Source organism: Triticum dicoccoides, chromosome 3A (genome assembly GCF_002162155.2).
Source record: "Triticum dicoccoides isolate Atlit2015 ecotype Zavitan chromosome 3A, WEW_v2.0, whole genome shotgun sequence".
Taxonomy (NCBI): domain Eukaryota; kingdom Viridiplantae; phylum Streptophyta; class Magnoliopsida; order Poales; family Poaceae; genus Triticum; species Triticum dicoccoides.
This window is the reverse complement of record NC_041384.1, coordinates 40705381-40777469: the sequence shown is the minus strand read 5'-3', so window position 1 is coordinate 40777469 and position 72089 is coordinate 40705381. Positions and strand designations below refer to the sequence as shown.

The window sequence follows — 72089 nt, the reverse complement described above, 5'->3', positions numbered from 1 at the left end:
TTCTCTACTCAGTTTTTGGCGCTTGTTTTAGAAGGTGGTGACACAACATAAAAGTAAATAGAGAGTCCCTTCACAGAGGGAAGTAGTGATTTGCAGAGGTGCCAGAGCTCAATTTTTAAAACAGAGATAAATGATATTTGGAGACATGCACCCTGCTCATTTACTTCACGACCATCAGTTATCAACATCTTCCATGCTAAGCACGCTAGTGGCGGTTTCCAAGCGATAAAAGTAAAGGTTTACTCCCCCTCCACCAACAATCACACTCCACGTCTTGTCTGAAACAATGGATGCCGTCCAGACCAACAATAGTCCCGGGGGAGTTTTGTTTAATTATTTGCATTTTTGAGTTCGGGACTGGGAATCCTTATTACCGCCCATTTTCTCGTGCGATGGTGAGTGAATAAACACTTGACCTGAGAATAACCCGCTTAGCATGGAAGATATCGACCACCTCCTATCGTTCCATGAACGATCCAGGCACACAAAAAGGATAATTTTTTAGAAGTTTTTAGAGGTGGCACATGCAAATTTACTTAGGACGGTAGGGAGTACCGCATATAAGTAGGTATGGTGGACTCATCTGGAATAACTTTGGGTTCAAGGATTTTGATGTACAAGCAGAATCTCCACTTAGTACAGGCGAAGGCTAGCAATTTAGATTGAGAAGCGGCCAGCTAGAGAGCAACAACGATCATAACCATGCATTAGGCGTAAGTAACATTGGACACTAGCATGAGTAGGATATGAACACCATGAACATAAACATTATACAGGCTATGTTGGTTCTGATTCAACTACATGCATGAACATGTACCAAGTCAAGCCACTTGAACATGCAGAGGAGGATACCATTTCATCATACTACATCTCACAATCATCTTAATGCTATGTTGATATCCAAGATAAATCATTATTAACTCCCAGCTACTTATGCATGGCATGAGAAACTATAATCTCCAATTTGTTGGGGAACGTAGCAGAAATTTAAAATTTTCTACGCATCACCAAGATCAATCTATGGAGTCATCTAGCAACGAGAGAGAGAGGGAGTGCATCTTCATACACTTGAAGATCGCTAATCGGAAGCGTTCAAGAGAACGGGGTTGATGGAGTCGTACTCGTCGTGATCCAAATCACCGATGATCCTAGCGCCGAACGGACGGCACCTCTGCGTTCAACACACGTACGGAGCGGAGACGTCTCCTCCTTCTTGATCCAGCAAGGGGGGAGGAGAAGTTGATGGAGTTCCAGCAGCACGACGGCGTGGTGGTGGAAGTAGCGGGATCCCGGCAGGGCTTCGCCAAGCACAAACGGGGAGGAAGAGGTGTCACGGGAGGGAGGGAGGCGCCTGGGCTTCAGGTGTGGCTGCCCTACCTCCCCTCAACTATATATAAGGGCCTGGGGGGGGCTCCGACCCCTTGTAGATCCCATCTAGGGAGGGGGGCGGCAGCCCTAGGGGTGGCTTGGCCTCCAAGCCAAGTGGAGGCGCCCCCACCCCTTAGGGTTTCCAACCCTAGGCGCATGGGAGGCCCAAGGGGGGTGCACCAGCCCACCAGGGCCTGGTTCCCACGCCCCTTCAGCCCATGGGGCCCTCCGGGATAGGTGGCCCCACCCGGTGGACCCCCGGGACCCTTCCGGTGGTCCCTGTACAATACCGATGACTCCCGAAACTCTCTCGATGGCCGAAACTGGACTTCCTATATATAAATCTTTACCTCCGGACCATTCCGGAACTCCTCGTGACGTCCGAGATCTCATCCGGGACTCCAAACAACTTTCGGTTAACCGCATACTAATATCTCTACAACTCTAGCGTCACCGGACCTTAAGTGTGTAGACCCTACGGGTTCGGGAGATATGTAGACATGACCAAGACAACTCTCCGGTCAATAAACAACAGCGGGATCTGGATACCCATGTTGGCTCCCACATGCTCCACGATGATCTCATCGGATGAACTATGATGTCAAGGATTCAATCAATCCCGTATACAATTCCCTTTGTCTATCGGTATGATACTTGCCCGAGATTCGATCGTCGGTATCCCGATACCTCGTTCAATCTCGTTACCGGCAAGTCTCTTTACTCATTCCGTAATACATCATCCCGTGATCAACTCCTTGGTCACATTGTGCACATTATGATGATGTCCTACCGAGTGGGCCCAGAGATACCTTTCCGTTACACGGAGTGACAAATCCCAATCTCGATTCGTGCCAACCCAACAGACACTTTCGGAGATACCCATAGTGCACCTTTATAGCCACCCAGTTACGTTGTGACGTTTGGTACACCCAAAGCATTCCTATGGTATCCCGGAGTTGCACAATCTCATGGTCTAAGGAAATGATACTTGACATTAGAAAAGCTTTAGCATATGAACTATACGATCTTGTGCTAGGCTTAGGATTGGGTCTTGTCCATCACATCATTCTCCTAATGATGTGACCCTGTTATCAATGACATCCAATGTCCATGGTCAGGAAACCATGACCATCTATTGATCAACGATCTAGTCAACTAGAGGCTTACTAGGGACATGTTGTGGTCTATGTATCCACACATGTATTACGATTTCCGGTTAATACAATTATAGCATGAACAATAGACAATTATCATGAACAAGGAAATACAATAATAACCATTTTATTATTGCCTCTAGGGCATATTTCCAATAGTCTCCAACTTGCACTAGAGTCAATAATCTAGTTCACATCACTATGTGATTGCAATGAATCCAACACCCATGGGGTTTGTTCATATCTTGCTTGTGAGAGAGGTTTATTAGTTAATGAGTCTGAAACTTTCAGATCCATGTGTGCTTTACAGATCTCTATGTAATCTTGTAGATGCAGCTACCACGCGCTACTTGGAGCTATTCCACTATACGAATCTGGTTTACTACTCAGAGTCATCCGGATTAGTGTCAAAGTTTGCATCGACGTAACCCTTTACGACGAACTCTTTTACCACCTCCATAATTGAGAAAATTCCTTAGTCCACTAGTTACTAAGGATAAGTTCGACCGTTCTCGTGTGATCCATTCCTGGATTACTCTTGTACCCCTTGACTGACTCATGGCAAGGCACACTTCAGGTGCGGTACACAGCATAGCATACTGTAGAGCCTACGTCTAAAGCATAGGGGACGACCTTCGTCCTTTCTCTCTCTTCTGCCATGGTTAGGTCTTGAGTCTTACTCAACATTCACACCTTGTAACACAGCTAAGAACTTCTTCTTTGCTGATCTATTTTGAACTCCTTCAAAATCTTGTCACGGTACGTATTCATTTGAAAGTACTATTAAGCGTTTTGATCTATCCTTATAGATCTTGATGCTCAATGTTCAAGTAGCTTAATCCGGGTTTTCCATTGAAAACACTTTTCAAATAACCCTGTATGCTTTCCAGAAATTCTACATCATTTCTGATCAACAATATGTTAACAACATATACTCATCAAAAATTCTATAGTGCTCCCACTCACTTCTTTGGAAATACAAGTTTCTCATAAACTTTGTATAAACCCAAAATCTTTGATCATCTCATCAAAGCGTACATTCCAACTCTGAGATGCTTATTTCAGTCCTTGTAAGGATTGCTGGAGCTTTGCATACTTGTCAGCATCTTTCAGGATTGACAAAACCCTCTGGTTGTATTACATACAACCTTTCCTCAAGAAAAATGTCGAGGAAACAATGTTTTGACATCCTATCTGCAAGATTTCATAAATAATGCAGTAACTGCTAACATAATTCCAACAGACTCTTAGCATCGATACGAGTGAGAAAGTCTCATCGTAGTCAACTCCACTTGAACATGCAGAGGAGGATACCATTTCATCATACTACATCTCACAATCATCTTAATGCTATGTTGATATCCAAGATAAATCATTATTAACTCCCAGCTACTTATGCATGGCATGAGAAACTATAATCTCCAATTTGTTGGGGAACGTAGCAGAAATTTAAAATTTTCTACGCATCACCAAGATCAATCTATGGAGTCATCTAGCAACGAGAGAGAGAGGGAGTGCATCTTCATACCCTTGAAGATCGCTAATCGGAAGCGTTCAAGAGAACGGGGTTGATGGAGTCGTACTCGTCGTGATCCAAATCACCGATGATCCTAGCGCCGAACGGACGGCACCTCTGCGTTCAACACACGTACGGAGCGGAGACGTCTCCTCCTTCTTGATCCAGCAAGGGGGGAGGAGAAGTTGATGGAGTTCCAGCAGCACGACGGCGTGGTGGTGGAAGTAGCGGGATCCCGGCAGGGCTTCGCCAAGCACAAACGGGGAGGAAGAGGTGTCACGGGAGGGAGGGAGGCGCCTGGGCTTCAGGTGTGGCTGCCCTACCTCCCCTCAACTATATATAAGGGCCTGGGGGGGGGGCTCCGACCCCTTGTAGATCCCATCTAGGGAGGGGGGCGGCAGCCCTAGGGGTGGCTTGGCCTCCAAGCCAAGTGGAGGCGCCCCCACCCCTTAGGGTTTCCAACCCTAGGCGCATGGGAGGCCCAAGGGGGGTGCACCAGCCCACCAGGGCCTGGTTCCCACGCCCCTTCAGCCCATGGGGCCCTCCGGGATAGGTGGCCCCACCCGGTGGACCCCCAGGACCCTTCCGGTGGTCCCTGTACAATACCGATGACTCCCGAAACTCTCTCGATGGCCGAAACTGGACTTCCTATATATAAATCTTTACCTCCGGACCATTCCGGAACTCCTTGTGACGTCCGGGATCTCATTCGGGACTCCGAACAACTTTCGGTTAACCGCATACTAATATCTCTACAACTCTAGCGTCACCGGACCTTAAGTGTGTAGACCCTACGGGTTCGGGAGATATGTAGACATGACCGAGACAACTCTCCGGTCAATAAACAACAGCGGGATCTGGATACCCATGTTGGCTCCCACATGCTCCACGATGATCTCATCGGATGAACTACGATGTCAAGGATTCAATCAATCCCGTATACAATTCCCTTTGTCTATCGGTATGATACTTGCCCGAGATTCGATCGTCGGTATCCCGATACCTCGTTCAATCTCGTTACCGGCAAGTCTCTTTACTCATTCCGTAATACATCATCCCGTGATCAACTCCTTGGTCACATTGTGCACATTATGATGATGTCCTACCGAGTGGGCCCAGAGATACCTTTCCGTTACACGGAGTGACAAATCCCAATCTCGATTCGTGCCAACCCAACAGACACTTTCGGAGATACCCATAGTGCACCTTTATAGCCACCCAGTTACGTTGTGACGTTTGGTACACCCAAAGCATTCCTATGGTATCCCGGAGTTGCACAATCTCATGGTCTAAGGAAATGATACTTGACATTAGAAAAGCTTTAGCATATGAACTATACGATCTTGTGCTAGGCTTAGGATTGGGTCTTGTCCATCACATCATTCTCCTAATGATGTGACCCTGTTATCAATGACATCCAATGTCCATGGTCAGGAAACCATGACCATCTATTGATCAACGAGCTAGTCAACTAGAGGCTTACTAGGGACATGTTGTGGTCTATGTATCCACACATGTATTACGATTTCCGGTTAATACAATTATAGCATGAACAATAGACAATTATCATGAACAAGGAAATACAATAATAACCATTTTATTATTGCCTCTAGGGCATATTTCCAATAGTCTCCAACTTGCACTAGAGTCAATAATCTAGTTCACATCACTATGTGATTGCAATGAATCCAACACCCATGGGGTTTGTTCATATCTTGCTTGTGAGAGAGGTTTATTAGTTAATGAGTCTGAAACTTTCAGATCCATGTGTGCTTTACAGATCTCTATGTAATCTTGTAGATGCAGCTACCACGCGCTACTTGGAGCTATTCCACTATACGAATCTGGTTTACTACTCAGAGTCATCCGGATTAGTGTCAAAGTTTGCATCGACGTAACCCTTTACGACGAACTCTTTTACCACCTCCATAATTGAGAAAATTCCTTAGTCCACTAGTTACTAAGGATAAGTTCGACCGTTCTCGTGTGATCCATTCCTGGATTACTCTTGTACCCCTTGACTGACTCATGGCAAGGCACACTTCAGGTGCGGTACACAGCATAGCATACTGTAGAGCCTACGTCTAAAGCATAGGGGACGACCTTCATCCTTTCTCTCTCTTCTGCCATGGTTAGGTCTTGAGTCTTACTCAACATTCACACCTTGTAACACAGCTAAGAACTTCTTCTTTGCTGATCTATTTTGAACTCCTTCAAAATCTTGTCACGGTACGTATTCATTTGAAAGTACTATTAAGCGTTTTGATCTATCCTTATAGATCTTGATGCTCAATGTTCAAGTAGCTTAATCCGGGTTTTCCATTGAAAACACTTTTCAAATAACCCTGTATGCTTTCCAGAAATTCTACATCATTTCTGATCAACAATATGTTAACAACATATACTCATCAAAAATTCTATAGTGCTCCCACTCACTTCTTTGGAAATACAAGTTTCTCATAAACTTTGTATAAACCCAAAATCTTTGATCATCTCATCAAAGCGTACATTCCAACTCTGAGATGCTTATTTCAGTCCTTGTAAGGATTGCTGGAGCTTTGCATACTTGTCAGCATCTTTCAGGATTGACAAAACCCTCTGGTTGTATTACATACAACCTTTCCTCAAGAAAAATGTCGAGGAAACAATGTTTTGACATCCTATCTGCAAGATTTCATAAATAATGCAGTAACTGCTAACATAATTCCAACAGACTCTTAGCATCGATACGAGTGAGAAAGTCTCATCGTAGTCAACTCCTTTGAACTTGTCGGAAAACATCTTAACGACAAGTCGAGCTTTCTTAATGGTGACACTTACCATCATTGTCCGTCTTCCTTTTAAAATCCATCTGCACCCAATAGCCTTACGACCATCAAGTAGTTCTTCCAAAGTCTATACTTTGTTTTTTGTTTATACATGGATCCTTTCTCGGATTTTATGGCCTCGAGCCATTCATCGGAATCCGGGCCCACCATCGCTTCTCCATAGCTCGTAGGTTCATTGTTGTCTAGCAAAATGACTTCCAAGACAGGATTACGTACCACTCTGAAGTAGTACACATCCTTGTCGACCTATGAGGTTTGGTAGTGACTTGATCCGAAGTTTTATGATCACTATCATAAGCTTCCATTTCAATTGGTGTAGGTGCCACAGGAACAACTTCCTGTGCCCTACTACACACTAGTTGAAGTGATGGTTCAACAACCTCATCAAGTCTCCACCATCCTCCCACTCAATTCTTTCGAGAGAAACTTTTCCTCGAGAAAGGACCCGTTTCTAGAAACAATCACTTTTGCTTCCGGATCTGAAATAGGAGGTATACCCAACTATTTTTGGGTATTCTATGAAGATGCATTTATCCGCTTTGGGTTCGAGCTTATCAGCCTGAAACTTTTTCACATAAGCATTGCAACCCCAAACTTTTAAGAAACGACAGCTTAGGTTTCTCTAAACCATAGTTCATACGGTGTCGTCTCAATGGAATTGTGTGGTGCCCTATTTAAAGTGAATGCGGTTGTCTCTAATGCCTAACCCATAAACAATAGTGGTAATTCGATAAGAGACATCATGGTATGCACCATATCTAATAGGGTGCAGTTATGATGTTCGGACACACCATCACACTATGGTGGTCCAGGCGGTATTAGTTGTGAAACAATTTCCACAATGTCTTAATTGTGTGCCAAACTCGTAACTCAGATATTCATCTCTATGATCATATCATAGACATTCTATCATCTTGTCACGACGATCTTCACTCTGAAATTATTTCAATAATTCAGACTTGTGTTTCATCAAGTAAATATACTCAGCATCTACTCAAATCATCTGTGAAGTAAGAACATAACGATATCCACTGCGTGCCTCAACACTCATTGGACTGCACACATCAAAATGTATTACTTCCAACAAGTTGCTTTCTTGTTCCATCTTACTGAAAATGAGGTCTTTCAGTCATCTTGCCCATGTGGTATGATTTGCATGTCTCAAGTGATTCAAAATCAAGTGAGTCCAAATGATCCATCTGTATGGAGTTTCTTCATGCATATCTACCAATAGACATGGTTCGCATGTCTCAATCTTTTCAAAACGAGTGAGTCCAAAGATCCATCAACATGGAGCTTATTCATGCATTTTATACCAATATGACTCAAATGGCAGTGCCACAAGTATGTGGTACTATCATTACTATCTTATATCTTTTAGCATGAACATGCGTATCACTACGATCGAGATTCAATGAACCATTCATTTTAGGTGCAAGACCATTGTAGGTATTATTCAAATAAACAGAGTAACCATTATTCTCCTTAAATGAATAACCGTATTGCGATAAACATAATCCAATCATGTCTATGCTCAACGCAAACACCAAATAACAATTATTTAGGTTGAACACCAATCTCGATGGTAGAGGGAGCATGCGATGATTGATCACATCAACCTTGGAAACACTTCCAACACATATCGTCATCTCACCTCCAGCTAGTCTTCGTTTATTCCGCAGCCTTTTATTTCGAGTTACTAACACTTAGCAACTGAACCGGTATTTTAATACCCTGGTGCTACTAGGAGTACTTGTAAAGTACACATTAATATAACATATATCCAAAATACTTCTGTCGACCTCGCCAGCCTTCTCATTTACCAAGTATCTAGGGTAGTTCTGCTTCAGTGACCGTTCCCCTCATTATAGAAGCACTTAGTCTCGGGTTTGGTTCAACCTTGGGTTTCTTCACTAGAGCAGCAACTGATTTGCCGTCTCATGAAGTATCCCTTCTTTCCCTTGCCCTTCTTGAAACTAGTGGTTTTACTAACCATCAACAATTGATGCTCCTACTTGATTTCTACTTTCATGGTGTCAAACATCGCGAATTGCTCAAGGATCATCATGTCTATCCCTGATATGTTATAGTTCATCACTAAGCTCTAATAGCTTGGTTGCAGTGACTATGGAGAACTATTACTATCTCATCTGGAAGATTAACTCCCACTTGATTCAAGCGATTGTAGTACTCAGACAATCTGAGCACATGCTCAACGTTTGAGCTTTTCTCCCTTAGTTTGCAGGCTTAAGAAACTTGTCAGAGGTCTCATACCTCTTGACGTGGGCACTAGTCTGAAATTCCAATTTCAGTCTTTGGAACATCTCATATGTTCTGCGACGTTTCAAAACCGTCTTTGGTGGCACAATTCTAAACCGTTAGCATTACACACTGAACTATCACGTAGTCATCAAAACGTGTATGTTAGATGTTTCCCAACATCTACAGACGATGCTCGAGGATCAGCACACTGAGCGGTGCATCAAGGACATAATTCTTCTGTGCAGCAATGAGGACAATCCTCAGTTTACGGACCCAGTCCGCATAGTTGCTACTGTCAACTCTCAAGTAAATTTTCTCTAGGAACATATCTAAAACAGTAGAACTATAGCGCAAGCTACGACATGATTTGCAAAGACCTTTTGACTATGTTCATGATAATTAAGTTCATCTAATCAAATTATTTAATGAACTCCCACTTAGATAGACATCCCTCTAGTCATCTAAGTGATACATGATCCGAGTCAACTAGGCCATGTCCGATCATCACGTGAGACGAACTAGTCATCCTCGGTGAACATCTTCATGTTGATCGTATCTTCTATACGACTCATGTTCGACCTTTCGGTCTTCCGTGTTCTGAGGCCATGTCTGTACATGCTAGGCTCGTTAAGTCAACCTAAGTGTATTGTGTGTGTAAATCTGGCTTACACCCGTTGTGTGCGAACGTTAGAACCTATCACACCCGATCATCACGTGGTGCTTCAGAACAACGGACCTTAGCAATGGTGCACAGTTAGGGGGAACACTTTCTTGAAATTATGGTGAGGGATCATCTTATTTATGCTACCGTCGTTCTAAGCAAATAAGATGTAAAAACATGATAAACATCACATGCAATCAAATAGTGACATGATATGGCCAATAACATTTTGCTCCTTCTGATCTCCATCTTCGGGGCGCCATGATCATCGTCGTCACCGGCATGACACCATGATCTCCATCATCGTGATCTCCATCGTCGTGTCTTCATGAAGTTGTCTCGTCAACTATTACTTCTACTACTATGGCTAATGGTTAGCGATAAAGTAAAGTAATTACATGACGTATAAGTTGACACGTAGGTCATAAATAAATTAAGACAACTCCTATGGCTCCTGCCGGTTGTCATACTCATCGACATGCAAGTCGTGATTCCTATTACGAGAACATGATCAATCTCATACATCACATATATCATTCATCACATCCTTTTGGCCATATCACATCACACGGCATATGCTGCAAAAACAAGTTAGACATCCTCTAATTGTTGTTGCAAGTTTTTACGTGGCTGCTATAGGTTTCTAGCAAGAACGTTTCTTACCTATGCCAAAACCACAACGTGATATGCCAATTTCTATTTACCCTTCATAAGGACCCTTTTCATGGAATCTGATCCGACTAAAGTGGGAGGGACAGACACCCACCAGCCACCTTATGCAACTAGTGCATGTCAGTCGGTGGAACTAGTTTCACGTAAGCGTACGTGTAAGGTTGGTCCAGGCCGCTTCATCCCACGATGCCGCCGAATCAAGATAAGACTAGTAACGGCAAGTAAATTGGCAAAATCAACGCCCACAACAACTTGTGTTCTACTCATGCATAAACTATGCATAGACCTAGCTCTAATACCACTGTTGGGGAACGTAGCAGAAATTTAAAATTTTCTACGCATCACCAAGATCAATCTATGGAGTCATCTAGCAACAAGAGAGAGGGAGTGCATCTTCATACCCTTGAAGATCGCTAAGCGGAAGCATTCAAGAGAACGGGGTTGATGGAGTCGTACTCGTCGTGATCCAAATCACCGATGATCCTAGCGCCGAACGGACGACACCTCCGCGTTCAACACACGTATGGAGCGGAGACGTCTCCTCCTTCTTGATCCAGCAAGGGGGGGGGGGAGAAATTGATGGAGATCCAGCAGCACGACGGCGTGGTGGTGGAAGTAGCGGGATCCCGGCAGGCGCATGGGAGGCCCAAGGGGGGTGCACCAGCCCACCAGGGGTTGTTTCCCATGTCCCTTCAGCCCATGGGGCCCTCCGAGATAGGTGGCCCCACCCGGTGGACCCCCGGGACCCTTCCGGTGGTCCCGGTACAATACCGATGACCCCCGAAACTCTCCTGGTGGCCAAAACTAGACTTCCTATATATAAATCTTTACCTCTGGACCATTCCGGAACTCCTCGTGACGTCCGGGATCTCATCCAGGACTCCGAACAACTTTCGGTTAACCGCATACTAATATCTCTACAACTCTAGCGTCACCGGACCTTAAGTGTGTAGACCCTACGGGTTCGGGAGACATGTAGACATGACCGAGACAACTCTCCGGTCAATAAACAACAGCGGGATATGGATACCCATGTTGGCTCCCACATTCTCCACGATGATCTCATCGGATGAACTACGATGTCAAGGATTCAATCAATCCCGTATACAATTCCCTTTGTCTATCGGTATGATACTTGCCCGAGATTCGATCGTTGGTATCCCGATACCTCGTTCAATCTCGTTACCGGCAAGTCTCTTTACTCGTTCCATAATACATCATCCCATGATCAACTCCTTGGTCACATTGTGCACATTATGATGATGTCCTACCGAGTGGGCCTAGAGATACCTCTCCGTTACACGGAGTGACAAATCCCAATCTCTATTCGTGCCAACCCAACAGACACTTTCAGAGATACCCGCAGTGCACCTCTATAGCCACCCAGTTACGTTGTGACGTTTGGTACACCCAAAGCATTCCTACGGTATCCGGGAGTTGCACAATCTCATGGTCTAAGGAAATGATACTTGACATTAGAAAAGCTTTAGCATACGAACTATACGATCTTGTGCTAGGCTTAGGATTGGGTCTTGTCCATCACATCATTCTCCTAATGATGTGACCCCGTTATCAATGACATCCAATGTCCATGGTCAAGAAACCATGACCATCTATTGATCAACGAGCTAGTCAACTAGAGGCTTACTAGGGAAATGTTGTGGTCTATGTATCCACACATGTATTACGGTTTCTGGTTAATACAACTATAGCATGAACAATAGACAATTATCATGAACAAGGAAATACAATAATAACCATTTTATTATTGCCTCTAGGGCATATTTCCAACCCAATTGTCATTGCAAACATATTTAATCATAATGGGTTGAATCATGGATGCTAGGTTAAACATATTTACATAGACAGGACAAGTCGAGTTCATATCAGTTTCTCTTTGCCACGACTAGTTCATTGAATGTCGTCATTATTGCCTTTCACTTGCACAATCGAATGATATGAAAATAATAATGGTGCAAGAGTGCGATGGACTAAGCTGGAATCTGTAAACATTTTATTCAACAGGAGAAGACAATGTAAAATGGGCTCTTTATTAGTTCAACAATTATTCAAATGAGAGCCAGTCAACGTTTTCATTGTGGTCTTCTCCTCGGTACAACTCGAATAAAAGAAAAGAAATTCAGAGAAACACACTGAAATATTTTTGGAGTTTTTAGTTTTATTTAGCAAGCAAATAAAAGGGAAAAGCAAAAACGAGAAAAACAATTTACACGGGAAAGCTCCCAATAAGCAAAAGAAGAACAAGGAAATCTTTTTGAATTTTCTTTTTAGTATTACTGTTAAGCATGCATAGAAAGTAAATTAACTACAACTAATTTTTTGGTTTTTCTAAAGTTTATTAAACACACAAGAAGAAAGCAAGAAAATAATTCTAAGCATGGATGATACAATGAAAAAGTTTGAACACTGACAAATGGAATAAGTGGACATGAATGTAAAGTCGGTGAGAGACACGTACTCCCCCAAGCTTAGGCTTTTGGCCTAACTTGGTAGTCAATCAGTAGCCTGGAGGGTAGTAGTCGGCGTGGTAGCTCACAGAGGCTCTCGGTGTGGATGCCTCAGCACGCTGTGCCGCCAGCACTGCTGCGTTATGAGCTTGGGCCTCGCTCTCAAGAATAAAATATCTTCCCTCGATGTTATAATCAAAAAGAGCAGGCGCAGGCAAATATTTGTCTATAATAGATTTTTGGTTAAACATTAGATTGTAAGTGAAATTATCAACCTTTCCCTTAAGGATCCTATGTTCTTTCAAAGTGTCAAAAATCTAAATACAGCATGGATAGGATAGGATCAAAGGGCAAAGGCGAAACACCCAACTCTCGTGCTAAACGGGTGGCATAAATTCCACCATAGAACCAACCACTGATAGCATTGTGTTGAAGTCTACGTGCAACAATCGCTCCAAGGTTATAATTCCTTTCACCAGTGAGAGCGGTGTGAAGGAGGCTAAAGTCTGGCATACAAAGTATGCTACAGTCTTGCTTGCCTACTATGCATTTCCCGTTAAATAATGCAAAATACTGAATTGCAGAAAAGTGAACGCTCTTTATTCTTCATTATCTCACTCCCCTATTTTCACCGTAGCAAAGGCTAGTCAAGAAAGACTGGAACTCAACCGTTGGTGGCTCATCAAGAGAACCCCAAAATGGAAGTTTTCAATGGTAAGCAAAATTCTCTAGTGGAATAGTAAATGGACTATCATAAAGTATAAACGACACCCTAGACTCACGTGGAAAATATTTAAACGCTTTGACAAATGATTCAGTGAGAAGTTGGTGCTGTTCGCACTTATCTGAGAGGTAGTGACCGAGGCCGGCATTGTGAACATATTGCTCAAATTTCTCCTTAATGCCCACACACACCATATATTCATCGCTAGGCCATAAACATGTCTTGGTGGCGGCATCTCGCATGGAACTTTCACTTGGTTCAACATAAGACCGACGAGCAGAACTGTCACTAGAAGATGCCCCCGATGATTGTCTCCTCGAAGAACTCCTTCCAAATAGGTTCATCATGTCTGCGTAAAATTTTCTGAAAATAAAATTTTTGGGGTGACAAAAATTTATCAACAAAACTTTGTAAGATTGATAGCAACTACTCAAATTTTTGGGGATACATAGAAGCCATAGCAAGCATTCAAACTACTTAGAACACTAAGAATTCAACATGCAAGCACATATACAACAGCACCAAGAGTAGCTAATTATTCAAAGTATAAGCCACTAAAACAAAAACTAATTGTTACAAATGGTGGAGTCACATACCAAGCAACAATCCCCCAAAACAGTTTCGGAAACGGAGCTTCGAGCAAAGAGATCGAAATCCGCGAGTTTGAGCTCAAGAACACGAGAGAGAGAGAGAGAGAGAGAGCAATGGAGATTTTTTTTCTAGAGGTAAGTAATGATGTGGGCTAAAGAGATAAGTGAGGGGGCCCACGTAGGGACCACAACCCACCAGGGCACGCCCGGGGGTGCTGGCGCGCCCAGGTGGGTTGTGCCTACTTGGTGCACCTCCCTCTGATATTTATTGCACCAAAAATTCTCAAATATTCAGAAAAAATCGTATCAAATTTTCAGGGCATTCTGAGTGAAGGAAATATGCCCTAGAGGCAATAATAAAGTTATTATTTATTTCCTTATATCATGACAAATGTTTATTATTCATGCTAGAATTGTATTAACCGGAAACATAATAATTGTGTGAATACATAGACAAACAGAGTGTCACTAGTATGCCTCTACTTGACTAGCTCATTGATCAAAGATGGTTAAGTTTCCTAACCATAGACATGAGTTGTCATTTGATTAACTTGATCACATCATTAGGAGAACGATGTGATTGACTTGACCCATTCCGTTAGCTTAGCACTTGATCGTTTAGTTTGTTGCTATTGCTTTCTTCATGACTTATACATGTTCCTATGACTATGAGATTATGCCACTCCCGTTTACCGGAGGAACACTTTGTGTGCCACCAAACGTCACAACGTAACTGGGTGATTATAAAGGTGCTCTACAGGTGTCTCCGAAGGTACTTGTTGGGTTGGCGTATTTCGAGATTAGGATTTGTGACTCCGATTATCGGAGAGGTATCTCTGGGCCCACTCGGTAATGCACATCACTATAAGCCTTGCAAGCATTGCAACTAATGAGTTAGTTGCAGGATGATGTATTACAGAACGAGTAAAGAGACTTGCCGGTAACGAGATTGAACTAGGTATTGATATACCGACGATCGAATCTCGAGCAAGTAACATACCGATGACAAAGGGAACAACGTATGTTGTTATGCGGTCTGACCGATAAAGATCTTCGTAGAATATGTAGGAGCCAATATGGGCATCCAGGTCCCGCTATTGGTTATTGACCAGAGAGGTGTATCGGTCATGTCTACATAGTTCTCGAACCCGTAGGGTCCGCACGCTTAACGTCCGTTGACGATATAGTACAATGAGTTATGTATGTTGGTGACCGAATGTTGTTCGGAGTTTCGGATGAGATCACGGATATGATGAGGAACTCCGGAATGGTCCGGAAGTAAAGATTGATATGTGGATAGTAGTGTTTGATCTTCGAAAGGGTTCCGGAATTCACCGGAAGGGGTTCCGGATGTTTCCCGAAATGTTTGGGCACGAGAACACTTTATCTGGGCCAAAGGGGAAAGCCCACGAGGTTTTTGGAAAGCACAAAAGGAAGTTTTGTGGAGTCCAGGGGGCAGACGCCAGGGTCCCTGGCGTCTGGGTCCAGACGCCAGGAACCCTGGCGTCTGGCCCTGGAGTCCGAGAAGGACTCTCGCCTTCCGGGTGAAACCGACTTTGTGGAGGCTTTTACTCCAAGTTTCGACCCCAAGGCTCAACATATAAATAGAGGGGCAGGGATAGCACCCAAGACACATCAAGAAACACCAAGCCGTGTGCCGGCAACCCCGTCCCCTCTAGTTTATCCTCCGTCATAGTTTTCATAGTGCTTATGCGAAGCCTTGCAGAGATTGTTCTTCACCAACACCATCACCACGCCGTCGTGCTGCCGGAACTCATCTACTACTTCGCCCCTCTTGCTGGATCGAGAAGGCGAGGACGTCACCAAGCCAAACATGTGCAGAACTCGGAGGTGCTGTGCTTTCGGTACTTGGATCGGTCGGATCGTGAAGACGTACGACTACATCAACCGCATTTATATAACGCTTCCTCCAACGGTCTATGAGGGTATGTAGACAACACTCTCCCCTCTTGTTGCTATGCATCACCATGATCCTGTGTGTCGTGGAATTGTCACGGCAGATGTCCTTAGTGTCAGGACTTAGTCGCGAGGCCAATGCATCTTTGTGGTAGCTTGAGAGGGGTTGAGCGGGACGAGAGACGCGATGTTTTACCCAGGTTCGGCCCCTCACGGTGGAGGTAAAAGCCTACATCCTCCTATATTGATATTGATGATGATGATCACGGTTACAAGAGTGCTCTATCTCGAGAGCTATTATCTAAACCTAACTTGTCCAACTTGTGGAACTTGTGAATCTTGTCCCTTTAGGGGAGCCCTGCCCCTCCTTATATATGTTGGAGGGGCGGGTTACATGTAGAGTCCTATTAGGATTAGGACTAGTCTATCTCTAATACAAACCGGATATAAGTCCTGGTCTTAACTCCTTGTAAGGTAAATATTCCTCATGCCTTTCCTCTTATACTGGCCCACCATAGTATGAACCGGCCTTCATGAACCGCCCGTTGGGCCACCGGGTCTTGTCGCTCCTCTGACCCGCCTACCAGATTACCAATGTACCGTAAACCGCCAGGTCCAAATGGGTCGCCAGTGAATCGTCAAGTCTTAGCCGGGTCTCAAGTAAACCGCCAAGTCCGGCCGGGTTAACTTCCGGCCGGTTTACACCGTGGGGTATATCCCCGACATTAGCCCCCAAGTTTAGCTTGGATTTATTCATGGTAAACTTATGCTGCAAAATAAACACAAGAACACATTTGACAGGTTATGCTCCGGGTTAAGAATTTTTGTAAACCGGTACCTGATCATCCTTAAGTCCTTGTTATTTCCTCCTTCTGGGAAATCCGGGTCAACAGACCAGCTTCATAATCAATTTGCCGACATTGGCTTGTCACCGAGAAATATTGTGAAGAATAACTCCTTTGACTCAGCTCCGCCGGTTTAAGAAATATGGGTCTGAAAATACTTATCTGATATTCAGCCGATTTGAAGATGTAAAACTTGCCGGTTTAATATTACCAAAATGGCCGGTTTATAAATATTGATGGCGCCGGGTCATAATTGTTGTCGACACTGGGTCATGTAATTGATCTTCCTGATTTGCTCAAAACTGATAAAATGAAGATGTTCCTCCTTTATATGCATAATACCTGTAGCCCCCAAGTCTTAAGAGGAGAACATAGTGATAACTTAAGACTTGCTCCAATAAGTGTTTCAACCATGAATTGTTGACAGGAGCAATTGGTAGCCCCCAAGGGACGGCTCATTATGATATGATGAGTCGGGTCTTCAATAAGGCCAAAAAATGACTTTGCATTAGCTCCCAAGTGTCATGGTGCATGCTTACAGCGACATGAGACTTGCATATTTGATATAATCTCAACTTGAATAATGTAGCCCCCAAGTGCCGGGTCATAAGCCTGCAGCGACTTGGGACTATTCCTTCAATTGTAAAATAAATCATATCCTTTAGCCATTACGCTAAAGCGACTTTGAAAACCTTAATCATAACACTGGTTATTGATAACCATAATAAAATCTAGCCATGTTGGCTATTTGAAGATTTGAATAATATAATCCAATGATTTATGAGCGCATGATTCCAATGACGCAATCCAAATATATACTGGCGACTTATAGTCAAAAGCCAGGCCGGTTTAACAAACACCAGAATTTATCATCATACTTTATTCAAACCTGTTTCTGCATACAACAAGTTTAAAGTGTCCTGGCGGTTTACCGCCGGACGGGTCATAATGCCCAACATATAACCTGGGTTTATAACCAAGGCCGCACTTAAAAATATGAAATATATCATACCTGTGACATTGAATCACATCGTTGGTTTACCAACTTTTTGTAGTAAGAGTGATAACCCCAATCTTTGAGTAATGATAACTCCTTTCATATTGTACTGGTTTCTGATAAAACCGTACCGGGTTTGTGATAAGCCCCAGATTAACCATATATAATACTGGTGACTTGTAGTCAAACCAGGCCGGGTTAATAATCGCCGGATTATAATTGGTCATGTACTGACAACTTGTAATTGAAGGTCAAGCCGGGTTAACGAACACTGGTTTACTCCATAATAAGATGGTAACATAAAACCAAACCGGGCAGATAGTCTCCGGATTAAGATTTGACCGTGTTCCGTCAATTTGTAATTGACAGTTTGAACCAGTTTAAAACTTTGTCGGTTTAAAAAATGCAATAAAAAGAAAGAAATATCTATCAAAGAAAATTTCAAACAAAGGCAATGATAAAACCATTTGCAAAAAGAGGCTATTGAGCCGATCAAATGGCGTTACCATGGTCGGACACGACCAAGCTCCCGATAGGTGTAGCTATGGTTCAAGTCAGCCAGGTCCCCAAATGAAACCGTGGCATTTATGCCGATCAAGTGGCATGGCAATGGTTCGGGTTCGACCAAGCCCCCAAGTGATTCTGTGGCCTTAGGCCGATCAAGAGGCATGACTGGTTCAGACGTGACCAAGTCCCCAAGTGATCTGGTGGCTCTCGCCTATCAAGAGGTGTTGCATTGGTTCGGACACGACCAAGCCCCCAAGTGATATAACATGATGCTTTTGAAAAGCTAACTCAAGGGGTAAATCGGAGGCCGTTTTAAGACAGAACAACTCCGTGTAACCACGCATGATGTAAAAGAACAGAGACCCTGCTTTATAAAGAAGAAGCCCCCATGTGATCAATAATATGTCAGGACAGTAAGGCGGGATACCCATGTTTGAACCGCGCATCGTGGCAGCGGGTCTTCTTTGGCAATTTTTAACTTTTTGCAAGAGATAAATTCTTCTTGAACCGGGATCTTGAACCGGATATTGTGACCTTCAAAGCTTTGTGGGAGACATCTTTCCCTTGAACCGGATTTTAAACCGGAATATTCATTTTTAGCCGAAAATTTTCTGACGACCTTTAAACTCGAACTTGCGAGAAGTTAATTCCTTTTTGAACCGGACATTGTTAAACCGGATTTGAGCGCTCCAGAGCTTTGTCGGAGAACAAATTTCCCTTGTACCGGATTGTAAACCGGAATCCTTTTATGATGACCCGAAACTTCTTCATTGAGCCGGGATTTTGTAACCGTCATATACTTTCTAATCCGGGACCGGGTTATCTTTCCCTCCAACGTATTGGGCTTCTTGACTTCACTGAAAACCGGCAACGTTTGCTAAGTCATATCATTGTAGCCCCCGAGTCTCAAAGGTGACTCGAGGAGTTGGCTTGAGACTCTCCATATTTGACCGTGATATAAACCGGCATAACTTGTATATCATTGGAGTTGATAGTACGATGTGAATCCATAGACGGTTGAGATGACTGCGGCGGGTTGTAAATGATCCCGTATGAGCCGTGTTAGCAACTCAGCCAATGGTTCCTTCCAACTGGTGATTTGAAGTTAACCAAACTGTAGTGGCGGCGATTTGTGCACCTGCCCATTGAACCATCCAGTGCAGACGGTGGCTGAATGATAATTTGCCTTCAATTTATTGAAAGAAATCTAGGCTACGCAAGCAGTGACTTGCTCATACTCAATAAACAGCTCATGCAGACAGGTGCGGTCCGGTATGTTGATGTAGACCGGGCCGCGAGAGACGGACAACAAAGATGACTGCAGCATCAGAGGTAGTTCCGACAGATGAGTCGGCCGCGGCACTGTAAGCCGGTGCGGACGGAGAAGATCAGCACCAATGTCGTAAACCATCACGGACGGACGAGTTAACCGCGGGCGCGGTCCCGGCAAGCTGATGTAAACTGGACCACTCGGACAGTAACTTGTGCACGTTCATTCACCGGGTGGTTGATATAGACGAAACACCAGTGCAGAGCATTGCTAGCGCGTGCTACATGCCCGTAATATAACGCCTCATTTGTAATGAACAATTGTCCTGCGTCAAAAAATATCACATGCCAAAGTAATTGTTTCTTGGCAAAAATAATATGCGCTAATAAAATAGGCTTTAGATGGATATCACCTGATTTACTCGGATGATGGATGATACTTTCAACGCGACGAAATCGGCTTAGGCAGACCGGTGACTCAATATGGTGCCAGCAGTTCAACGGAACAGAGGCGGCTCAACACGACCCGACGGTTCATGGTATGGAGGTGACTCAACTGGTCGGAAGGTGAAGGCTGTGTTGGGGGGTAACGGCTGACCCCTCAGTCGGTTCAGCGGCAGTTTCCAATTTGCCAATTGGGTGCAGCTCTGTAGAGGCCAGTATGTCAAACTTCTGCAACTGAACATAATTCCAAAGTAGGCACAGGTTCATTTGACTGTGGTGGTGGCCTATTCAGCACCGTAGGAGCAGTTCTTCAGAGCAGTTCTTCAGCAAAATCAAGGGAACTGGAAGCTCATTGTCAACCCGACCGGTCGTCCTGGAGCTACTGTGTCAGGGAATTTTCTCCAACGAGTATTAGAGAGTAGGCGGTGCGCTCCATGATGGACTGACGAAGGCGTCATCTCGCAGCAAAAGGAGAGGCAAGCTTCTTTTATGGGGCGGCTCTGAACAACAGAGCAGCAAGGCGGCTTGTGGCAGCGGGGCCGCTCCAGCGACTCGGACGAGGCCGGTGACTTGCAAATGAGGCCACGGCGACGTGGGCAGGTCAGCACCAGGTGGTTTGAAAGGCGTTGTGGCAGAGTCGGGCGCGACGACTCGCCATTGACGACGGCTCGACGACCGTGTCGCAGTAGAGGCCACGATGAACTGACGCCGGTTTGCAAGCATCGGCTCAGCAGCATGAAGACGAGGCTGAGTACTCTGGTGACTTGAAAGGCGTTGTTGGTGGTGACTCGGAGCAGCCGTTGAGGCTAGGCGGTCAGTGGCAGCGAAGTGCGGCAAGGAACCGACGCTGGGGTGGCGTCCGAGGCAAGGAGCTGAGGCCGTAGAGGCGTCCGAGTTCACGCCCACGGGCCCTTCTCCAAGTTCGAGTCCTTCTCCGGGTCCTACAGGCGAGGCGCACCCGTGACTTGCAGGCAGAACGGGCGGAGTCGAGACCTAGTGGAGGTGAAGCGAGGCGGCCGGCGGCGGCGGCACGAGGCCGAACGGGGGCGGCTCGGAGGCGTAAGGCCGCGGCGGAGGCGAAGACCGTTGCGGTGGCTTGGTCCCTGCAGAAACGAAGCGCGATCAAGGTGGCTCGAGGCCTGCATAGGCGGCTCATTGGCGGAGACGGAGGCAGTTTTCCAGCAGATCTCTTTCCCTTTTTTTAACAGTTCGGATAAAACATCTCGCAACCGGCCCTTGGGCATACTACTACTTGAAGTAGTATTTTTCTTCAATCTTCACTGCTGCATTAATCCATCAACTCGCCGGGTCACCAATGGCACAATGCGTATGCATAATCATCCAGGTGCTCGTACGTATATTGATGTGAATCTTCCACGCCGGCTTTAGTTGAACCGAAAAACTGCGAACTTCTCAAACCCTAGAAAAGATCCCTTCAAGAACTCAACACCACCGTGCGTCTGGCCCCACGGTGGGCGCCAACTGTCGTGGAATTGTCACGGCAGATGTCCTTAGTGTTAGGACTTAGTCGCGAGGCCAACGCATCTATGTGGTAGCTTGAGAGGGGTTGAGCGGGACGAGAGACGCGATGTTTTACCCAGGTTCGGCCCCTCACGGTGGAGGTAAAATCCTACATCCTGCTATATTGATATTGATGATGATGATGATCACGGTTACAAGAGTGCTCTATCTCGAGAGCTATTATCTAAACCTAACTTGTCCAACTTGTGGAACTTGTGAATCTTGTCCCTTTAGGGGAGCCCTGCCCCTCCTTATATATGTTGGAGGGGCGGGTTACATGTAGAGTCCTATTAGGATTAGGACTAGTCTATCTCTAATACAAACCGGATACAAGTCCTGGTCTTAACTCCTTGTAAGGTAAATATTCCTCATGCCTTTCCTCTTATACCGGCCCACCATAGTATGAACCGGCCTTCATGAACCGCCCGTTGGGCCACTGGGTCTTGTCGCTCCTCTAACCCGCCTGCCGGATTACCAATGTACCGTAAACCGCCAGGTCCAAATGGGTCGCCAGTGAATCGTCAAGTCTTAGCCGGGTCTCAAGTAAACCGCCAAGTCCGGTCGGGTTAACTTCCGGCCGGTTTACACCGCGGGGTATATCCCCGACACTGTGTGTGCGTAGGAAAAATTTGAAATTACCACGTTCCCCAATAGTGGCATCCGAGCCAGGTTTTATGCGTAGATGTCATATGCACGAGTAGGACACAAGTGAGTTGTGGGCGATATAAGTCATACTGCTTACCAGCATGTCATACTTTGGTTCGGCGGTATTGTTGGATGAAGTGGCCCGGACTGACATTAGGCGTACGCTTACGCGAGACTGGTTCTACCGACGTGCTTTGCACACATGTGGCTAGCGGGTGTCAGTTTCTCCAACTTTAGTTGAACCGAGTGTGGCTACGCCCGGTCCTTGCGAAGGTTGAAACAACACCAACTTGACGAACTATCGTTGTGGTTTTGATGCGTAGGTAAGAACGGTTCTTGCTAAGCCCTGTAGCAGCCACGTAAAACTTGCAACAACAAAGTAGAGGACGTCTAACTTGTTTTTGCAGGGCATGTTGTGATGTGATATGGTCAAGACATGATGCTAAATTTTATTGTATGAGATGATCATGTTTTGTAACCAAGTTATCGGCAACTGGCAGGAGCCATATGGTTGTCGCTTTATTGTATGCAATGCAATCACCCTGTAATGCTTTACTCTATCACTAAGCGGTAGCGATAGTCATAGAAGCATAACATTGGCGAGACGACAACGATGCTACGATTGAGATCAAGCTGTCGCGCCGGTGACGATGGTGATCATGACGGTGCTTCGGAGATGGAGATCACAAGCACGAGATGATGATGACCATATCATATCACTTATATCGATTGCATGTGATGTTTATCTTTTATGCATCTTATCTTGGTTTGATTGACGGTAGCATTATAAGATGACCTCTCACTAAATTTCAAGATAAAAGTGTTCTCCCTGAGTATGCACCGTTGCCAAAGTTCGTTGTGCCCAGACACCACGTGATGATCGGGTGTGATAAGCTCTACGTCCATCTACAACGGGTGCAAGCCAGTTTTGCACATGTAGAATACTCAGGTTAAACTTGACGAGCCTAGCATATGCAGATATGGCCTCGGAACACTGAGACCGAAAGGTCGAGCGTGAATCATATAGTAGATATGATCAACATAGTGATGTTGACCATTGAAAGCTACTCCATTTCACGTGATGATCGGTTAAGGTTTAGTTGATATGGATCACGTGATCACTTAGAGGATTAGAGGGATGTCTATCTAAGTTGGATTTCTTAAGTAATATGATTAATTGAACTTATATTTATCATGAACTTAGTACCTGATAGTATCTTGCTTGTCTATGTTGATTGTAGATAGATGGCCCGTGCTGTTGTTCCGTTGAATTTTAATGTGTTTCTTGAGAAAGCAAAGTTGAAAGATGATGGTAGAAATTACACGGACTGGGTCCATAATTTGAGGATTATCCTCATTGCTGCACAGAAGAGTTACGTCCTGGAAGGACCACTAGGTGTACCACCTGCGCCAGCAACTGCAGACATTGAGAATGCCTGGCAGTCACATGTTGATGACTACTCGATAGTTCAGTGTGCCATGCTTTACGGCTTAGAACCGGGACTTCAACGATGTTTTGAACGTCATTGAGCATATGAGATGTTCCAGGAATTGAAGTTAATATTTCAAAAGAATGCCCGGATTGAGAGATATGAAGTCTCCAATAAGTTCTACAGCTCCAAGATGGAGGAGAATAGTTCTGTCAGTGAGCATATACTCAAGATGTCTGGGTACTACAATCACTTGATTCAACTGGGAGTTGATCTTCCAGATGATAGCGTCATTGACAGAATTCTTCAATCACTTCCACCAAGCTACAAGAGCTTCGTGATGAACTATAACATGCAAGGGATGGATAAGACGATTCCCGAGCTCTTCGCAATGCTAAAGGCTGTGGAGTTAGAAATCAAAAAGGAGCATCAAGTGTTGATGGTCAGTAAGACCACCAGTTTCAAGAAAAAGGGCAAAACGAAGAAGAAGGGGAACTTCAAGAAGAACAGCAAGCAAGTTGCTGCTCAAGAGAAGAAACCCAAGTCTGGACCTAAGCCTGAGACTGAGTGCTTCTACTGCAAGCAGACTGGTCACTGGAAGCGGAACTGCCCCAATTATTTGGCGGATAAGAAGGATGGCAAGGTGAACAAAGGTATATGTGATATACATGTTATTGATGTGTACCTTACCAGAGCTTGCAGTAGCACCTGGGTATTTGATACTGGTTCTGTTGCTAATATTTGCAACTCGAAACAGGGACTACGGATTAAGCGAACACTGGCCAAGGACGAGGTGAGGATGCGCGTGGGAAACGGTTCCAAAGTCGATGTGATCGCCGTCGGCACGCTACCTCTACATCTACCTTCGGGATTAGTATTAGACCTAAATAATTGTTATTTGGTGCCAGCGTTGAGCATGAACATTATATCTGGATCTTGTTTGATGTGAGACAGTTATTCATTTAAATCAGAGAATAATGGTTGTTTTATTTATATGAGTAATATCTTTTATGGTCATGCACCCTTGAAGAGTGGTCTATTTTTGCTGAATCTCGATAGTAGTGATACAAATATTCATAATGTTGAAGCCAAAAGATGCAGAGTTGATAATGATAGTGCAACTTATTTGTGGCACTGCCGTTTAGGTCATATCGATGTAAAGCGCATGAAGAAACTTCATACCAATGGACTTTTGGAACCACTTGATTATGAATCACTTGGTACTTGCGAACCGTGCCTCATGGGCAAGATGACTAAAACACCGTTCTCCGGAACTATGGAGAGAGCAACAGATTTGTTGGAAATCATACATACAGATGTATGTGGTCCAATGAATATTGAAGCTCGTGGTGGATATCGTTATTTTCTCACCTTCACAGATGATTTGAGCAGATATGGGTATATCTACTTAATGAAACATTAGTCTGAAACATTTGAAAAGTTCAAAGAATTTCAGAGTGAAGTTGAAAATCATCGAAACAAGAAAATAAAGTTTCTACGATCATATCGTGGAGGAGAATATTTGAGTTATGAGTTTGGTCTACATTTGAAACAATGCGGAATAGTTTCGCAACTCACGCCACCCGGAACACCACAACGTAATGGTGTGTCTGAACATCGTAATCGTACTTTACTAGATATGGTGCGATCTATGATGTCTCTTACTGATTTACCACTATCATTTTGGGGTTATGCTTTAGAGACAGCTGCATTCACGTTAAATAGGGCACCACCAAAATCCGTTGAGACGATGCCTTATGAACTGTGGTTTGGCAAGAAACCAAAGTTGTCTGATACATCTCCAATGTATCTATAATTTTTGATTGCTCCATGCTATATTATCTACTGTTTTGGACATTATCGGGCTTTATTATCCACTTTTATATTATTTTTTGGACTAACCTATTAACCGGAAGCCCAGCCCAGAATTGCTATTTTTTTGCCTGTTTTAGGATTTCGAAGAAAAGGAATATCAAACGGAGTCCAAACGGAATGAAACCTTCGGGAATGTGATTTTCTCACCGAATAAAACTCAGGAGACTTGGACCCTACGTCAAGACAATCAACAGGAGGCCACGAGGTAGGGGGCGCGCCTGCCCCCCCCCCTAGGCGCGCCCTCCACCCTCGTGTGCCCCCTGTTGCTCCACCGACGTACTTCTTCCTCATATATATACCCACGTACCCCCAAACGATCAGATACAGAGCCAAAACCCTAATTCCACCGCCGTAACTTTCTATATCCACGATATCCCATCTTGGGGCCTGTTCCGGAGCTCCGTCGGAGGGGGCATCGATCACGGAGGGCTTCTACATCAACACCATAGCCTCTCTGATGAAGTGTGAGTAGTTTACTTCAGACCTATGGGTCCATAGTTAGTAGCTAGATGGCTTCTTCTCTCTTTTTGGATCTCAATACAATGTTCTCCCCCTCTCTTGTGGAGATCTATTCGATGTAATCTTCTTTTTGCGATGTGTTTGTTGAGACCGATGAATTGTGGGTTTATGATCAAGTCTATCTATGAATAATATTTGAATCTTCTCTGAATTCTTTTATGTATGATTGGTTATCTTTGAAAGTCTCTTCGAATTATCAGTTTGGTTTGGCCTACTAGATTGATCTTTCTTGCAATGGGAGAAGTGCTTAGGTTTGGGTTCAATCTTGCGGTGTACTTTCCCGGTGACAGTAAGGGCAGCAAGGCACGTATTGTATTGTTGCCATCGAGGATAACAAGATGGGGTTTTCTTCATATTGCATGAGTCTATCCCTCTATATCATGTCATCTTGCTTAAGGCGTTACTCTGTTTTAACTTAATACTCTAGATGCATGCTGGATAGTGGTCAATGAGTGGAGTAATAGTAGTAGATGCAGGCAGGAGTCGGTCTATTTGTCTCGGACGTGATGCCTATATACATGATCATACCTAGATATTCTCATAACTATGCTCAATTCTGTCAATTGCTCAACAGTAATTTGTTCACCCACCGTAGAATACTTATGCTCCCGAGAGAAGCCACTAGTGAAACCTATGGCCCCCGGGTCTATCTTTTATCATATCAATCTCCTACTACTTAGTTATTTACTTTGCTATTTATTTTACCTTTATTTTACTTTGCATCTTTATCATAAAAGTACCAAAAATATTATCTTTTCATATCTATTAGATCTCACTCTCGTAAGTGGCCCTATAGGGATTGACAACCCCTATTTGCGTTGGTTGCGAGGATTTATTTGTTTTGTGCAGGTACGAGGGACTTGCGTGTAGCCTCCTACTGGATTGATACCTTGGTTCTCAAAAACCGAGGGAAATACTTACGCTACTTTGCTGCATCATCCCTTCCTCTTAGGGGAAAACCAACGCAGTGCTAAAAAGAGGTAGCAAGAAGGATTTCTGGCGCCGTTGCCGGGGAGGTCTACGCAAAAGTCAACATACCAAGTACCCATCACATACCCTTATCTCCCGCATTACATTATTTGCCATTTGCCTCTCGTTTTCCTCTCCCCCAATTCACCCTTGCCATTTTATTCGCCCTCTCTCTCTCTCTCTATCCTCCTTCTCTTCCCTCTCGCCTTTATTCCGCTATGTCTGAATCCAAAAGGGTCGGGGGTTCTCTCCGAAGTTTTAGTACTTTGGACAACCCTTCCGTTCTCGCTAAGCTCATAAATAAAAATACTATGGAAAAACCTACCGGAGTTAGCAATGAGAATCTTAATAATTTTGATGAAGATGATTCTGGAATTTTTCGTTATTTACTTGATGAATCTTTGAAAGATGCTTGGTATAGACTATTAAGAATAAGGGCTAGTTATGTGCCTCAATATCAAATTGAAGTCTATTTAAAAAGTTTTTATATTGCCCTTCCTTCCTCTTTTAAGCATGTCTTAGATTCTATATTTGAAGAAGGTTTTCTTGAAGGGGATGTCGTAGACACTTATGAAAAAATGAAAACTATATTTGGGCACCCCATGAATGAGAAAGTTGAATCTACATCTCTTTTGCTCTCTTACCAAAATGAATCTATTAAAGAGATAAAGGTTAGCCTAGATACAAACTTCCGTAACATACTTAATCTTTATTCTACCATCAATAGCCATGTGCTTTATCAAAATAGAAGGATTAATTCTATAGATAGCAAGTTTGCTCTTTTCTTTCCTAATACCAAAGATGGCAATACCTAGATCTATTCTTGCTTGTTATGCCTAGCTAGGGGCGTTAAACGATAGCGCTTGTTGGGAGGCAACCCGATTTTATTTTTATTCCTTGATTTTTGCTCCTGCTTAGTAATAAATAATTTATTTAGCCTCTGTTTTGGTTGTTTTTTTGTGTCTAATTAGTGTTTGTGCCAAGTAGAACCATTGGGAAGATTTGGGGAAAGTCTTGTTGAACTTACTGTAAAAAACAGAAATTTTAGCGCTCACGAGAAATGCTGTCATTTTTATTTGGAAAGTGATATTTAGTTAATTAGTTTTGCAGATGATTAATAGATAAATTCCTCACGTCCAGCAATTTATTTTAGAATTTTTGGGGTTCTAGATCTTGCGCTAGCTACAGATTACTACAGACTGTTCTGTTTTTGACAGATTCTGTTTTTCGTGTGTTGTTTGCTTATTTTGATGAATCTATGGCTAGTAAAATAGTTTATAAACCATAGAGAATTTGGAATAAAGTAGGTATAACACCCATATAAATAAATAATGAGTTCATTACAGTACCTTGAAGTGGTTTTTTGTTTTCTCTCGCTAACGGAGCCCACGAGATTTTCTACTTTAAGTTTTGTGTTGTGAAGTTTTCAAGTTCTGGGTAAAGATTTGATGGATTATAGAACAAGGAGTGGCAAGAGCCTAAGCTTGTGGATTCCCATGGCACCCCCAAGATAATCGAAGGACACCTAAAAGCCAAAGCTTGGGGATGCCCCGGAAGGCATCCCCTCTTTCGTCTACTTCTATCGGTAACTTTACTTGGAGCTATATTTTTATTTACCACATGATATGTGTTTTGCTTGGAGCGTCTTGTATGATTTGAGTCTTTGCTTATTAGTTTAACACAATCATCCCTGCTGTACACACCTTTTGAGAGAGCCATACATGATTTGGAATTTGTTAGAATACTCTATGTGCTTTGCTTATATCTTTTGAGTTATATAGTTTTGCTCTATGTGCTTCACTTATATCTTTTAGAGCATGGTGGTGGATTTGTTTTATAGAAACTATTGATCTCTCATGCTTCACTTAGATTATTTTGAGAATCTTAAATAGCATGGTAATTTTCTTAAAATCCTAATATACTTGGTATGCAAGATTAATAATAAAAATTCTCTTATGAGTGTGTTGAATACTATGATAAGTTTGATACTTGATAATTGTTTTGAGACATGGAGATGGTGATATTAAAGTCATGCTAGTCGAGTAGTTGTGAATTTGAGAAATACTTGTGTTGAAGCTTGTGATTCCCGTAGCATGCACGTATGGTGAACCGTTATGTGATGAAGTCGGAGCATGATTTATTGATTGATTGTCTTCCTTATGAGTGGCAGTCGGGGACGAGCGATGGTCTTTTCCTACCAATCTATCCCCCTAGGAGCATGCACGTAATACTTTGCTTTGATAACTTGTATATTTTTGCAATAAGTATATGAGTTCTTTATGACTAATGTTGAGTCCATGGATTATACACACTATCACCCTTCCACCTTTGCTAGCCTCCCTAATACCGCGCACCCTTCGCCAGTATCATACACCCACCATATACCTTCCTCAAAACAACCACCATACCTACCTATTATGGCATTTCCATAGCCATTCCAAGATATATTGCCATGCAACTTTCCATCGTTCCGTTTATGACACACTCCATCATTGTCATATTGCTTAGCATGATCATGTAGTTGACATAGTATTTGTGGCAAAGCCACCATTAGTAATTCTTTCATACTTGTCACTCATGAATCATTGCATATCCTGGTACACCGCCGGAGGCATTCATATAGAGTCATATCTTGTTCTAAGTATCGAGTTGTAAGAAAAATAAAAGTGTGATGATCATCATTATTAGAGCATTATCTCAAGTGAGGAAAGGATGATGGAGACTATGATTCCCCCACAAGTCAGGATGAGACTCCGGACGAACAAATAAAAAATAAAAAAGAAAGAAAAGAGGCCATAAAAAAGAGAGAAAAGGCCCAAATAAAAAAAAGAAAAGAGAAAAAATGAGAGAAAAAGAGAGAAGGGACAATGTTACTATCCTTTTACCACACTTGTGCTTTAAAGTAGCACCATGATCTTCATAGTAGAGAGTCTCTCATGTTATCACTTTCATATACTAGTGGGAAATTTTCATTATAGAACTTGGCTTGTATATTCCAATGATGGGCTTCCTCAAAATTGCCCTAGGTCTTCATGAGCAAGCAAGTTGGATGCACACCCACTTAGTTTCTTTTTGAGCTTTCATATACTTATAGCTCTAGTGCATCCGTTGCATGGCAATCCCTACTCACTCACATTGATATCTATTGATGGGCATCTCCATAGCCCATTGATACACCTAGTTGATGTGAGACTATCTCCCCCTTTTTGTCTTCTCCACAACCACCACTCTATTCCACCTATAGTGCTATATCCATGGCTCACGCTTATGTATTGCGTGAAGATTGAAAAAGTTTTGAGAATGTCAAAAGTATGAAACAATAGCTTGGCTTGTCATCGGGGTTGTGCATGATTTAAATATTTTGTGTGATGAAGATAGAGCATAGCCAGACTATATGATTTTGTAGGGATAACTTTCTTTAGCCATGTTATTTTGAGAAGACATAATTGCTTTGTTAGTATGCTTGAAGTATTATTATTTTCTATGTCAATATGAATTTTTGTCTTGAATCTTTCAGATATGGATATTCATACCACAATTAATAAGAATTACATTAAAATTATTCCAAGTAGCACTCCGCATCAAAAATTCTATTTTTATCATTTACCTACTTGAGGACGAGCAGGAATTAAGCTTCGGGATGGTTGATACGTCTCCAACGTATCTATAATTTTTGATTGCTCCATGCTATATTATCTACTGTTTTGGACATTATCGGGCTTTATTATCCACTTTTATATTATTTTTGGGACTAACCTATTAACCGGAGGCCCAACCCAGAATTGTTGCTTTTTGCCTGTTTTAGGGTTTCGAAGAAAAGGAATATCAAACGGAGTCCAAACGGAATGAAACCTTCGGGAACGTGATTTTCTCACCGAATACAACTCAGGAGACTTGGACCCTATGTCAAGCCAATCAAGAGGAGGCCACGAGGTAGGGGGGCGCGCCTGCCCCCCCAGGCGCACCATCCACCCTCGTGGGCCCCCTGTTGCTCCACCGACGTACTTCTTCCTCCTATATATATATACCCACGTACCCCCAAATGATCAGATACGGAGCCAAAACCCTAATTCCACCGCCGTAACTTTCTATATCCATGAGATCCCATCTTGGGGCCTGTTCCGGAGCTCCGCCGGAGGGGGCATCGATCACCGAGGGCTTGTACATCAACACCATAGCCTCTTCGATGAAGTGTGAGTAGTTTACTTCAGACCTACGGGTCCATAGTTAGTAGCTAGATGGCTTCTTCTCTCTTTTTGGATCTCAATACAATGTTCTCCCCCTCTCTTGTGGAGATCTATTTGATGTAATCTTCTTTTTGCGGTGTGTTTGTTGAGACCGATGAATTGTGGGTTTATGATCAAGTCTATCTATGAATACTATTTGAATCTTCTCTGAATTCTTTTATGTATGATTGGTTATCTTTGCAAGTCTCTTCGAATTATCAGTTTGGTTTGGCCTACTAGATTGATCTTTCTTGCAATGGGAGAAGTGCTTAGCTTTGGGTTCAATCTTGCGGTGTCCTTTCCCGGTGATAGTAAGGGAAGCAAGGCATGCATTGTATTGTTGCCATCGTGGATAACAAGATGGGGTTTTCTTCATATTGCATGAGTCTATCCCTCTACATCATGTCATCTTGCTTAATGTGTTACTCTGTTTTAACTTAATACTCTAGATGCATGCTGGATAGCGGTCGATGAGTGGAGTAATAGTAGTAGATGCAGGTAGGAGTCGGTCTACTTGTCTCGGACGTGATGCCTATATACATGATCATACCTAGATATTCTCATAACTATGCTCAATTCTGTCAATTTCTCAACAGTAATTTGTTCACCCACTGTAGAATACTTATGCTCTCGAGAGAAGCCACTAGTGAAACCTATGGCCCCCGGGTCTATCTTTTATCATATCAATCTCCTACTACTTAGTTATTTACTTTGATATTTATTTTGCCTTTATTTTACTTTGCATCTTTATCATAAAAATACCAAAAATATTATCTTATCATATCTATCAGATCTCACTCTCGTAAGTGGCCCTATAGGGATTGACAACCCCTATTTGTGTTGGTTGTGAGGATTTATTTGTTTTGTGCAGGTACGAGGGACTTGCGTGTAGCTTCCTACTGGATTGATACCTTGGTTCTCAAAAACCGAGGGAAATACTTACGCTACTTTGCTGCATCATCCCTTCCTCTTCGGGGAAAACCAATGCAGTGCTAAAAGAGGTAGCATTGTCGTTTCTTAAAGTTTGGGGCTGCGATGCTTATGTGAAAAAGCTTCAACCTGATAAGCTTGAACCCAAATCGGAGAAATGTGTCTTCATAGGATACCCAAAGGAGACTGTTGGGTACACCTTCTATCACAGATCCGAAGGCAAGACATTTGTTGCTAAGAATGGATCCTTTCTAGAGAAGGAGTTTATCTCGAAAGAAGTGAGTGGGAGGAAAGTAGAACTTGATGAGGTAACTGTACCTGCTCCCTTATTGGAAAGTAGTTCATCACAGAAACCGGTTCCTGTGACGCCTACACCAATTAGTGAGGAAGTTAATGATGATGATCATGAAGCTTCAGATCAAGTTATTATTGAACCTCGTAGATCAACCAGAGTAATATCCGCACCAGAGTGGTACGGTAATCCTGTTCTGGAAGTCATGTTACTAGACCATGATGAACCTACGAACTATGAAGAAGCGATGGTGAGCCCAGATTCCACAAATTGGCTTGAAGCCATGAAATCTGAGATGGGATCCATGTATGAGAACAAAGTGTGGACTTTGGTTGACTTGCCCCATGATCGGCAAGCCATTGATAATAATTGGATCTTCAAGAAGAAGACTGATGCTGACGGTAATGTTACTGTTTATAAAGCTCAACTTGTTGCGAAAGTTTTTCGACAAGTTCAAGGGATTGACTATGATGAGACCTTCTCACTCGTAGCGATGCTTCAGTCTGTCCGAATCATGTTAGCAATTGCCGCATTTTATGATTATGAAATTTGGCAAGTGGATGTAAAAACTGCATTCCTGAATGGATTTCTGGAAGAAGAGTTGTATATGATGCAACCAGAAGGTTTTGTCGATCCAAAGGGAGCTAACAAAGTATGCAAGCTCCAGCAATCCATTTATGGACTGGTGCAAGCCTCTCGGAGTTGGAATAAACGCTTTGATAGTGTGATCAAAGCATTTGGTTTTATACAGACTTTTGGAGAAGCCTGTATTTACAAGAAAGTGAGTGGGAGCTCTGTAGCATTTCTGATATTATATGTGGATGACATATTGTTGATTGTAAATGATATAGAATTTCTGGATAGCATAAAGGGATACTTGAATAAGAGTTTTTCAATGAAAGACCTCGGTGAAGCTGCTTATATATTGGGCATCAAGATCTATAGAGATAGATCAAGACGCTTAATTGGACTTTCACAAAGCACATACCTTGACAAAGTTTTGAAGAAGTTCAAAATGGATCAAGCAAAGAAAGGGTTCTTGCTTGTGTTACAACGTGTGAAGTTGCTCAATGCCTGACCACTGCAGAAGATAGAGAGAAGATGAAAGATGTTCCCTATGCTTCAGCCATAGGCTCTATCATGTATGCAATGATGTGTACCAGACCTGATGTGTGCCTTGCTATAAGTTTAGTAGGGAGGTACCAAAGTAATCCAGGAGTGGATCACTGGATAGCGGTCAAGAACATCCTAAAATACCTGAAAAGGACTAAGGATATGTTTCTCGTTTATGGAGGTGACAAAGAGCTCAACGTAAATGGTTACGTTGATGCAAGCTTTGACACTGATCCGGACGATTCTAAATCGCAAACCGGATACGTGTTTATATTGAACAGTGGAGCTGTTAGTTGGTGCAATTCTAAACAAAGCATCGTGGCAGGATCTACTTGTGAAGCGGAGTACATAGCTGCTTCAGAAGCAGCAAAGAAGGAGTCTGGATGAAGGAGTTCATATCCGATATAGGTGTCATACCTAGTGCATCGGGTCCAATGAAAATCTTTTGTAACAATACTGGTGCAATTGCCTTGGCGAAGGAATCCAGATTTCACAAGAGAACCAAGCACATCAAGAGACGCTTCAATTCCATCTGGGATCTAGTCCAGGTGGGAGTAAGAAATTTGCAAGATACATACGGATCTGAATGTTGCAGACCCGTTGACTAAGCCTCTTCCACGAGCAAAACATGATCAACACCATGGCTCCGATGGGTGTTAGAATCATTACTGTGTAATCTAGATTATTGACTCTAGTGCAAGTGGGAGACTGAAGGAAATATGCCCAAGAGGCAATAATAAAGTTATTATTTATTTCCTTATATCATGATAAATGTTTATTATTCATGCTAGAATTGTATTAACCGGAAACATAATACTTGTGTGAATACATAGACAAACAGAGTGTCACTAGTATGCCTCTACTTGACTAGCTCGTTGATCAAAGATGGTTAAGTTTCCTAACCATAAACATGAATTGTCATTTGATTAACGGGATCACATCATTAGGAGAACGATGTGATTGACTTGACCCATTCCGTTAGCTTAGCACTTGATCGTTTAGTTTGTTGCTATTGCTTTCTTCATGACTTATACATGTTCCTATGACTATGAGATTATGCCACTCCCGTTTACCGGAGGAACACTTTGTGTGCCACCAAACATCACAACGTAACTGGGTGATTATAAAGGTGCTCTACAGGTGTCTCCGAAGGTACTTGTTGGGTTGACGTATTTCGAGATTAGGATTTGTCACTCCGATTGTCGGAGAGGTATCTCTGGGCCCACTCGGTAATGCACGTCACTATAAGCCTTGCAAGCATTGCAACTAATGAGTTAGTTGCAGATGATGTATTACAGAATGAGTAAAGAGACTTGCCGGTAACGAGATTGAACTAGGTATTGAGATATCGACGATCGAATCTCTGGCAAGTAACATACCGATGACAAAGGGAACAACGTATGTTGTTATGCGGTCTGACCGATAAAGATCTTCGTAGAATATGTAGGAGCCAATATGGGCATCTAGGTCCCGCTATTGGTTATTGACCAGAGAGGTGTCTCGGTCATGTCTACATAGTTCTCGAACCCGTAGGGTCCGCACGCTTAATGTTCGTTGATGATATAGTACTATGAGTTATGTATGTTGGTGACCGAATGTTGTTTGGAGTTTCGGATGAGATCACGGATATGACGAGGAACTCCGGAATGGTCCGGAAGTACAGATTGATATGTGGATAGTAGTGTTTGATCTCCGGAAGGGTTCCGGAATTCACCGGAAGGGGTTCCGGATGTTTCCCGAAATGTTTGGGCACGAGAACACTTTATCTGGGCCACAGGGGAAAGCCCACGAGGTTTTTGGAAAGCGCAAAACGAAGTTTTGCGGAGTCTAGGGTCCAGACGCTAGGGTCCCTGGCATCTGGGTCCAGACGCCGGGAACCCTGGCGTCTGGCCCTGGAGTCTGAGAAGGACTCTTGCCTTTCGGGTGAAACCGACTTTGTGGAGGCTTTTACTCCAAGTTTTGACCCCAAGGCTCAACATATAAATAGAGGGGCAGGGCTAGCACCCAAGACACATCAAGAAACACCAAGCCGTGTGCCGGCAACCCCGTCCCCTCTACTTTATCCTCCGTCATAGTTTTCGTAGTGCTTAGGCGAAGCCCTGCGGAGATTGTTCTTCACCAACACCGTCACCACGCCGTCGTGCTGCCGGAACTCATCTACTACTTCGCCCCTCTTGCTGGATCGAGAAGGCGAGGACGTCACCGAGCCGAATGTGTGCAGAACTCGGAGGTGCCGTGCTTTCGGTACTTGGATCGGTCGGATCGTGAAGACGTACGACTACATCAACCGCGTTTATATAACGCTTCCACGAACGGTCTACGAGGGTATGTAGACAACACTCTCCCCTCTCGTTGCTATGCATCACCATGATCCTATGTGTGCGTAGGAAAATTTTGAAATTACTACGTTCCCCAACACTGAGAACTTTTATTTTTGGGTCATTTTTTATTGCACGGGAAATTTAGAAAACATACAAAACATGGCATTTTATTTTATTTAAGTGGTAAAAACAAAGAATAAAAAGTAGGGACATAAAGTAGTGCTTACTAAATTCATCAACTTCATACCGTTCAAAAATGATCCATTAATAAGGTTGATCAGGTCTTATTAACAACCACTTTCGATTAGCATAAAACCGAAGAAGTTTCGTAAATCACTAATTACCTCAATGGGAATTTGCATTTCCCCAACAATAAGCATTTCATATTTATTTTTGATAGTAGGTAGAGGTATTTGAAAGCTTCCAATTGTGATGGTCGGAGATTTTTCATTAGCATTTATACCATTCACTTGGAATTATTTCTTCGGAAAGTGCACCGTATTCTCATTACCATTTATATGAAATAAACATTACTTTTATTGCAACCAATAATAGCCCCTGTAGTATTCAAGAAGGGTCTACCAAGAATAATTGACATATTGTCGTCCTCGGGCATCTCAAGTATAACAAAGTAGGTCAAAATAGTAACATTAGCAACAACAATGGGCACATCGTCACAGATACCGATAGGTATGGCAGTTGAATTGTCAGCTGATACGTCCATTTTGCATCATGCTTTTATATCGATATTTATTGCATTATGGACTGTTATTTCACTTTATGTCACAATACTTATGGATATTCTCTCTTATTTTACAAGGTTTACATAAGGAGGGAAAATGTCGGCAGCTAGAATTCTGGGCTGGAAAAGGAGCAAATATTAGAGACCTATTCTGCGCAACTCCAAAAGTCCTGAAACTCCACGGAACATCTTAAAATAAATAAAGAAAAATCCTCGCCAAAGATGAAGGCCAGGGGGCCCACACCCTGCTCACGAGGGTGGGGGCGCGCCCCCCTAGGGTGCGCCCCCTACCTCGTGGGCCCCCTGGTGGCTCTCCGATGTCCATCTTCTCCTATATGAAGTCTTTCGATGAGAAACAAATAGGAGGGAACTTTTCGGGACGAGACTCCGCCGCCACGAGGCGGAACCTTGGCGGATCCAATCTAGAGCTCTGGCAGAGCTGTTCTGTCGGGGATACTTCCCTCCGGGAGGGGGAAATCATCACCATCGTCATCACCAACGCTCCTCTCATCGGGAGAGGGAAATCTCCATCAACATCTTCACCAGCACCATCTCATCTCCAAACCCTAGTTCATCTCTTGTATCCAATTCTTGTCTCAAAGTCCGGGATTGGTGCTAGTAGGTTGCTAGTAGTGTTGATTACTCCTTGTAGTTGATGCTAGTTGGTTTATTTGGTGGAAGATTATATGTTCAGATCCTATAAGCATATTATTACCCCTCTGATTATGAACGTGAATATGCTTTGTGAGTAATTACATTTGTTCCTGAGGACAAGGGAGAAGTCTTGCTATTAGTAGTCATGTGAATTTGGTATTCGTTTGATATTTTGATAAGATATATGTTGTCTAGCCTCTAGTGGTGTTATGTGAACGTCGACTACATAACACTTCACCATAATTTGGGCCTAGAGGAAGGCATTGGTAAGTAATAAGTAGATGATGGGTTGCTAGAGTGACAGAAGCTTAAACCCTAGTTTATGCGTTGCTTCGTAAGGGGCTGATTTGGATCCATATGTTTCATGCTATGGTTAGGTTTACCTTAATACTTTTGTTGTAGTTGCGGATGCTTGCAATAGAGGTTAATCATAAGTGGGATGCTTGTTCAAGTAAGAACAGCACCCAAGCACCGGTCCACCCACATATCAAATTATCAAAGTATCGAACGTGAATCATATGAACGTGATGAAAACTAGCTTGACGATATTCCCATGTGTCCTCGGGAGTGCTTTTCCTATTATAAGAGTTTGTTCCGGCTTGCCCTTTGCTATAAAAAGGATTGGGCTACATTGCTGCACTTTATTTACTTTTGTTACTTGTTGCTCGTTACAATCTATCTTATCACAAAACTATATGTTACCACTTATTTCAGTACTTGCAGAGAATACCTTACTGAAAACCGGTTATCATTTCCTTCTGCTCCTCGTTGGGTTCGACACTCTTACTTATCGAAAGGACTACAATAGATCCCCTATACTTGTGGGTCATCAAGACTCTTTTCTGCCGCCGTTGCCGGAGAGTGTAGCGCCTTTGGTAGGTGGAATTTGGTAAGGAAAAATTTATATAGTGTGCTGAAATTTACTGTCACTTGTTACTATGGAAAGTAATCCTCTGAGGGGCTTGTTCGGGGTATCTTCACCCCGTCCAGTAGAGCAAAGAGTTGCTCCTCAACCTACTGAACCTATTGAAAATGAAACTCCTTTTGAATTTCCTTCGGGTATGATGGAAAAACTGCTAGCTAACCCTTTTACAGGAGATGGAACAAAGCATCCTGATGAGCACTTAATATATGTGGATGAAGTTTGTGGATTATTTAAGCTTGCAGGTATACCCAATGATGTTCCTAAGAAGAAGGTCTTCCCTTTATCTTTGAAGGGAGACGCATTGATATGGTATAGGCTATGTGATGATATGAGATCATGGGACTATAAAAGATTGAAGTTGGAATTTCATCAAAAGTATTACCTTATGCATCTTGTTCATCGTGATCGCAACTATATATATAATTTCTGGCCTCGCGAAGGAGAAAGCATCGCTCAAGCTTGGGGGAGGCTTAAATCAATGTTATATTCATGCCCCAATCATGAGCTCTCAAGAGAAATGATCATTCAAAATTTTTATGCTCGGCTTTCTGAAAACAATCGCACCATGCTCGATACTTCTTGTGCTGGCTCTTTTATGATGAAGGCTATTGAATTTAAATGGAATTTATTGGATAGAATTAAACGCAACTCTGAAGATTGGGACCTCGAAAAAAAGTTTGGGTAGAGCCGGATCTAAGTGTTGGCTAGGTAAACGCCCCGTAGTAAGATCCATTAATAGATGGAACTTCAACAGCAGCTAAGTCTAGAGGGAAGTTGTGAGCATTACGTTTGTGCATTACTTCCATACCAATGTCGGCACCAGTCCTACATTTTTTTTCTGTGGACCGAGGAGAAAGGGGACCTTAATATATATATTCTAGATATATAGAATAGACGAATCTCGATTTGTCAAGTCTCATGATCATATCATGATCTATTTTTATTCGGCTCAATCTTTTTTTCTAAAAAAGATTGAGCGAAGGTAAGGAGTCAGGTATGACACCTAAGTTTGATTGTGTTAAATCTTTTATGGACACCGATATTTTCCGTAAGTTTAGCACTAAATATGGACTTGACTCTGAGATAGTAGCTTCTTTCTATGAATCTTTTGCTGCTTATGTTGATCTCCCTAAGGAGAAGTGGTTTAAATATCATCCTCCCATAGAAGTAAAAGTAGTTGCACCTATTAAAGTTGAAGAAAAGACTGTCACTTATAATGATCCTATTGTTCCTACTTCTTATGTTGAGAAACCACCTTTCCCTGTTAGAATAAAGGATCATGCTAAAGCTTCAACTGTTGTTCGTAAAAGCAATATTAGAACTTATACACCTCCTGAGCAAGTTAAAGTAGAACCTAATATTGCTATTGTTAAAGATCTCTTGTCTAATAATATTGATGGGCATGTTATTCAATTCGAAGGTGAAACTGCTAGAATTGCTAAACCTTATGATAAAGATAAACATAGACCTATGGTAGGCATGCCTGTTATTTCTGTTAAAATAGGAGATCATTGTTATCATGGCTTATGTGATATGGGTGCTAGTGCTAGTGCAATACCTATTGACTTATACAAAGAAATTATGCATGACATTGCACCTGTTGAGTTAGAAGAAATTGATGTTACTATTAAACTTGCTAATAGAGATACTATTTCACCAATGGGAATTGTTAGAGATGCTAAAGTCTTGTGTGGGAAAACTAAATATCCTCCTGATTTTCTTGTTCTTGGTTCCCCACAAGATAGCTTTTGTCCCATTATATTTGGTAGACCCTTCTTAAATACTGTCAATGCTACCATAGATTGCACAAAGAATGTTGTTACTGTTGGCTTGGATGATATGGTTCATGAATTTAATTTCTCTAAATTTAGTAAACAACATCGTGAGGAAGAATTACCTAGTAAGGATGAAATTATTGGTCTTGCTTCTATTGCCGTACCTCCTAGTGATCCTTTAGAACATTATTTGCTAGACCATGAAAATGATATGTTCATGAATGAAATAAGGGAAATAGATGAAATACTCTTTAAACAGGAACCTATTCTGCAACAAAATTTGCCTGTTGAAATTTTAGGGGATCCTCCTCCACCCAAGGGTGATCCCGTGTTTGAGCTTAAACCGTTGCCTGATAATCTTAAATATGCTTATCTTGATGAAAGAAGATATATCCTGTTATTATTAGTGCTAACCTTTCAGAGCATGAAGAAGAAAGATTATTGAAAACTCTGAAGAAGCATCGTGCTGCTATTGGATATACTCTTGATGATCTTAAGGGCATTAGTCCCACTCTATGTCAACATAAAATAAATTTGGAAGCAGATGCCAAACCAGTTCATGATCCTCAACGACGTCTGAATCCTAAAATGAAAGAAGTGGTAAGAAAAGAAATACTAAAGCTTCTGGAGGCAGGTATAATCTATCCCGTTGCTGATAGTGAGTGGGTAAGTCCTGTCCATTGTGTCCCTAAGAAGGGATGTATTACTGTTGTTCCTAATGATAAAGATGAATTGATCCCACAAAGAATTATCACAGGTTATAGGATGGTAATTGATTTCCACAAATTAAATAAAGCTACTAAGAAAGATCATTACCCCTTACCTTTTATTGATCAAATGCTAGAAAGATTATGCAAACATTCACACTATTGCTTTCTAGATGGATATTCTGGTTTCTCTCAAATACCAGTGTCAGCTAGAGATCAATCAAAGACTACTTTTACATGCCCTTTTGGTACTTTTGCTTATAGACGTATGCCTTTTGGTCTATGTAATGCACCTGCTACCTTTCAAAGATGCATGATGGCTATATTCTTTGACTTTTGTGAAAAGATTTGTGAGGTTTTCATGGACGACTTTTCCGTCTATGGTTCCTCTTTTGACGATTGCTTGAGCAATCTTGATCGAGTTTTGCAGAGATTTGAAGAAACTAATCTTGTCTTGAATTGGGAAAAGTGCCACTTTATGGTTAATGAAGGTATTGTCTTGGGGCATAAAGTTTCTGAAAGAGGTATTGAAGTTGATAAAGCCAATGTCGATGCTATTGAAAAGATGCCATGTCCCAAGGACATCAAAGGTATAAGAAGTTTCCTTGGTCACGCCGGATTTTACAGGAGGTTCATTAAGGACTTCTCAAAAATTTCCCGGCCTCTGACTAATTTATTGCAAAAAGATATACCATTTGTCTTTGATGATGATTGTGTAGAAGCATTTGAAATACTTAAGAAAGCATTAGTCTCTGCACCTGTTGTTCAGCCACCTGATGGGAATTTACCCTTTGAAATTATGTGTGATGCTAGTGATTATGATGTAGGTGTTGTTCTAGGGCAAAGAGTTGATAAGAAATTAAATGTTATCCATTATGCTAGTAAGACTCTAGACAATGCTCAAAGAAATTATGCTACTACTGAAAAAGAGCTTTTAGCAGTTGTATTTGCTTGTGATAAGTTCAGATCTTATATTGTTGATTCTAAAGTAACTACTCACACCGATCATGTTGCTATTAAATATCTTATGGAAAATAAAGATGCTAAACCTAGACTTATTAGATGGGTTCTCTTGCTACAAGAATTTGATTTGAATATTGTTGATACAAAGGGATCTGAGAACCCCGTTGCAGACAACTTGTCTAGGTTAGAGAATTTTCTTGATGACCCACTACCTATTAATGATAGCTTTCCTGATGAACAATTAAATGTTATAAGTACTTCTCATAGTACTCCATGGTATGCTGATTATGCTAATTATATTGTTGCTAAGTTTATACCACCTAGCTTCACATACCAGCAAAAGAAAATGTTTTTCTATGATTTAAGACATTACTTTTGGGATGACCCACATCTTTATAAAGGAGTAGATTGTGTTATTAGACGTTGTGTACCTGAGCATGAACAGGAACAGATCCTACGCAAGTGTCATTCCGAGGCTTATGGAGGACACCACGCTGGAGATAGAACTGCACATAAGGTATTGCAATCTGGTTTTTATTGGCCTACTCTCTTCAAGGATGCCCTTAAGTTTGCCTTGTCTTGTGATGAATGTCAAAGAATTGGTAATATTAGTAGACGTCAAGAAATGCATATGAATTATTCTCTTGTTATTGAACCGTTTGATGTTTGGGGCTTTGATTATATGGGACCTTTTCCTGCCTCTAATGGATACACACATATTCTAGTTGCTGTTGATTATGTTACTAAGTGGGTAGAAGCTATTCCAACTAGTAGTGCTGATCATAACACTTCTATTAAAATGCTTAAGGAAGTTATTTTCCCGAGGTTTGGAGTCCCTAGATATTTAACGACTGATGGTGGTTCACACTTTAGTCACAATGCTTTCCGTAAAATGCTTGCTAAATATGATGTTAATCATAGAATTGCATCTCCTTATCACCCTCAGTCTAGTGGTCAAGTAGAGTTGAGCAATAGAGAGCTCAAACTAATTTTGCAAAATACTGTTAATAGGTCTAGAAAGAATTGGTCTAAGAAACTTGATGATGCATTATGGGCTAATAGAACTGCATATAAAAATCCTATGGGTATGTCTCCGTATAAAATGGTTTATGGAAAAGCATGTCACTTACCTCTCGAACTAGAACATAAAGCGTATTGGGCTATTAAAGAGCTCAACTATGATTTTAAACTTGCCGGTGAGAAGAGGTTATTTGATATTAGCTCACTTGATGAATGGAGAACCCAAGCTTACGAAAATGCCAAGTTGTTTAAAGAAAAAGTTAAATGATGGCATGACAAAAGGATACAAAAGCGTGAGTTTAATGTAGGTGATTATGTATTTCTATACAACTCTCATTTAAGATTTTTTGCAGGCAAACTTCTCTCTAAATGGGAAAGCCCCTATGTTATCGAAGAGGTCTATCGTTCCGGTGCCATAAAAATCAACAACTTCGAGGGCACAAATCCGAAGGTGGTAAACGGTCAAAGAATCAAACATTATATCTCAGGTAATCCCATAAATGTTGAAACCAATATTATTGAAACCGTAACCCCGGAGGAATACATAAGGGACACTTTCCGGAGCGTTTCAGACTCCGAAAAGGAATAGGTATGTGGTACGGTAAGTAAATCGACTCCAAAACAATGTTTAAGGCAATATTTCTCCATTTTGGAATATTTAGAAAAATAGAAAAATAAGTAGCAGTCCGGGAAGGACACGAGGGCCCCACGAGGGTGGTGGGCACGCCCTACCCCCCTGGGCGCGCCCCCTACCTCGTGAGCACCTCGTGTGCCTTCCGGACTCCGTTTTCTTACACGTTACGTATTTTGGTCGGTAAAAATTCATTATATATTCTCCTGAAGGTTTTGACTCCCGTATCACGCAAATTTCCTCTGTTTTTGTTTTCGAGCTGTTGCTGCTGCAGATTAGAACAAGATGTCTTCTCAAGAGTCAATCGGGGAGAGCCGGGTATCTAATCCGGCACCAGAACCAAGGGCAAACAGCGACGCTGACCACTTTGGGCCAGCAACGGAGGAAGAGATGGAGGCTGACTTGATGAGAGTAGATGCCATGGAGGATGAAGAAGTCACCTCTCGCCTCCGAGCTGGGTTCACGATGGGGGAACTACAGAGCTCAGCTATTCCAAATTCGGTTATCCCTTCTAATGTTAGATTTCTTTCTTATGAAAATATGAAGAGGAGTGTCACTTGTTCTCCCGCAGCTATGCAACACCCTTGGGTGCAAGGAGCTTTAGCTGTCATAGGAAAGCTTTGTAAGGAAATAATGGACCTCAAACAGCAAGTCAACAAGCTCGAGGAGGAGAACCGCATCCTGAGGGGAATCATCGCCAAGAATATTACACCGACAACAAAGAAGGAGATATGATCACATGGGTATGGGCACTCCCCTTGGCAACTGCCAAGCTTGGGGGAGGTGCCCCAGTATCGTATCACAATCACAACTCCTATCTTTATCGTTTTCTTAGTTCGATCCTATTAGTAGTATCTTGATCTAGTAGAATAAAGTTTATGGCATGATCTAGTTTTGAGTTTTGCTTTATGATCTCTCTTTGTAATCGAGTCCATGAGCTATATATAATAAAGATTAGTGTTGAGTCAAGGGCTTGATTATTTTGCCATGATCTTGGGTGAATAAAAGAAAAGAGAAAAAGAATAAAAAGAAACAAAGAGTTCATATTGATCTTATTGAGAGTAATGACTTCACATAGAAAGAGTATGATGATTAAAAGTTGTTGGGAGTTGGCAGACATAGCTTTGGTCATTGTTGCAATTAATATGAAGTAATAAGGAAAGAGAGGTTTCACATATAGATATATTATCATTGAAATCTTTTATGATTGGGAGCACTCATTAAAATATGACATGCTAAAGAGTTGATGTTGGACAAGGAAGACAACGTAATGAGTTATGTCTTTCTTATATCTGAGATAAAGTATGTTGTCATGGATCCTCTAACTTGTTGAGCTTGCCTTTCCCCCACATGCTAGCCAAATTCTCAGCACCAAGTAGAAATACTACTTGTGCTTCCAAATACCCTTGAACCAGTTTTGCCATGAGAGTCCACCATATCTACCTATGGATTGAGTAAGATCCTTCAAGTTGTCATCGGTGCAAAGCAATAAAAATTGCTCTAAATATGTATGATTGATTGGTGTGGGAGAAATAAGCTTTAATGATCTTGTGATGTGGAAGTAATAAAAGCGACGGACTGCATAATAAAGGTTCATATCACAAGGGGCAATATAAAGTGATGTTCTTTCGCATTGAGATTTTGTGCATCCAACCATAAAAGCGCATGGCAACCTCTGCTTCCCTTTGCGAAGGGCCTATGCTTTATTATTATCTTCTACCTTATGCAAGAGTCATGGTGATCTTCACCTTTTCTTTTTCATTTTATCCTTTGGCAAGCTCAGCATGTTGGAAAGAACATGATAAATATATATCTAATTGGATGTAGGGGCGCATGAACCATTATTGTTGACATTACCCTTGGGGTAAAAGGTTGTGGGGCAAAACTATAAGCCCCTATCTTTCTCTGTGTCCGATTAAAACTCCGTAACCACAAGTATTGCGTGAGTGTTAGCAATTATGGAAGACTAAATGATAGTTGAGTATGTGGACTTGCTTTTTAGCTCTGACATAGACTCTTTCCGATGTTATGATAAATTGCAATTGCTTCAATGACTGAGATTATAGTTTGTCGGAGCCCAATAAGGTTTATGATTTATACTTTTGCATTGTGAATAGATCATCACTTGAACATAAGTAATCATATGACAAAATCTATATATGTTGATGTTATGAGAATAATCATGATGCCTTCATGTCCGTATTTTATTTTTATCGACGCCTCTACCTCTAAACATGAGGACATATTTATTGTTATCGGCTTTTCGCTTGAGGACAAGTGAGGTCTAAGCTTGGGGGAGTTGATACGTCCATTTTGCATCATGCTTTTATATCGATATTTATTGCATTACGGACTGTTATTTCACTTTATGTCACAATACTTATGGCTATTCTATCTTATTTTACAAGGTTTACATAAGGAGGGAGAATGCCGGCAGCTGGAATTCTGGGCTGGAAAAGGAGCAAATATTAGAGACCTATTCTGCGCAACTCCAAAAGTCCTGAAACTCCACGGAACATCTTAAAATAAATAAAGAAACATCCTCGCCAAAGATGAAGGCCAGGGGGCCCACACCCTGCTCACGAGGGTGGGGGCGCGCCCCCCTAGGGCGCCCCCATACCTTGTGGGCCCCCTAGTGGCTCTCCGACGTCCATCTTCTCCTATATGAAGTATTTTGATGAGAAAAAAATAGGAGGGAACTTTTCAGGACGAGACTCCGCCGCCACGAGGCAGAACCTTGGCGGATCCAATCTAGAGCTCCGGCAGAGCTGTTCTTCGGGGATACTTCCCTCCGGGAGGGGGAAATCATCACCATCGTCATCACCAACGCTCCTCTCATTGGGAGAGGGCAATCTCCATCAACATCTTCACCAGCACCATCTCATCTCCAAACCCTAGTTCATCTCTTATATCCAATTCTTGTCTCAAAGTCTGGGATTGGTGCTAGTAGGTTGCTAGTAGTGTTGATTACTCCTTGTAGTTGATGCTAGTTGGTTTATTTGGTGGAAGATTATATGTTCAGATCCTATATGCATATTATTACCCCTCTGATTATGAACATGAATATGCTTTGTGAGTAATTACGTTTGTTCCTGAGGACAAGGGAGGAGTCTTGCTATTAGTAGTCATGTGAATTTGGTATTCGTTTTATATTTTGATAAGATGTATGTTGTCTAGCCTCTAGTGGTGTTATGTGAACGTCGACTACATAACACTTCACCATAATTTGGGCCTAGAGGAAGGCATTGGTAAGTAATAAGTAGATGATGGGTTGCTAGAGTGACAGAAGCTTAAACCCTAGTTTATGCGTTGCTTCGTAAGGGGCTGATTTGGATCCATATGTTTCATGCTATGGTTAGGTTTACCTTAATACTTTTGTTGTAGTTGCGGATGCTTGCAATAGAGGTTAATCATAAGTGGGATGCTTGTTCAAGTAAGAACAGCACCCAAGCACCGGTCCACCCACATATCAAATTATCAAAGTATCGAACGTGAATCATATGAACGTGATGAAAACTAGCTTGACGATATTCCCATGTGTCCTCGGGAGCGCTTTTCCTATCATAAGAGTTTGTTTCGGCTTGTCCTTTTCTATAAAAAGGATTGGGCCACCTTGCTGCACTTTATTTACTTTTGTTACTTGTTGCTCGTTACAATCTATCTTATCACAAAACTATCTGTTACCACTTATTTCAGTATTTGCAGAAAAAACCTTGCTGAAAACCGCTTATCATTTCCTTCTGCTCCTCGTTGGGTTCGACACTCTTACTTATGGAAAGGACTACGATAGATCCCCTATACTTGTGGGTCATCATCAGCCATTTGCAAAGATATTTCAGTAGGTGTGAGTTTATTCCATTCAAGTCTTCTATATAAAGAGAAATGCATAACACTAACACCAGCTCCTAAATCACACAAAGCAGTTTTCACATAATTCTTTTTGATAGAGCAAGGTATAGTTAGTATTCCCGGATCTCCAAGTTTTTTAGGTAGTCCATCTTTAAAAGTGTAATTAGCAAGCATAGTGGAGATTTCAGCTTTCGGTATTTTTCTCTTATTTGTGATGATGTCTTCCATATATTTTGCATAAGGAGGCATTTTCAAGATATCACTCAAGCGAGTACGCAAAAAGACCAGCCTCAGCATTTCAGCAAAGCATTCAAATTCTTCATTATCATTCTTTTTAGTTGACTTGGGTGGAAAAGGCATAGGTTTTTGAACCCACGGTTCTTTTTCTTTACCGTGTTTTCTAGCAACAAAGTCTCTTTTGTCATATCTTTTATTCTTAGGTTGTGGGTTATCAAGATCAACAGGTGGTTCTATCTCAATATCATTATCTGGTTCTTTATTATTTGGTCGAGTGTCTTCATGAACCTCATCATTATCCTTTTCATTATCAGATTGAGTTTCAACATCTAAGATAGAAACTTCATTTTCATTATCAAGAGGTTTCTCTATTTCAGGTTCACTAGAAGTGTGCAAAGTCCTATCATTTTTTTCTTTTTCTTTTTTCTTTCTAGAAGGACTAGGTGCACTAGTGTTATATCTTTGTGAATCTTGTTCAATTCTTTTAGGGTGTCCCTCAGGATAAAAATGGTTCCTGATTCATTTTACCTCCTCTAGTTGCAACTCTAACAGCAAAGTCATTCATATTATTATTCATTTCATCAAGCAATTCTCTTTGAGATTTAGCAACTTTCTCTAATTGAGTTTGAACCATAGAAGCATTCTTTCCAACACCTCTAACATCATTTGATATTTTAAATAACAAGTCACTCAAGTGAGCAATCATATCAGAATTGTATTTCAATTCTTTCATAACATTTGCATTGAAGTGATCTTGTTTTCTAATGTAGTTTTCAAACTCATAAAGGCATTGACTAGGATGCATATTGTGAGGATTATCATTATCATTAAACTTCATAAGAGAATTTACCTCTACCACCTTAGGCAGTGGTGGTGTATTAAGTCCATGTATTTCTTCAATAGGAGGTAAATTTTTAACATCCTCAGCTTTAATACCTTTTTCCTTCATAGATTTCTTTGCCTCTTGCATATCTTCGGGACTGAGATATAATATACCCCTCTTCTTTAGAGTGGGTTTAGGCGGTGGTTCAGGAATAGTCCAATCATCATAATTTTTCAATATTTTATTCAATAATTCTTCAGCTTGTCCAATAGTTCATTCCCTGAAAACACAACCAGCACAAATATCTAGGAAGTCCCTGAAGCGTTGGTTAGTCCATTATAGAAGATATCAAGTATTTCATTTTTCTTAAGAGGATGATCAGGCAAAGCACTAAGTAACTGGCAAAGCCTCCCCCAAGCTTGTGGGAGACTATCTTCTTTAGTTTGCACAAAGTTAAATATTTCCTATAAGGCAGCTTGTTTCATATGAACAGGAAAATATTTTTTAGAGAAGTAGTAAATCATCTCCTGGAGACTACGCACACAACCAGGAGCAAGAGTATTGTACCAAGCTTTAGCATCACCCTTTAATGAGAAAGGAAATAATTTGAGAATAAAGTAATAGCGAGTTTTCTCATCATGAGTAAAAAGGGTGGCTATATCATTCAACTTAGTAAGATGTGCCACAATAGTTTCAGTTTCGTAACCATGGAAAGGGTCAGATTCAACCAAAGTAATTAACTCTGGGTCGACAAAGAATTCATAATCCTTATCATCAATAAAGATAGGTGAAGTAGCAAAATTAGGATCACATTTCATTCTAGCATTCAGAGATTTTTCTTTATACTTGTGTAATAATTTCTCTAGATCATCTCTATCATTGCAAGCAAGAATATCTCTAATTGTTTCTTCACTCATAACATAACCTTCTGGTACCTTAGGCAATTCATATCTAGGAAGGCTAGTTCTAGCAGGTGTTTCAGGAGATTTAATTTCGAGCTCATCATCAGATTCAACAACATCATGTTGTATAACTCCAACAATTTGTTTATCAAGAAATTCACCAAGTGGCACATAATCATTATCAAGCAAGATACTAGCATCATCATAAGCATCATTCATAGTAGAGGTAGCATCATCAATAACTTGCAACATATCAGAATTAATAGTATGTGGTGGAGTTGCAAGTTTATTCATAACAGAAGGTGAATCTAAAGCAGAACTGGATGGCAGTTCCTTACCTCCCCTCGTCGTTGAGGGAAATATCTTAGTCTTTGGATCCTTCAGATTCTTCATAGTGATAGTATGATAATAATCCCAAGTGACTCAACAAATATAGCTATGCTCCCCGGCAACGGTGCCAGAAAAAGGTCTTGATAACCCACAAATATAGGGGATCACAACCATGTTCGAGGACAGAGTATTCAACCCAAATTTATAGATTCGACACAAGGGGGCCAAAGAATATTTGAAGGTATTAACAGCTGAGTTGTCAATTCAACCACACCTGGACATTAATTATCTGCAGCAAGGAATCAATAGCACAGCAATATGATAGTTTTGATAGTAGTAGTAGCAGCAATAGTAACAGTAACAGTGATAGCAGTAATTTTGTAGCAAGTGTAACAGTGATGATAGCAGTAGTAACTTAGCAGACACAATATGAAAAAGTTCGTAGGCATTGGATCGGTAACTTGTTGGATGATATTCATCATGAGACAGTTATAACCTAGGGCGATATGGCACTAGCTCCAATTCATCGATATAATGTAGGCATGTATTCCGTAAATAGTCATACGTGCTTTATTAAAAGAACTTGCATGACATCTTTTGTCCTATCCTCCCGTGGCAACGGGGTCCATATTGGAAACTAAGGGATATTAAGGCCTCCTTTTAATAGAGAACCGGAACAAAGCATTAACACATAGTGAATACATGAACTCCTCAAACTACGGTCACCACAGGGAGTGGGCCCGGATGTTGTCACTCCGGGGTTGCCGGATCATAACACGTAGTAGGTGACTATAACTTGCAAGATCGGATCTAGAACATGGATATAATGATGATAACATAAACGGTTCAGACCTGAAATCATGGCACCCGGGCCCAAAGTGACAAGCATTAAGTATGGCAAAGTCATAGCAATATCAATCTAAAAACATAGTGGATACTAGGGATCAGGCCCTAACAAAACTAACTCGATTACATGATGAATCTCATCCAAATCCTCACCGACCAGCGAGCCTACGAAGGAATTACTCACTCCCGGTGGGGAGCATCATAGAATTGGCAATGGAGAAGGGTTGGTGATGACGAAGAACGAAGATCCCCCTCTCTGGAGCCCCAAACGGACTCCAGATTTGCCCTCCCGAGGAAAAATAGGGCTTGGAGGCGGCTCTGTCTCATGGATCGCGATAATTCTTTCTTCCTCATTTTTCTCTCCGAAAATAGGAATTTATAGTGTCAGGGTTGAGGTCTGCGGGGCCACCAGGTGGGTACAACCCACCTGGCGCGTCAGGAGAGGGGGGGCGCCCTGGTGGGTTGTGCCCACCCAGGGGCCCCTCTCCGATAGGTCTTGACTCTAGAAATTCTTATTATTGATATAAAAAATCCTTGCAAAGTTTCGTTTCATTCCGAGAACTTTTATTTCTGCACGAAAACAACACCATGGTAGTTCTGCTGAAAACAGCGTCAGTCCGGGGTTAGTTTTGATTCAAATCATACAAATTAGAGTCCAAAACAAAAAGAAAAGTATGAGAAAAAATAAATACGTTGGAGACATATCAATTACTTACTTATATATTGACCAATGCATATATATTCTCTGCATCTATGGGGCTAATTAATGTTGATATGTCATGCTAGCGAGCGCATTGTTGTGATGATATAATAGAATTAATACAAAACATATAGGCCTCCTTTGGTTTGTAGAATTTTTGTAGAAATTCTATAGGATAGGATTTGCGAAGAAAAAATTACTTTGAAACCCTTTGGTTTGTAGGAATAGATTCCTATTCCTATGTAGGATAGGAATCAATCCTTCACGTTTTGGAGGAAAAAAACATTAGCCTAGACTCAATGGAAAAAATCATATCCTATGCACCAAATGACATCTCTTTCTCTATAGCAATTGACATGTATGTCATCTCACTTCCTATGTTTTTCCTATTCCTATAAAATTCCTATCCTATGAACCAAAGAAAGCCATATCCTTTCTAAGATTTGACTGCTATATTTTGCTTGCCGGAACTAAATTAATGGTTGACAGTTTATGTAGAACGTGGGACCAAAATGTTAGCAGCCGTTAAATAGAGATTAACCATCAGACTGAAAGCCCCTCTCTCTCTAGGATCGACTTGATCTCTCCGCTACCCTTTGTATTTGATATCCCTTACGATGTTGTGCCAACATCATTTTTTTTTTGAGGTATTGTGCCAACATCATTGCCTACTTGTCAACTCGCCCTCCAGAAAAAAACACATCGAACACCCCCTGGGTGGCACCTTGCGACATCCTAAATGTGTTTCTTTATTCTATCTTTTCTAATTCTGTCATACGACATGATCACTCTATCTCAAACCAAATGGAAGTAATTAACATTGATGACGAGCACGTTGTTGTGGTGATATAATTATACAATTAATTCAATACATAAATCTTTGGGTCAACAGTTCATAACTAGAAACAACATTAACATATACTACCTTGTTCTTAAATATTAGACGTTTTTGTAGTTCAACTGACTGCAAAAAATGCCATATATTTAGAAACAGAGGTAGTATATATTTCGAAGTGTACAAATATTGCTTGTTGCCATCTTTAACCAGTACTATTTCTTAGCCCGATCGCTTCAACGACGCTTATAACTAAGCAATAGGGCAGCAACAGTGGGTTTTGTCGATGCAGACGGCTCCGGGGAGTGGCTGGACGCAGAACTTCTTGCATCGCTGCTCGGTGCAGTTTGGGAAAAACCTCGAGAAGCACTTCCCCGACACGGGGGAAGCGGTGGGCTTATCCTTCTGCATGTGTGCATACAAAAACAATAAAAAATATTATGAGTTTCAAATCATCTGTCCGATCTTGACAACGTACGTCGTGAATAAATGGCAAAGTTAATCAACTGACCTCTTTGCGGGCGTCGCACGAGGAGAGGAGAAGGGTGGCAGCCATGACCACGATGAGGGCGGCCACGACGAAGCTCAGGGAGCTCGTGTTCTTCTTCATTATCGCCATGGTGTGCAGTACAAGATGAGGTGCTACACCTACGTACGTACTTACTACAGTTCTTGCCTTCTTTGTGTGTTGATATAGGAGTATTGCTTGCGTCGCTCTTCTCTCTCTATATAGTACTTGGCGAAGAGTTCTACTCGATCATGAGCATGGCATGTTGCCTAGCAGTCGTTCCTTCCAAGTTTCAATCACCCTCACACCAAATGCATGGTCCAAATCTGTTTTTCTTTGAACAGTGATCCAAACCGGCGCATCCATATGGCCGGCCCATGTAGCTCTCGGTCGCTAGTCAATTTCGTTAGTTTTTTCATCTCCTTGTACACTTCACCTCGGCTCTTCCTGCCTGCCCGGTAAGGGAGAAAACCATCTCTCGCCTTTTTTGATTTTGAAATAGTCGAACAAATAGAAGAAAACGTTGGTTCTCAAAATGTTAGCAATTTTTTAAGACTTCCATAAATTTGAAAAAAGCTCACGATGCCAAAATAAAGTTTGTGAATTTGAAAAAAGTTCCTGAATTTTAAAAGTCTGCGAAAGCAAAAAAAAAGTGAATTCGGAAAATTCTGCAAAGTCAGAAAAAGTTCACAAATTCTAACGAATTTCACAGAAAAGTTCATGAATTTATAAAAATATTGTTAATTAAAAAATAGTTCAATTTAAAAAATTATGTGAAGTCAGAAAAAGTTCACGAATTAAAAAAAATAAAAATGGACCGTGAATTTTAAAATTGTTTGCAATTCTAAATAAAATTCATGAGTTTGAAGAAAAAGTTCATGAAATTAAAGGTAAAATAAAGAAAGAGAAACATGAGAAAAAAAGATAGAAAACCTGAAGAAAATGGAAAATAAAAAAACAGAAAAATCATTCGCAAGCTTGCTTCAGAAGCTTTTCAAACCTTCCGTGACGAACGTAGTGCAGTACCTAAATGGGCTGAAAGCCCTATAACCGACGCCTTAACCGCTAAATAGGGTTCCTCCCAAAATTGCTAGCCGTTTTCGTTCCACCTTACTCCCATCGCGAACAAAAATCAAGGCCTATCTTTCCCAGTCCCAACCTTCAAGCTAACCTGGCATTCGGCTCGCTCTAACAGGCTGGATCAATAAATACGAGTTGCTCAAATCCTTTGTGTCACTCAGTGCAGCTCAGTCGTTGAATCGCACAGGGGAATAACCAGAGAGACAAGAGATGGGACGGCCCATACTGAGCATATTATATAGTGCGAGCCAAGGAGTTTTGTGAACCTTCTATAAGGTTCGTTGAATGAGTTTTTTCTGTTTGTTTTTTTCATTGTTTTTCCTATTTCATTTTTGGTTTTTATTTTTATGCCTTTTTTAATTTTTTTCATTCTTCACTTTTTTAAATTTCACAAAGTCAAAGAGAGTTCTTAGTTTTAAAAAATTGTTTGTCTTTTTCCAAGAAATCACTAATTTCCTAGTTTTTTTATAATTTCAAAAAATCTACCTTTTAAAAAAATATTCTTCCTGTACAAAAGAATGTTTGCAATTTTGAAAAATATATTAAAAGTGTTTACTTTTTAAAATCTCTTGACGTTTAAAAAAAATTCACTCATTTTAAAAATGTTCGCATTTTCACAAAATGTTAAAAGTCTTGATTTTTTTTTCTTTTTCCAAAAACGTTCGTAATTTCAAAAGAATATTCAACTTTTTTAGTTTTTTAAAAGTTTTATTTTTTTTAACAAATATCATATTTTCTAAAAATGTGCTCAAATTCTCAAAAAGTCACACTTCTCAACATTACTTTTCCCACGTGTTTTTAGAAAAATCAAATGTAAAGTACTAAAAAAATGACCGCAAGCACGCAATGTGTCGCCCGCAGCGAGCCCTACCACAGCTTGCCAGCAAGTGCAGCAAGTATTGCATGACCCAGTAGCTGCGGCTCGCCTGCTAACATCATGTTACTTTTTCTGTTTTGTTTTTCTTCCGTTGTTATTGATTTTTTTGTTTTTTTTACTTTTTATATTCAAAGGTATATATATAGCGGCGGTGACATCGAAGGAGAAACCCTAGCAGACGGTGGTATCGGGGGTCAAAGGAAGGGGAAGAGAAGTGATGACCTAGGTGGCGGCCGGGGAAGCTTGGCTGTCCGGGGTTGGGCACGCCCCAGATCTGGGAAGCTCTCTGCTTTGGGAGAGGAGGATTTGGAATTGGCCAGGGAGAAGATGCTCGAAATTTCGTGCACTTTCTTGCTACATGTCATGTCTCACTCTCGCTGATAAGTGGGCTCAATGTGTGCAAAACTAAATAAATGGTGCGGGGAAGCCAAACATATGTCGCCCTGCTACCAAGCTTAGGTGAATTTGTTTCAAATTCTTTTTTGCTAGAAAATGATATTTTCCTAGGGTATACTGTTCAGGGCATCTCCAACACTGACCCACAAATTCCTCTGGTATATGTCCATTTTTGTGTCGGGACGTGGTCCGCGAACATCATACAGGAGGGAGCCATCTAACGCTAACTTTACAAAGTATCTGGCCGGGAGGAGAAAAAGTATGCGGGGACCATGCATGTGGTGGGATATTGTGGTGTGGTGTCCAGTTGGGAGGAGAGATAAGAGGGGGATCATGCATGTGCGGAGAGAGAGAAGAGAGGAGGACTAGGCAAAGGCTTTTGGTTGGTCAGGTGGATGTCCGGACTCCGGTATAGCTCCCCCATATTTGTCTCCACTTTGTAAATAAATGTACATCCGGACCACTTCGCGGACCGATGCAGAACCGTGTTGGATTGCAAAAGTGAATAAAAGTGCCTGGTCGAACATATACTGGAGTTTTGCGGGTCTCCCCTGGAGATGCCCTCATGCCTTTTCTTTCCCTTGAGGAGGCCAATGAGCTCTAGGTAAAGACCATGGCCCTAGGTAAAATGGTAGTTTTTAGTAGTGTAAATGTGTTTCTTTATGCTACATTTCCTAATTTTGTTGTACAACTCTAGTTACAACTTACTTATATATTGACCAATGCATATATTCTCTCCATATATGGAGCTAAGTAATGTTGATATGCCATATGCCAACGAGCACATTGTTGTGATGATACAATAGAGTTAATACAAAACATATATCCTTGTCTAAGATTTGACTGATATATTTTGCTTGCAAGAACTAAATTAATGGTTGATAGTTCATGTAGAACGTGAAACATTTCTATTTTTGATTGTAAATTAAGGTTATATGTAATTCATATCCCCTCCCCAAATAGAAAAAAATTGTCAATCCTTGATGAATTTATTTAGGGGCTAAATAGGAAAATCATTAACGAATGTGTAGTGGAAGGGAAGTGTAGAGAGACTTGCATTCTGGGTGAAGTTTGAAACAGTAAGAGAACTTGCTGCATGCTCATGTCCATCTAGTCGATAAACAACAAACTTGTATGCGATAGTGCTGTCAACACGCAGGTAACACACCATGTTTGTTCAAGCTTCATTACTTTCGATATGTCTACTAATAAGACACACAATGATATAATTGTTAAATTTTTTTGCCGAAAAAACTGTTTTACAAAGATTTTAGAAAGAGTCTGATCTCTTGCTTATATTATTGACATCTCCATTTCCTCCTAGATAACGGGACAACAACAGTTATTGTCGTCATTGCAGAAGGCCGCAGAGACCGGCGGCATGTCGTCGCCGCCGCAGAACTTCTTGCATCGCTCGTCCGTGCAGTCCGGGAAGTGTTTGGAGTAGCACGAAGCCGGCAGGGGAAAAGCACGCGGCTCAACTATCTGCATATGCATGTAAATAAATGAACGATAAAAATATGCACAAATTAGATATCTAATCTGAAAAACATGTGCTCCAACTTCCGATCTCAACGACGGCGACAATGCAAATTATATATAGCAAATTTAACTGACTAACCTGTTTGCGGGCGTCACACGAGGAGAGAAGAAGGGTGGCAGCCATGACCACCATGAGTGTGGCCACGAAGCAGCACAGGGCACTCGTGTTCTTCTTCACTATCACCATGATCGATTTACAGTAGAGGAGGAGGCTAGCTACGCTTACGTACTGCAGTTCTTTTTGCTGTGTTGTTATTTGAGATTTGTTGTGTTGTTTATATAGACCCTGTAAGTACATTGGTGTGCCTGCCTAGCCAATTATAAGTATGAATTAAATGTTTTAATTGACGCTTTAATTCAAGTAAGAAATAAATGGATATATATCCTTTTTTACAGGGAATGGATATATATGTCATGTATGGACACATGGATAGATACTACAATCATTTGATACAGAAAACGCCATGCAGGACGGAAAACTATTATAAAGAACACCCTTGGACCTATTCTCAAAATTAAATTCGTAATCTGATGTGCTACCTCATCATCTATTATTAAAACTAAATATCACTCATTATCTATTGTCAAAACTAAATATCACTCATTAGTACTAACCTTGCTTTATCTATTCTTTTCATCCTGATACTGCAAATTAGATAGCAGCATAGAAATCAGGTAATCTCTTGGGGAAGGACCACGTTAGCTATGGTTATCCCGGACAGTTGTTGGAGCAAGGATATGAATGCCATCTAGTCTTTTTTTAGCATTCTTAATAAGGCATTTGTTAACTTTTACCTGTCTAAGGTATTTTTTCACTTCCGTTGTGAGAACCGCATCTTGGTTGTATCATTGTATGACCCTTTGTTATATTTTACTTGTTGGATTCATTGTGTGTGTGTGTGTGTTTGTTATATTTGACTTGTCGGATTCGTTGTGTGTGTGTGTGTTTGTTACATTTGACTTGTTGGATTCGGTGTGTGTGTGTGTGTGTGTGTGTGTGTGTGTGTGTGTGTGTGTGTGTGTGTGTGTGTGTGTGTGTGTGTGTGTTCTGTGTAATACCTGTCGTTCCACCCACATGGCGTATGTGTCGTGACATTCACGGTGTGTTTGGTGGACGTCCTGGGGTCAATACTACACATTTACCACCAGAGGTGGTAGACATGTATAGTGCCACTTTTGCTCGGTTACACCCGCCCACGACATTGCATGGTTGCAACGATGAATCATTGACGTGAAATTCTATATCATGTGACATGTAAAAAGATTGTGCAGAAACATCTCTATGTCACTCAGACTTCGAAGAAGAGCGAAACCAAAAATCTGAGAAATAAATGTATACACAGTTTCACGGCTCTTCACCTACACTGCCCAGATCTAGCCCACGATAATGAAATGGTCAACATGCTCAGATAAAAAAAACACTTTACAAGAAGCTCCCTGTAACTGAAAAAAGAACAGTGAATTTTCGTAATTAGCAAAAACAGAAGGTACAATATAGACAACACATACACAATCTTGCAGTTTGCTTTACCTTCTGCCGTACACATCCTCCAAAGCTTGTGGACCATACATTTTATGAAAAAGATCTTGCCACTGAAAATGATTCAACATGAAAGAAAACTGTATTAGAGGGTGACAGTCTGTATAAGGATCTTAGCGCAGTCAATAATGTGGAGAATGGCTATTTTTTGGAAAAATAATTCCGTCTCGTCCAAAGTATTTAGAAGTACATAAAAAATCTAAAGATCAAATGTGAGTGTCAACTTTTTGGTCCTTTCAAAATAGTTTATATGCTAGCATGCAAGCTTTTTCGTAGAGTCAAACTCATCAGATCTTCTATAAGTTGAGGTTGGCGTCCCCTGCATCCAAATAAGTGATTCTAGATCTTTGACGAGCCATCGTTCCATCCACTGAACAAAGTCCGAGCAGCTTCCTTTAATTCTCTTGAAGCCATGTCCCAGAGAAATGGAGAGTGCAACTGTCTTTCACTTGATCCAGTCGCCCAGACAAATTTTTCTTTAATATTACCAAAGATTTTGGCACTCCAGATTTGAAGAGTTTTATCTGTGATGAAACTGATCTTGCGACATAGTCCGGTCAGCGGGTCAGAAATAGCACAGAGGGCTGGATTTGACCGCGCCAAGGAGTCCACATTTCCCTGGATAACCAACAAAATTCAAAACGTAATCTGCGACAGCCAACAACTTTGTGAACTGTGGCGAGAAGCAATGGGCAGTGGCTGGATGTGGTCGAGGAAATTCCTTGGAGAAAACTGTCCGGGAAGAGATCATGCCACGCCGGAGATGCCAACATGCGATCAATCTTGTAGAGAACCGTATATATTGTTGCGTTTGTCCATGTGAAAGCACCGCCATTAAGGTTAACATCATGCAACATAACATCACTAACCACTTTATTGAACTTACCCATCATGCGCCTATTAAGGTTGCGATTATTCTTATCTTCCGCACTAACAATCAGGTGTTCTCATAGCCTGAGAGGAGCCACGGTCCTGAAGCACTTGATCTTATTGTTCTGATCTCATTGAGGAATCGGATTTTATCACAATCCTCTTGGGGGCCATAAACCGAGCAATTACCTAGTAATAATAAAAGAAAGTATGTCCATATATGTGTACCTTTTGGAGAAAGGCATGTCTACCATCACGTGCATGTAGCGGCCATTGATTTTCTTGAAGATTCGCATACATTCACTGACTACTGCTTAGTTGGTCAGACTCTTCTCTCACTACTGTTCTAGCAATGCTTCACCATCTCATGCCAGTATTTTGTTTTATTCCCAAGTCTAAATATATTTTATCTTTTCAACCAGGCGTTCATTTTATGATCCATTTGCATATTTGTGTTTATGATGACGACGACTTTAAAACGAGACCACTTTTGATTATATGTCAACAAGTTTTAAAATTCACGATGGTTCACTCTGGAACACGATGCCCCCAAATGGAACTGGATATAAACTACTCTTAGTTACTAACTTTTACATACAGTATGGAACAATTTAAAACACACTAACACACGATGAAACACGTAGGTAAACAGTGTAACATTATGATACACTACGAGAACATGGCTAGCCATACTGAAACAATAAAACTACTTATGCGGAACCGAATAAAACATTATTGATTTTTGGTAAGATCTTGCTGAAAAAACACATTTATGTAAACATAAAGTAAAAGAAAAATTTATTTCAAAATATATCAGGCATCTATTTGTTTGAACGAAACTCAGTGACTAAAGAATAGCACATGCTAGGGGATAGAAAAAACACTATAGATGATACAATGGACCCACAGAACAAGAATAAAAAATATATGTATGCATGCATGCACACGAGGTCCCGTGTATGGTGGAGAATCCTCTCTCGTACCTTTTGAGGACTCGTGCACGAGCACGACATGCATGGCGTTGTTGTTGGGCGGCAGCTGCAGGCGGAGCGGCATCAACTTGCTTGTGATGGGGTTGCGGGAGCAGATGATCACGTCCTTGAGCCCCGTGTCCTCCTGCAGTCTCTCCAGCAGCTCCCCAAGGCTTGTCCCGTTGAATAGGAACGAGCGCCCCTCATCTCCCTCACGCACATACCCACTGTCATCCGCAATATGGTAGTGGATGTGCCGCCCCTCCACCTTGTGCACCGGCACCGAGAAGGAGTCCGCCGACTGCATGCGTCCGCAAACACGATATATGGAGAACCAAAATTAGCAAAAGCGTAAGTCGGTGGCCCACCATTGGGTTGTTGGACTCATCGTGCAGGAACAGGTGCGCGTACGGACCTCGAGCCTCGAAAAGCCGACCGGGGGCGCTAGGGATCCAGGGGGAGGCGGCGGGGGCTGCGCTACGACCGGAGTCGATGTACGGTGGTGCGGTGGCGCAGGAGGCCTGAGCGCTCCCGTCGGCAAGGGAGCGGGCGAGGGCGAGGGCGAGCGAGAGTGTGGTTTGTAAGGTAGAGGAGGAGAGTAGGCGGTGGTGATGGGATCCGAGCATCGAGGCGGGTGCACGAGGACCTGCACGATCTCGATGCACCAGACGACCCAGCCGGCATGGCGGTGGTGTGGGACGTCATGGGTCACGGAGTTGCGCAACGGCGGGAGGCCGCCGTTGGCGCGGAGGAAGTTGCCGTAGCGGGTCTGGAGGCGGGCGTGCCTGCCTTCGCCGACGGGGACCCACTCGACGGAGGAGTCGAGGCGGTGGGGCAGCGTCTGGATCACCTTGCGCCCGGTGACGCCCATGAGGATGGGCTCGTTGGAGGCGGTGAGGTAGCGGCCGTAGCGGCTGCGGAGGCGGATGACGCCGGGCGCGTTCGGCACCAGCTCCACGGTCCACCGCGCGTTCGGGGACGCGGCGTTGCGGTCCTGCAGGACGTGGGACTCGTCCTCATCGGCATACATGTACTTGTTTTGGTGGCTCCGCAGCCGCACCGTCTTGGCGCGCTCGAACAGCTCCATGCGCGCCTCGGCCCGGCGTGACGCTGTCGCGGTCGGTGACCCTCGCCTCACGCGCGTTTGTGGTTAGGGAGGGTAGGTTGCCGATGTGGACGACGGCTGCCGCGCGCCGCGATACGCCCCGGGCGTTGCGCTACGCCGCGCCACAAACCTGGGACTCTCGGACACCCAATATAGCGTTTCCTAACTCATCGAAGCCCTTTGCATGTGCATGGCCTCTCTTTCTCTTTTTTCCTTCTCACACAACACATGCATGCCTGCACTAACACATGCATGCCTACGTTATCTTTTCCCTCTCCTCAAACTTCATTACTTTTACTTTTCTTTTGACAGTTTAGATGATTCATATCTTAAAATCATTTATTAAAATATATATTTGAACTAACGTCAAGATCTTTAGAGCAAGAGTAGTCTTAGATGATTTTTAACACATACTATTTGTTAACTGAAATTGAAATATGATCTTTTAGAAGCTTATCAGTGTTTTCAGTGATGAAATTTGCTGGAAACAGTGAATGATTTTTCATTTTTATTTTAAGGTGCTAAACAAACTGAATAAAGAGTTGAAGAACTTTCCCAACAGTGGGCCTGCACTTTGTTAGAAAATTAAAGAACTTTGCCAGAACTGAAAAACTTTATAACACTACTAGGGAAAAAGCCTAGCAGCAGCGAGGGTTTTGGGCCTCTCAGTAGCGCGGGTGCCGGCGCTACTAATAAGGCGCTACAACTAACGTATAGCAGTAGCGCCTGTTTTCCCATGCTACTGCTATACATGAATAGCTGTAGCGCTCTTTGGGAAAGGGCGCTACTGATATTATCTGCAGCGCTGTTTGCTGGGACGCGCTACTGGTAAGGAGACGCTACTGCTAAATTTCCCCCCTCGCTACTACTAGTTTATTTATTAGTTTTTTTCCTGCATATTTGTTTTGTATTTGAATAGGCTTTATAAAATAATCTTTAGCATATCATACACATACAAATGTAATCATAGCTTATACATACAATTAGTCTCATCAAATCATGTCATCATCATAATTATCATCCAACACAAAGTGGTCTCTCGTCATCATCTCGAAAATAGCGATACAAGTCTCGATTACTTGCAAATACATCGTCATCCATCTAAACAATGATATACACGAGAAGAGCTATCACTTTGAGAACATGAGTTCGTATCCCTCTCTCGCATTAGCGTGAACCTAAACTAACTACTGCGTGTCGCTCGGAAACCGGAAACCGGTACACCTGGGCGGCCTGACACTCCGGCCACTTGTCGTATATATACTCCTGGCGTAGCACTTCTTCGCCATCTATGATCTATGCACCTGCATCATCACATGAGTCGATGATATGCAACATATATAGTTGAGCAACAGAAAGAGACAGACTTGGCAAAAATAGAAACAACATATCATAAGCATAAATAACAAAGTTCATCGTACCCCAAAATGCCCTAACTAGAGTGATTTTCGCTAGTCGAGGAGGAGGACGGTTTAATTACATCACAAATAAAGTTTCACCGTGCATAACTCAAAGTTTTGTCATACAGAAAGTATGGACTAAATGGACACATTGTCATGTATCGACAATCACTCCAACATGTCGTTCCATCCATCCAAGTCAGGGAGATAGTCCCCGAGCCTAGTGAAAGGCTTCAGGTCGAGACGCTGAGAGGCTATCCATATTCGGATGTCTTCCCGCGACATTTGTCCTTCTCCGTAGAACATCCTTGTTTTTCTGACGACCTCCTTCATGATGATTTGGGCAAGTTCGCGCTGGATGTTATAGAACTCAGCTCGAAGTCGATGATCCTCGATATCTCCTATGTCCTTTGCCCATTGCAGAATATGGGCATCGCCGGAAGAAGGTGCCATGCGAAGGTTCTGGTGATCCCATCTGTACTCCAGCATGTGGTGTAGGACATAAAATCCATCATTAAGAGAATCATTCGGTTGCTGGATGCAGCAGAAGTCGGTCTTATGGCCGAAGGCGACCCTGCCGCCCCTTATCTTCTTGCCCCTGACCTCTCCACCCATTGATTGGTAGTAACACATAGCACTGTCGAGAACATCCTTGATGTGGGTGTAATCCTTTTTGTGAATGTTCTTCGGCGAGTCCAAGTAAAGAGCGTGGGAGAATCGGGGGTAGAGGATGATGAGGATGGCGCGCCCGCCGCTGCGCAAAATAAGTCCTCAAATTAATTAGCCTCCACCGTGCAAATGAATGATTGAAATCGAAGGACGAAGGATAGCAGTGCGGATGACTTACACGGGATGATAAGGCACGAGAATCGCCCCCTTGTCCTTATTGGCGAGCATGAAACTGACGATGTAATCCCTCGCGTATTCACGGTGATTTGCGCAGACTCCCAAGAAGCCCTCGTGCATGTAGTACGGGTCAGCGACACAGATATGAGATATCTGCTCAACCCCGATGATGTAGTTCATGTGCAAGGCATAAAGGCGGACAAACGTAAAATCCAGCTTCTTCACGTGAAACATGTCGAATATGTAATCGAATCGGAGGAAGAACTTATCGGCGGGGAAGCTGTCGACGTACGACATTTGCCGCGGAACATTAATCACGTAGAGTGGGTATCCTGGATCTTTCGAGGCGATGAGGTCTTTCTCTACCCGCAGCACATCGTCATGAAGTCTCTTTAGATCGCCGAATCTGTCCCGTAGCGCTGTTGCAGGTAGGATTGGTTGACCGGGGATATGCCATTTATCCGCATCGAGGATATCTATACGGTCCTAAAGTCGAGGCTGCTGAGGCGGCTGGATCATAGAAACAGCTTTTTTTGCCTTTCCTCGCTCTCTTCCCAAACTTCTTTACTACCGGAAGGTCGTCCATAATATGTTGAGACGGCAATTCAGGCACTGACTCATGACGCTCAAACCCTGAGGAGGCGCCAGTATAGACATACTGTTCAGCAGCGCCATCGTCATCCTCATCCTCATCCATGGTGACGTCATCAGCGACTAATGAAGCCTCCTCCTTACCCCGTCCGCTATCACCCAACTCGACACCCGACGCTAATTGGGTAGGTGGGGTATTGATGTTCATACCTTGCTGAGGCTGCGTGCTCATGGGTGTGCTCCTGGCCACCTCCAGACGAAGCAGACTCTTTGGCCACAACAGGACCCACCCAACATTGCAACAATCACCAAGCCGCCGCGGTGTCTCGTCGTCATCCCCCAGTAGTACTGGAGGAGGCAAATTCTCGTGGCCCGGTTTGACACTGGCCACGGAAACCTTGAAGACGTTCGGGGGGATCGGCCGGCTGTGAAACAATGGTTCCTTTGGCTCCATTATCGTTGCCTTCCCCACGTCCACCTTCTGGTCGCCGATGGTGTATAATATGGTGCACGGGGTTTTGTCGGCCTGCAAAGAAAAGTCTGTGACGTGAGACATCCGAAAGGCAACGAAAACGGGATATTATACATTTATATTGAAGGGGGCCGGTGTGACAGATACGTTGAGGACGTCGAGCTCAGCCAAAGACGAAGCACCGCCTAGCACGTCCGGTGCGTGAGCCGGTGCGGGAGCAGGTGCACCTGCAGGTGCTGGTGCAACGCCAGTCGAGCTGCTCCTTGCCAAGAAGTCAGCAAGGGAAAGTCCGCTACATTTTTCTCTGGATATTGCCTGGTCCAATTGAAAACGGCCGGAACCAAGGTAGTAGAAATATCTACAGCCACCTTTTTTGCGGCAGCTACCGCTGTTGCAACTGTCTGAGTTGATTTCTTCTCAACCGCAATCTCAACCCTCTTGTCGATGTTTTCTTCATTTAATCTCCATCTTTCCTTTCTCTCCTCCGTGGTCTCACGGTAGTACTTCTTCCACGTGGCGCCGTCTCCGACACCATGCACGCGTCCATACGACGGTCGATCCACCGGTTGTCGTTTCAATATGTTCAACGCCCGGTTGAATGGAGTGTCCCACTTGGGCCTCGCCAATGCCTCAGACGGCGAGTCGCTTTCGACCGCAATCCTGTGCTGCAGTCGAATTGATCAGAAACTAAAATTACTAGCAGTCTTATGAACTCCGTAATGACCGGTGTTGTCTCGTAAACCTTTTTCACTGGGTCCCAATGGTGCCGGGCCCTGAGGACGTCACGCTCCTGCTGGACGGTGAACTCCGCCAAGGGGTCTGCGATGCCCAGACTCGCGGCTTCCGCGTCCTCCTTGGCCCATTTGGACCTCTTTCTGCCGTAATCACGGCTTCCGAGGTGGTGGCTCCCAAAGTTCCTCTCTTGAAGCCCCTTCATGCACTTAGACTTTTTTGGCATCTTTGGCCTCGCAAGCCTCCTTGAATATTTGAAACCGCTCTTCCGTGATTGTCGGATTATCCTTTACAATCTCGGAGTAGGGTTCCTTCTTGTCGATGATCCTTGCTTTCACTCGATTTTTCCAGGCGGCCAACGCGTCGCTAAACTTGGTCATGGCGTGTTTGTTTATCTTCTTCATTGCCGGGTCCTCATCTGAATCTTTATAATCATTCTCATTCCGGCCCGGGGACAAGAATATCTGGTGAAACTTCTTTAGGAGGGAGCTCCTCATATTTTCTATCTTCTGTAGTTTCTCATCGTTGATGGTGGCGGTTGTCCATACGATGCAGCCTATTTGATTGCCGTAGCATCGAGGCGCTTCCTCGGGCACCGTTGGCTCAAAATTTCCGTCGTCCACCTTCGTGACCACCACTCTAGTAGTCCTGAGTTTGTTAGGAACCCGTTGCCTCTTTGCTTTCGGTTCTACACCGGCTCCACTCCCCGAGGCAGCACCGGTCTCAGTCTCAGCGCCGGTCTCGATGCCGGTCCGAGTCTGAGCGCCGGTCTTAGTCTCAGCACCGGCCTGCGTGTCGGTCTCAGTCCCCGATGCCACTGGTGGGCCCAGCAATAACATCGGTTGATCGTCGGTAAGGCTAAAAAATTCATCTGCCGCCCGGTAGGCATCGTCGCAATCACCAGAACCATGTCCTTCATCGTTGCTAGCCATGTTTCCTATTATTAAATCTAGTCAATTAATTCTAGACCTAATAAAATGAATAATGACATAAAAAAGGCCTATTGTTTTGCAGGAATGTTGACTCCTTCCTGATGCGGCAAATCACGGGCACTCGATATGTCCTAGTTTGTAGCACAAGTCATGCCGAAATTCACGGAAAATTTCGGCATGACCTTTGCTAAAAAGTGGACAAATCAAGAACCTGAAATTTGCCGGAAAAAAAATGAATCAACAATCCGGCAAAACATAGGCCACTAAGCATCATTCCCTGGAAACAGTGTCCAAATATACACGAGCAACCACATGTCCAAATTTCGCAAGCTAATTCAAAAACAAAGTGTAGAAGAAAATTCATTTAACTACTAATAGAACAAAATTCAGTTAACTTTAGTGCTCTATAATGATGAAAGGAAAAAAAAATTAGTTAACTACTAATTTCATTCATTTAGGTTATTCATTTAACATCACCTAATTAACCTACTGTACCACTACTACTAGCAGCACTACTAACCTAATTAACCTAGCAAAACTCTAGTGCCCTAACTGAAAAACATCTAATTAACATCTACTAGTACCACTATTGCCCTAACCTAATTAACATCTACTAGTATCACTATATACTATACAAGCAGCATCTACACTAATTAAACCCTACTGCCCTAACTAACTTTTGCTCTACTAATTTTGCTCTACTAATTTTTTCTCTAAAATGCAGAGAGAGATGAGTGAGGGGGAGGGGTGGGGGACTTACAGAGAGGGGAGAGAGGGCGGGCTCGGGCACGGGCAACGGCGGTCCTGGGCGGGCTCGGGCGGCGGTGAGGTGGAGGGCGCCGACGGTGACGTCGAGGGCGGCCTCGGGCGGCGGCGGTGAGGCTGAGGGCGGCCTCGGGCGGCGGCGATGAGGATGACGGCAGCCTCGGGGGGAGACGGTGAGGTTGCGGGCGTCCATGCCGGCAGGAGATGGCGGCGAAGTGGGCGACGACGAATTGGGGAGACGGCGGCGAGGGCGAGGGATTTGGGGAAAAAGTGGTGGCCGGGGGGGGGACCGCTGTTTAAGTGAAACGTAACGATAGCGAGTTTCCGGAAACGCGCTATAGCTATGTTAGCTATAGCACGTTTACTGAAACCCGCTACTGCTATTCCTTTCTCCCTTTTTCCTTTTTTTATTTTTCTTTACATTTTATTTTTTTTCTTTCTCCTTTTTCTATTTCTTTCATTTTCATTTACTTTTCTACTTGTTTTTCACTTTATTTTATTTTTGTTAGCAGCAACGCCTTACACGTAAGCACGCTACAGCTAAGGAGCGTAGCAGTAGCGCTGGGCCAGTATACGCGCTACTGCTAGGTTGGGCTAGCCATGTGCGCCCAGTTCAAACATAGCAGCAGCGCTTTTCGCCAGTACGCGCTACTGCAAAAGTCGTAGCAGTAGCGCGGTTTATTTACGCGCGCTGCTACTAATTAGCAGTAGCGTTTGATTTTGTACAGCGTTACTGGTAACATTCTGTGTATAAGGTTTTCCCTAGTAGTGTAAACAGCTTCCCTGAACTTTAATGAAAATTTTAAGGAACTTGTTTGAGCCATGCACACTTTAATTTTATCTTGGGCTCGCAATTTATTTTGAAATTTGTGGTGACATATTAATCTTAAAAACTATTGATGAATTTAAAAAAACGTTCTTGGATTTCAAAAAATATTAATAAATTTGATAAAATGTTCTTAGATTTAAAAATGTTCTCGGATATCAAATAATGTTGAAGACTTAAACAATGCTCATGAATATAAAAAATGATAAATTTTAAAAATTATTACTGGATTTCAATAAATGTTCACGGGTTAAAATTATTCATGATTTCAAAATATGTTCCTAGATATCAAAAAATGTTTATAATGTTCTCAATTTGAAAATACGACCATGAAGTTTAAAAATTGTTCTCATATTTCAAAAGGTTCATGATTTTTTAAATTTGGTATTTCAAAAAGTTAACGAAATTAGAAAAAAAATAAAAAGAAAAGAAGAGGAAACTGGAAAAAGCAAAAATCGAGAAAACCCAAAGAAAGAACACATAAAAAACCAAAAGGTCTGGTTGAGGAAACCGTTGGAAAACCAAAGAAAAGACCATAGAACAGACGAAATTGGCCGACTTACTACCGCGAGCGGTGGTGCGCGTTTGGTCTCTAGATGTAGGTTCGCTACTTAGCTCATCAAATAGACGGCATATTGTTGTGGGGCTAAATTAATGTATGTTTTTGTCAATCCTTGATGAAATTAATGTGGGGCTAAATAGAAATATAGTTAACGAATGTGTATTCGAAGTGTAAAGAGACTTGCATTTGGGTGAAGTTAAAAACACCAAGAGTACTTGCTCGCATACTCATGTCCATCTAGTCAATAAACAAGAAACTTGTTTGTGCTTATGCTGTAAACACGCAGGTATCAACCATTTTTGTTGAAGCTTCATTACTTTTGATTTGTCTCCACATACACGAACCAACGAGACATACAATGATAAAAATCGTTACGACAAAAATTGTCGGAAAAGCTGGTTTACAAAGATTAGAAAAGGTCTGATCTCTTGCTTATATTATTAGCTTCTCCATTTCCTCTTGGATTACTTCAGCGGCGCTTATAATTAACTAAATGGGACAACAACAGTTGTTGTCATCGTTGCAGAAGGCCCCGGGGACCGGCGGCATGTCATCGCCACCACAGAACTTCTTGCACCGCTCGTCGGTGCAGTTTGGAAAGTGCTTGGAGTAGCACGAAGCGGGCAGGGGAAAAGCATGGGGCTTATCCATCTGCATATGGGTGCAAGGAAACAAACGATGAAAAAAAAGCAAAGATTAGATATCTAATCCGACAAAATTGCTTCATCGTCTCATCTCAACGGCGACTTTGCAAATTAAATAGAAAATTTAAGTGATTAACCTCTTTGCGGACGTCGCATGAGGAGAGAAGGGTGGCAGCCATGACCACCATGAGGGCGGTCACGAAGCAGTGCAGGGCGCTCGTGTTCTTCTTCAGCATCACCATGATCGACAAAGCAAAGCCAGACCAGAAAGCGAAAAAGAAAGTTAAATAAGCGACAGTCCCCAGACACGAATGCATGCATGGCACGCACAGCGCATGTATACGCTCAGTTGAGAAGCTCGAACAGTGGCTCGAGCGCCGCCTGCGCCAGGTCAGCAGCGGCCACGGCTGCCGCCGGGAAGCGCTGGTGCACGAAGGACAGGATCAGAAGAGCCACGGCGGCAACCCAGAGCAAGAACCCGGTGACGGCGTCGGCGCCAGCGTTGCTGCTCGGAGGGGGCGTGGCCCGGAGGAGGAAGGAGACGGCCAGCAGCATGTACGCGTCGGCGTAGAGGCGGAGGCGGCGCTCCATGTTGTGCTGACCATCGTCGACGCCGCCGTAGTACTGCTGTGCCGTCGCTAGGAAGAGGTTCCGGAGGAAAGCCGCCATTTCTCTGACTTGTTAAGCTGCACTGTATACCGGGCTGTTGGGATTAGTAGACACAGTTAGGGTCAATCGTATATATAGCCCACATGATGTTGGAACGATCAAGTACAACGAAGAGCGTGTAGTCTGACTTGGAGCTCATTGTTTAATAGAGTTGAATTGAGTGTGATGACAGTTTGTACCCGACAATAGTTGATTAATTGCCAGGGTTAAATAGATATATTTTTAGATGTTGAAGGTAGCATAATTTTTCTAATGTGCCTTTTGAAACTTAATTAGCTCGCGATTCTCTGTGTCGCACATGAACACATTAGTTTCCGAGCTGGGTTTTAGTTCACATACTACTGCATTGAATATTTATTTTGAATACCTCTAAATTGTATGATTTTGGCTGTTTTTATTTTGCAAACATGTTTATGTTTTAGAAATGTTAGTTGTAACCTTCTTGTAAACTTGAGTGAGCAGAGTGAGAACCTATATGGTTGTCCAGCTTGGAGTACTCCCGGTGATCCCAAGTTTAGAAATCCTACGCTAGAACTCATAAATATAGTAGTTCTAAAAAATGTAATCCCCCTGTCTCAAAATATAGCGCGTATTAGATTTTTTTTCTTCAAAGTCAAACTATGAACATTGACCATGTTCTAAATGTATACGCTAGGTTTGTCATGAAACGTTCTTTTCATAGTGTATATTTGGTACTGTACATATAGATAGCTTTCTCTCTAACTTGGTCAAATCTTGACTTTTGTGAAAATCAATGTGCAAATGCAATATGGGGCCGAGCGAGGGAGTATGGCATGAACAAAAACTTGTATCAGTCATGTTACAAACCTTCAAAACCAAGTTGGAAGGACAATCTTTGAAAGAAAACAGATCATAGAACCATGAACAGTAACTCATTTAAATTCATTTATAAATTGTCCCATCGTTGCTACAAGCATTATTTTATTTTTCTCTTTTTAAAAGGGCATTGTTATATTTTTTTTCTCAACGAGACAGATTGCCTTTTAAGTGAAGCCTTGGCACGAACATGTTGGGGTCCTGAAAACAGTCTCTTGCAAAAATGTAAGAAAAGCTTGCGTACAAAAACCCCAAGGTGGTCGTACCCTTCGCAAGGCTGCCCTTTTAGACAGATTGCCTTCGGATTTACATTGCAGTGTCATAATGCATACTTATATATTAGTGTTGAGAATTTTTACAAAATTGTTTTTTTTTTTTGCCAAAAGGAACCCCAGACTACATTGAAATTAGCAGTGGTACAAAGCACCCCAAGAAAAAGGAAAATTACAATCAACACCCTGGGGGACCAATCCAGCAACCACTAACACGGGATGAGGATGCGCCGCCGTTGGCGTCGCCACCGCTCCCTCCCGGAGTAGGTGATAACCTTGATCATGCGCACTGACTGCTCACGGACTGTTGACGACGGGAAGTCACTATCCTCGTCCCTATAAGACCAGCACGCCAGAGAAAAGCCAGATTGACAGAGCATCACCACTCGCATAGGCATGTGGAGCGACGAACATGTCGGGACACCTTTACCGACGAGAAAAAGCAGAACCAGAGTCCATGAACCTTTATCTTTCAAAATTGTTGCTAAGCTATTTAATACACATAGCACCTCATCTAAGCACTTTTGCGTTGAAAGAGGCCTAATAAACCCGAACAAGGAGAGTACTAGTTGTACTAAGTCTACGACACTAAAGCTAGTCATAGTGGGGAGTAACTTAGACTAGTAACATGCATATGTTACTAGTCTATGTTACTACCTTCATAATGGAGAGTAACATATGTGTGGTATCATGCAAGACATCATTTATTAAGATGTAGACTTATTTTTCCTTGAGATGTGTTATGTTACAGTAACATATTCCCTCCTTCTGAAAATATTTGTCCTAAAAATGGATAAAATAAATGTATCTATAACTAAAATAAGTCTAGATACAACCATTTCGAGGACAAGTATTTCCGGACGGAGGGAGTATTATGTTACTCCAAACACCTCTCTCCTCATTAAGTACATGCCACATAAGCAAACTTTTCTTGGGGTGTGTTATGTTAGTTGCTAAGTTACTCCCACTATTAGGCTAGCCATAGTGGGAGTAACTTAGGTAGTAACATAGCATATCCCAAGAAAAATTTGTTTACATGACATGGAGTTAATGAGGAGAGAGATGCTTGTGGTAACATAATATGTTACTGTAACATAACACACCCCGAAATAAAATGAGTTTATATCTCAATTAATGAAGGCTCACATGTTACCATCCATATGTTACTACCCATTATGAAAATAGTAACATAGACTAGTAACATATGCATGTTGTCTAAGTTACTCCCCACTATGACCAGCCTAAGTAGGTGCTATGTATTCGCAAAAAGGAAGTTGCTATAAATTAATGCTTAAAACAGCTTCTCGTGGACTCGTGGTATCATTGTAAGTCGAGTACTAAGATCAAATATTCTCTTAAAAGAGATCTTAAGTCTGCTACATATAATAACCGGTATGTACGCACTGATCAATTTGAATTTGTCTGCTTAAAGATGCTCTCGATCCACATGCAGCCGGTGGCGCGGCCGTGACGCGAGTGCCCAACCGTCGCCCCTACCTCATCCGAGGACGACAAGCGTGACTCAGCAAAGTATTTAATTCCTATATAAGTATCTCTGCTTCTAAATGGGAGTGCGGTAGCCTGATATTCTGATTTATTTTCGTCTAATCTTTTTCCTCACCTCGCCCATCCCTTCACATTGAATTTTTT

The 72089-nt window shown here is 42.3% G+C and overlaps 2 protein-coding genes across 2 annotated transcripts; both read right to left on the bottom strand.

Annotated features, from left to right (window-relative positions):
- Positions 1-57668: 57668 nt before the first annotated feature.
- LOC119271130 lies at positions 57669-60873 on the bottom strand. The gene is made up of 4 exons (XM_037553065.1): positions 60202-60873; positions 59799-60087; positions 57937-57998; positions 57669-57848 (listed from the first exon to the last, which is right to left on the bottom strand). The coding sequence occupies exons 1-3, from the start codon at positions 60871-60873 to the stop codon at positions 57979-57981; spliced, it is 981 nt and encodes a 326-aa protein (XP_037408962.1). The 3' UTR covers positions 57669-57848; positions 57937-57978.
- Positions 60874-68506: 7633 nt separating this feature from the next.
- LOC119273754 lies at positions 68507-68903 on the bottom strand. The gene is made up of 2 exons (XM_037554806.1): positions 68799-68903; positions 68507-68668 (listed from the first exon to the last, which is right to left on the bottom strand). Exons 1-2 carry the CDS (start codon positions 68901-68903, stop codon positions 68507-68509), a joined length of 267 nt encoding a protein of 88 aa, XP_037410703.1.
- Positions 68904-72089: the final 3186 nt, after the last annotated feature.

Bases quoted from the DNA above. Each gene is read 5' to 3' on its own strand.
- LOC119271130 (XM_037553065.1), bottom strand. From the start codon at position 60,873: ATGGAGCTGTTCGAGCGCGCCAAGACGGTGCGGCTGCGGAGCCACCAA. The intron at 60,088-60,201 runs GTCCGTACGCGC...GGACGCATGCAG, and splicing joins TCGGCTTTTCGAGGCTCGAG to TCGGCGGACTCCTTCTCGGT. The intron at 57,999-59,798 runs GTACGAGAGAGG...AATCATTTTCAG, and splicing joins CGTGCACGAGTCCTCAAAAG to TGGCAAGATCTTTTTCATAA.
- LOC119273754 (XM_037554806.1), bottom strand. From the start codon at position 68,903: ATGGTGATGCTGAAGAAGAACACGAGCGCCCTGCACTGCTTCGTGACC. The intron at 68,669-68,798 runs GTTAATCACTTA...ACCCATATGCAG, and splicing joins CATGCGACGTCCGCAAAGAG to ATGGATAAGCCCCATGCTTT.